General features: G+C 47.2%; 2 protein-coding genes across 4 annotated transcripts; one reads left to right on the forward strand and one right to left on the reverse strand.

Moving 5' to 3' along the window:
• The first annotated feature begins 9,384 nt into the window (after positions 1-9,384).
• Positions 9,385-12,592, forward strand: LOC110307420 (protein TCL1B4-like). The gene is made up of 3 exons (XM_021179664.3): positions 9,385-9,531; positions 11,465-11,635; positions 12,548-12,592. Exons 1-3 carry the CDS (start codon positions 9,385-9,387, stop codon positions 12,590-12,592), a joined length of 363 nt encoding a protein of 120 aa, XP_021035323.1.
• Positions 12,593-24,027: 11,435 nt separating this feature from the next.
• On the reverse strand, positions 24,028-29,831 carry Tcl1a (TCL1 family AKT coactivator A). Of its 3 annotated transcripts, XM_021179758.1 has the most exons (4): positions 29,712-29,831; positions 25,308-25,478; positions 24,238-24,359; positions 24,028-24,187 (listed from the first exon to the last, which is right to left on the reverse strand). In XM_021179758.1, the coding sequence occupies exons 1-4, from the start codon at positions 29,829-29,831 to the stop codon at positions 24,028-24,030; spliced, it is 573 nt and encodes a 190-aa protein (XP_021035417.1). The 3 variants fall into 3 exon arrangements, with proteins under 3 accessions (XP_021035417.1, XP_021035418.1, XP_021035419.1); XM_021179759.1 differs by lacking the exons at positions 24,028-24,187; positions 24,238-24,359 and adding an exon at positions 24,884-24,943; XM_021179760.1 differs by lacking the exons at positions 24,028-24,187; positions 24,238-24,359 and adding an exon at positions 24,910-24,943 and having other exon boundaries at positions 25,357-25,478.
• Positions 29,832-70,690: the final 40,859 nt, after the last annotated feature.

A 70,690-nucleotide genomic window follows, 5' to 3' on the forward strand; every position in this document is an offset into this window, starting at 1 on the left:
CGAAATGGACAAATTTCTAGACAGATACCAGGTACCAAAGTTAAATCAGGACCAAGTTAACGATCTAAACAGTCCCATATCCCCTAAAGAAATAGAAGCAGTCATTAATAGTCTCCCAGTCAAAAAAAAGCCCAGGACCAGATGGGTTTAGTGCAGAGTTCTATCAGACCTTCAAAGAAGATCTAATTCCAGTTCTGCACAAACTATTCCACAAAATTGAAGTAGAAGGAACTCTACCCAACTCATTCTATGAAGCCACAATTACTCTGATACCTAAACCACAGAAAGATCCAACAAAGATAGAGAACTTCAGACCAATTTCCCTTATGAATATAGATGCAAAAATCCTCAATAAAATTCTTGCTAACCGAATCCAAGAACAACACATTAAAGCAATCATCCATCCTGACCAAGTAGGTTTTATTCCAGGGATGCAGGGATGGTTTAATATACGGAAATCCATCAACATAATCCATTATATAAACAAACTCAAAGACAAAACCACATGATCATCTCGTTAGATGCGGGAAAAGCATTCGACAAGATCAAACACCGATTCATGATAAAAGTCTTGGAAAGATCAGGAATCCAAGGCCCATACCTAACCATGATAAAAGCAATCTACAACAAACCAGTAGCCAACATCAAAGTAAATGGTGAGAAGCTTGAAGCAATCCCTCTAAAATCAGGGACTAGACAAGGCTGTCCACTTTCTCCATACCTATTCAACATTGTACTTGAAGTCCTAGCCAGAGCAATTCGACAACAAAAGGAGATCAACGGGATACCAATTGGAAAAGATGAAGTCAAAATATCACCTTTTGCAGATGATATGATAGTATATATAAGTGACCCTAAAAATTCCACCAGAGAACTCCTAAACCTGATAAACAGCTTCGGTGAAGTAGCTGGATATAAAATTAACTCAAACAAGTCAATGGCCTTTCTCTACACAAAGAATGAACAGGCTGAGAAAGAAATTAGGGAAACAACACCCTTCTCAATAGTCACAAATAATATAAAATATCTTGGCGTGAATCTAACTGAGGAAGTGAAAGATCTGTATGATAAAAACTTCAAGTCTCTGAAGAAAGAAATTAAAGAAGATCTCAGAAGATGGAAAGATCTCCCATGCTCATGGATTGGCAGGATCAACATTGTAAAGATGGCTATCTTGCCAAAAGCAATCTACAGATTCAATGCAATCCCCATCAAAATTCCAACTCAATTCTTCAACGAATTAGAAAGAGCAATCTGCAAATTCATCTGGAATAACAAAAAACCTAGGATAGCAAAAACTCTTCTCAAGGATAAAAGAACCTCTGGTGGAATCACCATGCCTGACCTAAAGCTTTACTACAGAGCAATTGTGATAAAAACTGCATGGTACTGGTACAGTGACAGACAAGTAGACCAATGGAATAGAATTGAAGACCCAGAAATGAACCCACACAGCTACGGTCACTTGATCTTTGACAAGGGAGCTAAAACCATCCAGTGGAAGAAAGACAGCATTTTCAACAAATGGTGCTGGCACAACTGGTTGTTATGTAGAAGAATGTGAATTGATCCAATCCTATCTCCTTGTACTAAGGTCAAATCTAAGTGGATCGAGGAACTTCACATAAAACCGGAGACACTGGAACTTATAGAGGAGAAAGTGGGGAAAAGCCTTGAAGATATGGGCACAGGGGGAAAATTCCTGAACAAAACAGCAATGGCTTGCACGGTAAGATCCAGAATTGACAAATGGGACCTCATGAAACTGCAAAGCTTCTGCAAGGCAAAAGACACTGTCAATAAGACAAAAAGACCACCAACAGATTGGGAAAGGATCTTTACCTATCCTAAATCAGATAGGGGACTGATATCCAATATATATAAAGAACTCCAGAAGGTGGACTCCAGAAAATCAAATAACCCCATTAAAAAATGGGGCTCAGAACTGAACAAAGAATTCTCACCTGAGGAATACCGAATGGCAGAGAAACACCTGAAAAAATGTTCAACATCCTTAATCATCAGGGAAATGCAAATCAAAACAACCCTGAGATTCCACCTCACACCAGTCAGAATGGCTAACATCAAAAATTCAGGTGACAGCAGATGCTGGCGAGGATGTGGAGAAAGAGGAACACTCCTCCATTGTTGGTGGGATTGCAAGCTTGTACAACCACTCTGGAAATCAGTCTGGCGGTTCCTTAGAAAATTGGACATAGAACTACCGGAGGATCCAGCAATACCTCTCCTGGGCATATATCCAGAAGATGTTCCAACCGGTAAGAAGGACACATGCTCCACTATGTTCATAGCAGCCATATTTATAATAGCCAGAAGCTGGAAAGAACCCAGATGCCCCTCAACAGAGGAATGGATACAGAAAATGTGGTACATTTACACAATGGAGTACTACTCAGCTATTAAAAAGAATGAATTTATGAAATTCCTAGGCAAATGGATGGACCTGGAGGGCATCATCCTGAGTGAGGTAACACAATCACAAAGGAACTCACACAATATGTACTCACTGATAAGTGGATATTAGCCCAAAACTTAGGATACCCAAGATATATAATACAATCTGCTAAGCACATGAAACTCAAGAAGAATGAAGACCAAAGTGGGGTCACTGTACCCCTTCTGAGAATTGGGAACAAAACATCCATGGAAGGAGTTACAGAAACAAAGATTGGAGCTGTGACGAAAGGATGGACCATCTAGAGACTGCCATACCCAGGGATCCATCCCATAATCAGCTTCCAAACGCTGACACCATTGCATACACTAGCAAGATTTTGCTGAAAGGACCCTGATATAGCTGTCTCTTGTGAGACTATGCCTAGCAAACACAGAAGTGGATGCTCACAGTCAGCTAGTGGATGGATCACAGGGCTCCCAATGGAGGAGCTGGAGAAAGTACCCAAGGAGCTAAAGGGATCTGCAACCCTATAGGTGGTACAACATTATGAACTAACCAGTACCCCAGAGCTCTTGACTCTAGCAGCATATGTATCAAAAGATGGCCTAGTCGGCCATCACTGGAAAGAGAGGCCCATTGGACACACAAACTTTATATGCCCCAGTACAGGGGAACGCCAGGGCCAAAAAAAAAAAAAAAAAAAAAAAAAAAAGGGAATGGGTGGGTAGGGAAATGGGGGAGAGGGGGGAGGGTATGGGGGACTTTTGGGATAGCATTGGAAATGTAATTGAGGAAAATACGTAATAAAATATATTTAAAAAATGAATAAAGGTGCTATGAACATAGCAGAGCAAGTGTATTTGTGGAATGTTGGAGCATCTTTTGGATATATGCCCAGGAGTGGTATAGGTGGGTCTTGTGGTAGAACTATTCTGTTTCCTTAGCAATCAACAATTGATTCCTAAAGTGGTTGTCCATCTTTTCAGTCCTACCAGCAATGGAGTAGCCTTCCCCTTGCTCCACTTCCTCTCCAGCATGTGCTCTCTCTTGAGGGTTTTCTGTTTGTTTGTTTGTTTTCCTTTGCTTTGTTTATTGTTTTGTTTTTTGAGACAGGATTTCTCTGTGTAACCCTGGCTCTCCTGGAACTCACTCTGTAGTCCAGGCTGGCCTCAAACTCAGAAATCTGCCACCTCTGCCTCCCAAGTGCTTGGAGTAAAGGCGTGTGCCACCAGTGCCCAGCCTCTTGAGGGTTTTCTTAGCTATTGTGGTGGTTGTAAGACAGAATATTAGAGTTCTTTTCATTACCGTTTCCATAATGAATAAGGACTTTTACCATTTCTTTAAGTGCTTCTCAGACACTTGAGATTCCTCTGTTGAGAGGTCTCTGTTTAGTTCTCCACCCCATTTTGAAATTGGGTTATTTGGGTTGTTGGTGTCTAACTTCTTGAATTCTTTGTAAAATTTGGATATTAACCCTCTGTTAGATGTAGGAGTAGTGAAGATCCTTTCCCAATCTGTAGGCTGCAGATTTGTCCTATTGACAGTGTCCTTTGCCTTACAGAAGCCTTTCATGAGGACCCACTTATCATTGTTGATCTTAGAGCCTGAGCCATTGGTATTCTGTTCAGGAAATAGTCCCCTGTACCAATGCTTTCAAGGGTATTTCTTACTTTATCTTCTATGAGGTCTAAATCATAGTGTATCCAGTTTTATGTTGTAAATCATAGTATGTATGAATGTAAATGATTGTGTATCCAGTATTATGTTATCCTTAATCTATCTGAACGTGAGTCTTGTGCAGGTGTTAAATATGAATCTATTTTCATTCTTCTACATGTAGACTTCCAGTTAGGCTTCACCATTTGTTAAAAATGCTTTCATTTTTCCATTGTATGTTTTCGGGTTCTTTATCAAAAATCAGGTGTTCATTGAACTATTTGTGTGGGGCGTGGGGCTCTATGGGAAGATGGGGGAGGGAGAGAGCCTGCATCCAGCCCAAGTTCCTGTGCTCTGGGAAGGCAGACACGAAAGGACTGCTGGATGCTTTCCACTCAGCCCCAGGAAGGCATCTTTTGTGAAGCCACTGACCCCTCATGGCAGGGTAGACAAGGGGCAGCCCCTGATACCATGAGCCCCAGGGTGACACTCTCAGCCCTGGATATACAAGATGAGGGCAGAGGGAGAGAGGTTCCCATGCAGGCGAGAGTCTTTAGTCTGGTTCATGGCTAGAGCACAGCAAGGACTTCTGATGGGAGATTAGGCAGGGCTCATTAGGAGAAAGCCTATCCCATTGTCTAAGCACAGCAGGCCTTGATGAACAGAGACAATCTATGGTTTTAGAGCTTTATTTTAGAAATGCAGAGGGAAAGAGAGAAGGTAAAAGAAAGAGACAGGCCATGGTCAGTGGAGAGAAGGGGGTAAATTAGAAAGGGAAGAAAGGCTAGAGTAGGAGGGAGAGTAAGGAAAGTAAAAGCTTAAGAGAGTAAGAGGGAGAGAGTAAGAGAGAGGAGGGGCCAAGCAGCCCCTCTTATAGTGGGCTGTGTTATCTTGCTGTTGCTAGGTAATTAGGAGGAGTCTAGCCAGAAGGGCAGAAGGTTGGGACATTATCTATGTGACTACCAGCCTCGTGGCTCTCTTGTGGGGGCTGTTCGGGTGGTAACATCAATAGGAGCCAGGGGTTCAGGAGATATGTGGGAACGCCTTCCGTTCCATATAGGTGAAACTTATCACCAACGTGTTTCTCAAGGGTTCAGACCTCAACTCTACTGGAGACCAGCCTGTCTATGCATAGCCCATTAACCCACCTGTCGGTCATTTTTTGGTTTTGATTTAATTCTATTGATCAACGTGGCTCTGACTCTTCTTCTTAAAGAGGCCACTTGGATGTCCAACCTTTGGATACTGTGCTATCACATTGTCATTTACAAATATAATGGACCACATTCTTGGCTACCTTTGGTTCAAAGGTTGGGCACACCTGACTGACCCATCCATTGTCACAAAGCTAGACAGTGGCTGGTACCCCAGCACCTCCCTGCCAGGGAATCAATAGTTGGCTGCATGGTTTTATTTCAAGCTCTGCTACCCACACGACCCCCCAGGGAGCCAGAGCATGTCCTGGCACTGCCTAAGTGATTCTGGTTTGTTGGCCTTGGGATGATAAAAAGAACTCCCTGAGGTTTTAGGCACATGTGGCCAAATGAGACCTTCATCCTGTTTCTCACCTGGGTGCTATGCACAGGTTTCATGGACTCACTGGAATCGTAGTCTGGAGCCCTGTCCCACATAACTGGTGACTGAACCTAACTCTGCATTTTCACAAGATCCTCAAAAAATTCCTAAACACACTTTCCCAAGTAAGACCCCACAGAACAATGTCCCGATGTAGAGACAATTGTGGGGAAGGATAGTTTGGGGAGAGGGTTCTTTTTCTGGGGACTTTTCCAATCACATTTATGGAGACCGGGGAGGCTCACCCAGATTGAAGAAGCCAATCTGTTTCATCCAAAGTTCACTGACTTAAATATGAACTCAGTTGACAGGTAAATGTGGCCACCACAATAGCCTGGGCAATGCAGAACAGCAAACCTTGGGGAGAGGGTAACACTGAAAGATGTCAAGACCATGATAAAGCTGTAGTTGTTACAGAAATGGAGCCCAGAGGCACACACTGGCATGCATGCTCCCTGATTCACCATGGAAGTGAGAAGGCCCTGGATTTAATAATAGCCTTAAGTGAACTGCATATCTGGATGTGTTAATTACTTTCCTGTTGCTGTGATAAAACACCGTGACCGAGGCAACTTACAAAATGAAGAGTTTATTTGGGCTTATGGTTTCTGAGGGATGAGTCCATCTTGGCAGGGGGAGGAGAGGTGGGGGAGGCATGGCAGCACGCAGCAGGCATGCCTGCAGGAGCAGGAAGATTTGAGCTCACATCTTCAACAGCAGCCATGAAGCAAAAATGGAAGTGACATGGTGACATTTCACCTCTCATCCCTTGTCCTGGGTGACAGCTTCCTCCAGCAGGGCCACACCTCCCAAACCTGCCCAGAGAAAGCCACCTTCTTGGGATTGAGTGTTCAAATATCTGAGCTTATGGTGGACACTCTTATGCAAACCACAAGATACGCACTGAACTACAATAGGCGGAGAACAAAGCACATCTTTAATGCCCCACAAAAGAGAAAGCTGCTGAAGGCCTCTTCCCTGTTCTGGGGGTTGGGCCCAATTTCCTTCCATCTTCCTGTCTGGGCAGATCCCTGAAATGAGCAGATAGGACAAGAGGGTCTGGTCTGCAGGGTCCCCACCCTGCCTTCAGTGAGACTTTTCCAGGGCAGAGTCATCTGGTTCCCCAGCTAAGCAGCCCTTCTCAGAGCCCCTTCCTCAGGGCAGGCCACAGCACACCTGCTGAGCTGGCTCCTCCTCCTGACTGGATTAGCATTTCCTTCCCCTTAACACAGGCAGGAGGTCAAGGTCTGAGATTATTTTTTTTTAAAGATTTATTTATTTATTATGTAAGTACACTGTAGCTGCTTCAGACATTTTTTCTTTTCTCTTCCATCCTGCTTGCTCCGGCCCAAAGATTTATTTATTTACTTAAGTACACTGTAGCTGTCTTCATACATATCAGAACAGGGCATCAGATCTCATTATGGATGATGGTTGTGAGCCACCATGTCGTTGCTGGGATTTGAACTCAGGACCTTCAGAAGAGCAATCAGTGCTCTTAACCACTCAGGCATCTCTCCAGCCCCTGTCTGAGCCTTATTCACAAGAGCCCAATGACACTATCACCTTGAGAACTCTAAGCCCCCTTGAGAACTCTAAGTCTTCATCCACAGCTGCTGCCTCAGTTCCAACTCCAACCAGACCCTGTTGCTTTAGGCTGTCTACCTCCTGCCAGTCTGTCCTTCTGTCCCAGTTCCCTGGAGTGGCTGAGCAGGAGCTCTGATAGCAGCAGTGCCTTCCCTTGGCATCCCAGAGCTCCTTTACTGTGGGTGGAATCACCTCCCCTGCCTGCACTTAGTGCCTGGGGATTGAAGAGGGCTCCCTCTGCTGGGGGAGGACGGCACTGCTGGGCAGAGCACATCTTTGGGTAAGAGAAACACCCTGGAGAGAAACCTGCACTTCTCAAAGTCTCCCTATGCCAGGTAGCAGAGAGTGGCATGTTGGACAGGAGACATAACCTCCTGTCATCCATGATGTGGACCAAGACTGGATAGAGGACAAAAGGCCTGACATCCGAGCATATCCTGGCTGGACTCCCACAGACTCTGGGGGACTCAGCTAAGCCTGGCAGAAAAGTGTCAGAGCCAAGAATAGGCGAGTCATGGCTTCCCACTGCCGCCCACCTTTCTCAGGTTATGCCTTAGATTTCACTTCTGTGAAATGGGGTCTGCAGGTGCCAGTCTACAGTTGCAGAAAGACAGGGATGTAGGGTATACTATCATTATTAGGGATACCATTACTGTGATGAAATACCAAAAACAAGATGGAGGAGAATGGCTTACACTTCCACATTGTAGTCCATCCTTAAAGGAGGTCAGGGCAGGAACAAGGACAGACCTGGTGGCAGGACCTGATTACTGCATGCTCCCCATGGCTTGCTCAGCCTGATTTCTTATAGAACCCATGACCACCAACTCAGGGATGGACCCAACCACAATGATGGGGGTCCCCTCCCATCGATCACTGATTAAGAAAATGCCCTACAAGTTTGCCTGCCCCCAGATCTTATGGAGTCACTTGGTCAATTGAGGTCCCCCTTTTTCAGGTGACTTGAGCCTGTGTCAAGTTGATGTGAAACTAGCCAGGACACCTAGGAAATGCCTGACAGGGCTAGGGGTCAAGATCGGTTGATAGAACAGTGGTCTACCCTGTGCAAAGTCATGGGTCAGATCCCCAGCCCCACACAGACCTGGGCACAGTGATGTAATTCCTGCACTAGGCAAGCTGAGGCAGGAGGATCAGGAAATCACAGTCACCCTTTGCTACAATGTGGGTTTGAGGATAACTCAGGCTCCATGAGACCCTACTGAGAGAAGAAAAAAGGAGAGCAGGCTGAGGGGCAAGGGGGTTGGAGAGAAAATTGGTTGACTTGGTAACACAGGTGTTCCACACATTAAAACAAACACAACCTGGCTCTTGGTTTTCAAAAGGAAAGGGGAGTATATTATAACCAGGTCTTTAGGACACAGGATGCCACTGCCTCTGGGCTGCTTTATGAGAACCCTCCTGTGGCCTCAGAAAAGCAGAGTTCAGGACTTGGCCCAGGACACATGGGTACTCAGAGTCTAGGGCAGAGAACAAGGCTAATCAGAAGCCCCTGCGTCCCTTACCAGTCCCAATCAGCCTTCATATTATCTTGATCACAGGCATCTGAGGGTTGTGGGCTTTTATTCCAGGAGAGGAATTTAGCCCAGTTGTGTCTTATGCAGCTAGCCCCGGGACTTTGTTCTGAACCTGTGGGTCACATCCTGCTTTGCAGCCTCTATCTCCCCAAATATTTACATTATAATTCATAGCAGTAACAAAATTACAGTTAGGAAGTAGTCAGGAAATAATTTCATGTTTGGGGGTCACCACAGCAGGAGGAAATGTATTATAGTGTCCCAGTGTTAGGAAGGTTGAGAACCACTGTGCTAGATCCAGAGGGTCAGCTGACAGGAGAGTTCCTGATGAAGACATGTTGGAGAGGTGGTGTCCAAAATAATTCCCTGAAGTCTGGACAAGGTACAAAGAGAAAGTTCTTCCGCAGGCAAGGCTGAGACTTCAGGGCACCGAGGTCTGCAGTGGGCGAGACTGAGACGCTCAAGGCACCTGGTGAGTTGAGCTTCTGGCCCAGGTGCCAGAGCAAGGTTTCTTATTCAGCCCTGACCCTTGCTCTACCTGTGGTGAGTTCTCTGTCCTGCCCCTCTCTGAACCTCATTTAAGAAGGCAGGCAACCGGATGGCCTCATTACTATGGCTGCTTCAGTTTGTTTTCCCAGGATACCATTCCCACCATGCTTCCTGGTCTGCATAAGAGATGACATCTATGAGGATGAAAATGGTAGACAGTGGGTAGCTGCAAAAGTGGAAACTTCTTCCCATTCACCATATTTCAGCAAGGTGAGTGTCAGGGCTCCAGTCAGGTTACCCCCCAACTCTTACCTTTGTGCGCTAGGCTGTGTGTGTGTGTGTGTGTGTGTGTTTAGGTAGGTGCTATTATTGCCGTGTCAGAAAATAGCTGATACCTATCTCTGAATAGAACCATGTCTATACCTAGGCCCCTGCCCTGGAGCTTGCTTGGAGGCCTCACAGGTCCAACTAATACACAGATGCAGAGCCCTAGCAGTGAGGACTCTGTTACAGATAGTCAGAGAGAACATGCTGAGAAAACTTTGTTAACAACAACAACAAAAAGCTGGGCTTTGTGGAATAAGTAGGAGTTCTACAGGTCATTAAAAAAACAAAACAAAGCAAAATAAATAAAAAACCAACTCTGGTGCAAGGCAGATTACCTCGAAGGAGCAAATGTGAGTGCAAGCACTAGTTTCCGAATTTGCTGCAAATCATAATTCATCTGCTGCTGTTGCTCCCAGACTTGAGTGGCCTGAAGAAGTGTTTGACAGAGAAGGGATCCTTACACTAGGAGCTGACTAGGGGACTTGGGGGAAGTCCTAAATGGGTTATGTGATCTGCTGGTGATATAGAGACCCACACTGCTGGAAACCTGCTCTGGACCATGGCTTTAGTCCACAGCAGGACCTTGGGGGCTAAAACACTCTCTAATGGAAGGCCCTGGGAATCAAAACTGCTCCCCAGGGTTGTGGAAAAGACCATGGGCCCCCTCCCCTGCTCTGGAGGTGGGGAGGGAGTGGGGATGTTAGGACTGTTTGACTGCCACAGTTTTCCTGCACCCCATGCCCTGTGCTACCTTCTCCTGCCCAGCAGCCTTTCCCTGCACTTCCCTTGACTTCCACAATACCTCAGCCATTTTGTTGATGTAAGTTGCTTGGCCCCCTCTGCCTTGCCCATTCTTTGCTATCCCCCTTCTGTCTACCCTGACATCACAACACAAGCAGAAGGGACAAAGTTTGCGGACCTTAGGATGGCAGCCAGGAAAATGACTCCCCACAGTGTGACCTATCAAAGTGTGTGTCTTTAGCTTAAGAAAACAAAAGGCATGGATCAGGTAGAGAGGAGGACGCTGGTAGGAAGTCTGTGACACACTTTGTGGTTTGTGGTCATGCTTGGCACTTGGTTATGGTTTTTAGGAACTCTTTTACTTTGTGGCTTTCTGTGTGGGCTCAGGTTTACCTTTTGCATCTATGAATGGTGCATGATGTTCACCATCAACCCTTCAGTGCATTTCTTTTGGTAAAGCCATTGCCCCCTGGTGTGTGTGTGTGTGTGTTCTGTGTGTTTGTGTACATACTTGATCATGTGTGCATATGTGTGTGTGTATACAATTGTGTGCATTTGCATGTGTGTGTGTGTGTCTGTGGAACGTTCAGATGAGCTGCCCTGTGACTTTCTTATTCCCTTGATAAAACATCCTTCCCTAAATCTGCAGTTACACTGGCAGCCAGCCAACTTCAGTGGTCCTCCTGCCTCAGCTCCCCAAGCACTGGTGCAAATATCACTGTAGCTTTTTACTTGGGTGCTGGTGATTCAATCTTAGGGCCTCCTGTCTGTGCAGCAGGTGCTCTTATCTACCGAGGCATCTCCTCACTCGGTCTTATTTTTCAGAAGAGAATTTTGAAAACTCTTGAAATGGCCAAGACAGAGCCCCAAGAGGTCATTTAGTGCCATGAAAGGCACTGCCAGCCTGGAGACAGTTGCTACTTTGTGGGAGATACCCTGGGGTTGAGCAGGGGTGGTAGAAGAGAGTGCCAGAGTGGCAGAAGAGCAGCAGACACCCCAGGCCCTGAGGAACAAGACCTAGGTGCTGGAGACAAGGCTGTGGCTAGGGGTGTTGACCACTGCAGCAAACAACCCAGTCTTAGTCATGGAGGACGGAACCCTGCTCCTAATGTACTGCTCTCTCTGTTCCCTTCAGATCGAAACATGTGTAACTGTCCACTTGTGGCAGATGACCACACTCCCCCAGGAGCCTAGTCCCAAATCTCTCAAGAATTTCAACTTTCTACCCACGAAGTGGAGATTAGAGTCCAGGAATACATACCGGGGATCAGATGCCATGCACTGGAGACTACTGAATCATTCCCAGGCAAGTGTTTGCTACCTCAAGATAAAAGCTGCAGCATGTATCCCATGCTTTTCATTCTGACCCAACCCTGAGAGGTTCTTCTCCCCCCCGCCCCCCACCGCTGCCCCGTGACCCAATGTGGCCTTTTGTCCATTTTTAGTGGACAGTTGGGGTGTGTCATATGAGAAAACTTTTTGGGGGGAGATAAGACAAATTCAAGTACCCAGCACAGATTGGGAACCCACAACAGACCAAAGTATGCACAGCACTGAAGCCCAACTTGGTGAACCAATGTACTTTACTGGGTTATATACAGGAACACTGGTGAGAGGTCACTCACAGGAGCAGAAATGACTCAGTTGGCTGCATCACCAAAGCCCACCACAGCCTTGGTGACAGACAGTTCACAAAAGCTGGTTCCTTGAAGCACACTGTCCAGCCTACAGTCAGCTAACAGGTTGGAGAGTGTCCTTTCCAGGTGCCTCCTCTGGTCTAAAGCTCTTCCAGGCAGCTTGGCTGGTCAGCTTCTTCTGTGTTCTTTTGTCTGAGTCTTTGAGGCTTGAATCTGCTGCTTCTGGTAGGGAGGGCCAGTGTGATTCTGCTCAGTTTCAGGAAGTTCTTAAAGCTACTTTTGTTGTTGTTACTTCCCTGCTTCAGGAAGTGACTGCTATGAAAGAAAGGGTCAGAGGGAAGGAGAGAGGGGGCAGAGAGGGAGATGGAGGAGGGAAGAGAGAAGGTAGAGAGAGAATGCCCATGGGGACACTTCTGCCGACTGGTGTAGGTGTGAAAGTAATGCTTCCCTCTGGCTACAGCATCTAGACACCAGGTCCCCTTTTGCTCCTTGTCCCTTCCTGCTGCCTCAGGTCTGAAGGGGTCACTAGGGCTGGCTAGATTCACCTTACAGGATCCTGATGGCTGTTCCCTTTCCTGTAGTTTTATGGTCCAGAGGAACTGGTCCTGATGCTGGATTCAAGGTAACTGACTAATGGAAGATTCTGGGAAGGTTTGTCAGGGTCAGTGTCCACGACCCTCACTGGTGAGGTCACACAGGTAGCTGCTGACTTTCCCTCTTTATAGGAAGACAGTGCTGGCATCTCTCCCTGAGCTTTCCTGGTGTAACACACACAGGAAGCACAGGACCTCACTGGGATGAACTAAAGTTACCGCTCAGCCCTGGGGGAAAAAACCTGAATGTTCTGTGTTCCACATCATAGCTAAGCAAAAGAGCACTGGGTGTTGGAATTGTGGGTCCTATGATCTCAGAGCCCTATGATCAGACTAGAATCCAGTGACTCTGGCTCTCACGTTTAATCATACAGTGCTGTGTGATCCTGGCCACGGGGGACCTACATTGGGCATCTCCCCCTGCTTGGTAGCAGCTCTCCCTGGCTGTGTAGATCTTGGACCATGGGCAGGGCTGGCTGGAGCCCAAGCCTTGGATCTAGGACCCAGTTCTGCAGGAATCCACTAATCAGTGTCTCATTTGCCTTCTACAGGTCTTGATAGCCTGGCTGGAGCCTGCCCCTGTGCCCTCAGGGCAGACTTTGCACCCACCCCTCTGCTTGTTCCTCAAGTTTCTAGTTCTTCAGCACCTCCCGCCATGGTCAGACCTACTTTTTACATGATCTACTTTTTGTGAGCCTGGCCTATCTGTGTCCTGACCTTTCTCCCTAGCTGGAGACAAACTGCATCTTCTCTTGCTCACTTTGTGCCTCTGACCCTGACCTTATAGATGGCTTTTCTCAAGACCCCTCTTCTCTTCAAAATCCTACACCTGGGCTTCTAGTGCCTTGTGTGGCAGGAGATTTGTCCCCATTTACCTTAGGAGTTCTAGAGGTGCCCCTGAAGGAAGTCCAGATAGGGACTCTATGCCCTGTGGGCCTCTGAGCCATCACTGGCAAGAAGTTCACCTGGTAATGGGTAGAGGACACTCAGTGCTCAGTAGCTTGAAGGCACAGTGGGAGACTTACAGAGAACATCTGCAGGACTTGTCCAGGTGCTCAGTTTCTTGGCTCCAGGAAGTGATGCTGACTCTAGGCCCCTCCCACCCCAACTTGTTTTTAACTAATTAAACTTTACTGTTTTTACTTAAGATTCTGTGCTGAGCAGGTCTGTGTTTATCCAGGCTCTAGTGCAGAAAGCAGAAGCTGGTGGGGGTCAGGGGAGGAGGTTTAGAAGAGAGGCTGTGTGGGAGTGGGTAACCCTGCACTGAGGACAGGCATGAAGAAGTGATGAGAAGTGGAAGAAGGGAGAGTGGTCAGTGATGGAGCCGACAGTGTGTCACTGCAGGAAGCCCGGTACTACACTACCCACTGTGGGAGGAAGTGTCATTGCACAGGAAGACACCAGGTGATGCAGGGAGCAGTAGGGAGGGGACCCAGGCCAGGTTCTGGGAGTATGTCCTTTAGCTGATCTCCAGGAAAGGTACTCCCTCCCTCCCAAAGCCTCCAGCAGAAAGAAGGTGTAACTTTGCAGCCTGAATCTATAGAGGCCCTTCTAGCTAACATGCTTGCTAAGCACACCCAGAGCTGTAAGTTTGATCCCTCAGTATTGCATAAACAACGTTCCAAGTTGGGCAGTAGTGGTGCACGCCTTCAATCCTTGCACTTATGAGGCAGAGGCAGGCATATCTCTGAGTCGAGGCCCGCTTGGTCTACAGAGTGAGTTCCAGGACAGCCAGGGCTATACAGAGAAACCGTATCTCAAAGAAAAAAAGGAAGGAAGGAAGGAAGGAAGGAAGGAAGGAAGGAAGGAAGGAAGGAAGGGAGGAAAGAAGGGAGGGAGGGAGGGAGGGAGAGAGAGAGAGAACGAAATAAGAAAGAAAAGAAAGGAAGAAAGGAAGGAAGGAAGGAAGGAAGGAAGGAAGAAAGAAAGAAAGAAAGAAAGAAAGAAAGAAAGAAAGAAAGAAAGAAAGAGAAAGAAAGAAAGAGAAAGAAAGAAAGAGAAAGAAAGAAAGAGAAAGAAAGAAAGAGAAAGAAAGAAAGAAAGAAAGAAAGAAAGAAAGAAAGAAAGAAAGAAAGAAAGAAAGAAAGAAAAACTGTATCAAACTGGGTTTGGATTCCCATCATTTGGAAGGTAGAGGTCAGAGTATCAGAAGCTCAAAGTGATCTTTGTCTATGTAGTGAGTTCAAAGCCAGCCTGGCAGCCTGGGCTACATGGTGTTTCAAGTCTCTCTCTCTCTCCCTCTGTGTGTGTGTGTGTGTGTGTGTGCGCGCGCGCGCGCGCGTGTGTGTTTCTGTCTGTCTGTCTCTTCTCTCTGTCTGTGTAGCTCCAAGAACCCTGAAACCATCTCTGAAGCCCCAGCTGGCCTTGAACGCACAGAGATCCAACTACCTCTGACTCCCAAGTGCTGAGATTAAAGGCATGCATCATTACCACCTGGCTGAGACATTGTATTTAAAGATAAAACTGTGTAGAAAATGTAGGGAATTATGTTCATGATCTGTGAGAAGTAAAAACCCCAAACAAGATACCAACAGCAGCACACACATTGTTAGTCCATCACTGGTACAAAAACAAATGGCTCTGGGGAGTCTCCCAGGACAGAAACATGAGCAGAGCAGCCAACAAGAGGAGATAGGAAACCCAGAGATACCTTTATTCTGGGCCTTAGAGATAATCCTGGACCTAGAGGGATGTTTGGTGGCTCTTAGGGCAAGCCTGAGCCATCTCTGGACCTCTTCCTGGCGCAGGATTTCTGAAGTGGGCACCGAGGACATTTGGGCCAGATCCTGCTTTGTCTTGGGCTGTTCTGAGCAAGCACACAGGGTGAACAGCAGCATCCCTACCATCTGCCCACTGAACTAATGGTGCCTCCAGACACTGCCACATGTTTGGAGGTTGAGAGTTGAGATGGCTTCCAGTTAAGTATACTACCCTTGAGATGTACTGGTATATGTGGGCAAGAGATCAGTATACGGAGGGTGCTCAGAGCCATAAGGGTTACGCTGCAGGAGTGACCAAGCCTTGTAGCCTGATACTGTCTCTTCCTGTGAGCAGCTGAGTTGATCTGGGACACTGGTTCCTAGGAAGTTTTCCTCCCTGGGTAGCCTAGGTGGTAACTTGACTAGGGTCAGAATCACTTAGGTGGCTATTGAGTCATGTCTCTTCATGTGTATTGAGTGTGTTTCCAAAGAGAAATAGCTAAGGGGGAGACCACACTGTAGGAGGCACCCTCTCCATGGGCTGCAGGTCTACATGGAATTAAAGGTAGGGAAAGTGAATGCCACATGAGATCCAGCCTCCCCATTTTTGCTTCCTGCTCGTCCACGAAGTGAACAGCTTTCTCTTGCTGCAGGTTCTTCCTGCCTGCATGTCCTGCCCCAGTGATGGTGTTACCCAGCCTTGGGATTGTACTCCTAAACATCACTTCTGAAACAAACGGTGTGGGGCACAGAGAATGGCGGAGGGGGTAGGTTCCATTCAAACCTGGACTGGGGTTAACAGGGTAGACATTGTCCATCTTAGAGGAGCAGATCCAAAAGTATTTTTACTTAAATAGGAAAGGCTTTGGCTAGAAGAAATAAGACATACCAAAGCCAGTGATGGGAAGGAAGAATTGGAAGTTTGTATGAGTTCAGTGCTGTGACCAAAACCCTGGATGCAGATGTCTTACAAAAGGGAAAGTTTTTGCTTTGCGAGGGGCATGTGTGAAACACTTCAGTTCATATCTTGGATCTCACAGCTCATGGGATGGCATACCTACATTCATGATGCCCCCGCTCCCAACACTATCATAACCTCCCCAGAGATGTGCCTCAGTCTCCCAAGTGTGGAGAGTCTAGTCCAAGAGGAAGCCATCACAGGGTGAGAGAGAAGAGTAACTGAGTTCCATCTCCTCTCTCATGGTGAGACTTGAGAGATGATTTGAGCAAAAAGTGCACTTTTCTAATTATACAAGAAGTTCTAATGTATAGCGAAGGCTGTGTACTTTATTATGAGGGAAATAAGCTTCTCAAATACCTTTGAGCCCAGAGGGGAACCCAGCAAGTTCCATGTTTATAAATTCAAAGCATAATAAACACGGGAGCTTTCTTTGCATACAAAGTCAGAAAGAAAGCTAATGGAAAAAAAAAATCACTTCAAATGCTCCGTGAAGCAGATTTTAAAACACAAGTCAGGCATCGCAGAAAAGGCTTAAACGGAAAGGCAGCTGTACTGAAGGTTAGTCCTGCGACCTGAGCCTTTCAGTTCTAGACTGCAGTTTTGTTCTGTATAAAACTGGATGCAATAAGTAGACAAAGATTATTAAAAGAGCTTGAGCTATTATTTCAGAAACCTTAGGTTAATGTAAAGATGTATTTTCCAAATTAACCTAGAAATACAGTAAAACAAAACGTTAAATGTGTTTTTGATGAATCGGATCCTGATATTAATGTGGGACTTGCGTGCTCCAGCAAAGCTGGGGGAATTCTGGGTGAGAGGAACAGGAAATGGCAGAGTAGCATCATCAGACATGACCCAGGGACTCACAGCAGGTTGTGTCAAAGGCACAGGAGAGGCTGAGAGAGCAGGCTGCCACACACAGGAATGGCATCCACACACCAGGTCTGAGCGGACATGGAGTCCATGTGAGTGTCAACATTACTCTGTGCTAAAGACTCTGACAGGCAAGGAATACAAGTGTCCCTCATTTCTTCATTCTTGCTGAGCCCTACGTGGAAGATGCCAGTCCCATACCAGAGTTAAAGTAACACTTATTAATACCAGGGAGGGGTGGGGGAGGGGGCGGTCCAGGCTCACTGTTATCTCTTATCACGGAACCAAATGTTGGACAAGAAACTACTTAAAGACAAGGTTATTCTGGCCTATGGTTGGAGGGAGTACAGTCCAGCGTGGTGCAGAAGGCAAGGTGGTCCACAGCTCTGTGGTGGCCGAAATGTGACTTAGCCTGTTCACATCTTGGTTGATCAGTAAGTGAATGAGTGGGGGGTGGGGGTGGGGGGAGAGAAGGAGGGAGGGAGCTGGAGCGGGCAGACTGGACACAGGCTGGGCTGCGACCCTAAAGGGATTTCCCTTCCTTGCAAACCTCTTGCATAGCTAGACTTTATCTCCTAAAGGCTGCACAGCCTTGCAAAACAGAACTGCTGGCTCAAACACAGGAGCCTATGAAGGCCTTTCACTCTTAAGGCAGACCACAGGCTGCCTTAAGGAAATCTATGCAAATCACCATCTTCCTAGTCTCCCCTGCAATCCCCTTACCTCGCAGCCCAAGCCCCTGGCTTCCCCCATTTCCACCATTTCTAACTCCTAGTCCACCTTTAAGTATTTCCTGGTTTCTTTGACTCTCCATTTCCTTGCCATGGCTCCTGCCTCACTGGAGACTTAAATACATGTGTATCCTTTTCTTAATGTATTTTGTGTTAACTGAACTCTCCTGGAGGGCCCAGAGCCTTAAAAGGGTAGATGTGATATTTTGTTTCCCCAATACAACTGGGGCAGCATTTCAAGCTGCGGACAAAGGATATATTAAGCACTATACAATTTGTAACAACTGGCTAACTTCTAATCCCAGCATTCCGACTACAGAAGCAGGTGGCTGGTTCTGACACTTGAGGCCAGTGCTTGTTCTGCACAGTGAGCTCAGGCCAGCGACAGCTCCATACATATTGAGATCCTGCTGAAAAGAAAAGAAAAGGAAAGAAAGAGAAAGAACAAAAGTAACAATTGGCTAGCCAGAAATTTACAAAAACTTATATGGTTATATTACAGTTTCATTTTTTAAATGAGAATGAATCCCAGATGGACTAGCGATTTAAGCAAAGGAAATTACAAAGTACTTGCGAAAACATAAACCCCAAATTACAGATAAACCCTTACTGGGAACATTAAACATAGACCACACAAAGGAAGCATGCAGCGCTAGTGACTGAGTATATTAAAAAATGAAAATTTTCTGTGTAGCAGGAAGAAAAAACAAAACAACAAAAAAATGTAAAAAAGCCTCAGAAACAAGCTAGCCACGGTAAAAGGGTAAATAAGAATGTGGATAGACCTCAGCCACAGATTCCTTCCCTGACTACAGTAAACGGATTCTTTGCCAGGTTCCAAACACATCCATCCCTCTGTAACACCCAGGCTCCACACCCCTTCTCCCGAATTATCACCAGGTAACATGCCGAACTGGCAGAGCCCACCTTGCCGTTTTCTAATCTAGACACAGAGATAATAAGCAGACCAAACAACAATCAAGACCGGCTGGCAGTATTCATTTTGATTTCTTGACTGTAAACCTCAGAAGGTCAGAGTCCCTGCGGTTGTATGTGACTTTCCTAGTATGTTTAATTTTTTTTTAAGGTCTCAGATGGCCCCTTGGGTTTCTGTCTTAGACGCCTCATGCCCTTCTCTTATATTCTTTGTTAAAAACCAACAGGCTCAATTGGGAGTCTCCTGTACCCACCATTCGAGGTCTGAGCTTGCCTGGATGTATCTGTCTCCTTCCTGTGACATCCGAGAAACACAGCAAGAGCAGCCATGGTAACAGGCACACAGCAGAATCTGCTGCTCTGGACAGGGCACTGGCCCATACCTCTGCCTGCCTCACAAATTGCTGAGTCTCTGGAAGCTAGGACTTCCATGTCCTGAATTAGTTTCCCAGGACTATCCTACTTAGTTCTAGGAACTTGCGACAGCAGACTAGGGACTGGAAGTATCAAAATCAACAGAAAAGCAGCCCATTGGTAGAGGAAGTGTGGAAACCCCTCCCCACCTGGGCATCCCACTAAGGAACAAGCCTGTGATACACAAACCTAGAACTGGGTGCTATGTAAATGTCCTTTAAAGGGTCATGCCCCTGGAGATCCAGGGCTTTGGGGGAGCTCACTAGCCCACTCCCCCACAGGTACCTAGAAGGCTTTCCCTTTCTTAATGAGCTGTCTCTATGTCTAATCATGTGTCCCTGGTCCAATTCCCTCCAATAGGAACCTGGATAATAGGAATCTGGCAGATGCCTCAGGGACTCAGGCCTCGAACAGACTCAGTGGCAGCAAGAAAGCTGATAGCAAGGTGTGGACAGAGCTGGTATCTTCGGAGGACGCTCTCCATGGTTGTGCACAGCTGTTATCTTCCCTGGGGCATTCCTTCTGAGCCTAAGTCTCAGTCTCCTTCCCTCACCAATCATAGGGCCCAGCAGATGACCCCATTTTGCCCCAATCACTTCCTCATAGACCCTGTCCACATTCACATATATTCTAAGGGCCTCGGAGTTAGGTAGGGATGGGGGACACACAATTCAGGCCCATTCTCCCTGGATCTTTCCTCTCATAAACATCTCAGGGCTCTCCCTACTCCTTCATCCTGGCGAAAAAAGTCTCCCCGTGAGTAACTGACATACTGGCCCCCAGGAAGCCTCTCTTTTGGGATAGTTGATCTCAATTGCCCGACTTGACTGGAGTGCATCTCTGGGTGGGTGGGGCTGTGGGAGTATTTCCCAAAAGGATTAGCTAAGTGGGGAAAGCTCTCTCCCAGGATGGTCAGCACTTTCTGGCAGTGGCCCAGATATAAACAAGTCTGAGGAGAAGCCCTAGAATGGTGGCACATGCCTTTAATCCCAACACTCGGGAGGCAGGGGCAGGAGACTCTGGGAGCTCAAGGCCAGCCTGGTCTACATACTAAGGTCCAGGATGGTCAGGGCTACATAGATGCTTGTCTCAAAGACCAAAACAAACAGGAAGAGGAGAGGGGAGAGGGGGGAGAGGGGAGAGGGGGGAGAGGGGAGGAGGAGGAGAAAGAGGAGGAGGAGGAAGAAAAAGAAGATAGCAATGTCATCTGAGGGGAAGCAACACTGGTTTCCCCTGGTCGCCATCCAGAAGAGGAGCTTGTCTCCAGGAAGATTTCACACATTTCTAATAACTTGTCAGACCAGCTTGCTTGACAGACTACTAGACAGGACCTCACTGCAGACTGCTTGGCTTGCCCACCTCTGGTCCTCTGGGTCATTCTAAAGGCCAGGTTAGGCCTCTGGGTGGATTTAGGCTGTCACTGGATCTCTTTGTTCCTTGTCTCAATGCTGATGGTTGGATTTCCCTTTTCTGCTTTTCATTATTATTCCATTGGTCTACTGAGAAAGGGTGGTGGAGCCTGGCTTGTTTGGAAGCTGCCAGGGCTCACACTCCGACCCTAAAGGCTTCCGTAACACCTTCACTGCCAGTAATTTTGTACCTTATAATGTAATGTAATACTAGACCAGGAGTCAAAGATTTGGCTTATGGGCCAAATGTAGCCAGGCCTTGCTTTTATAAATAAAGTTTTATTGAACATAGCCACACTTAGCATTTATGTATTATCTATGGTTCTCAAAACAATGGTAGAATTGAATAGTTACAAAACCCCAAATATTTACTACCTGGCCCTCTATAGAAAAGTTTTGCCCTAGGCTTCTTTAATTAGCTTCGCTTCTTTTATTCTTGTCCCTTTAGAGTCTACTCTGCACACAGCGGCTGGAGGTCATCCAGATACAGTCTTTCCTGAGCCTCTTAGCAGCATAAATCTTTGTTCTGAATGGCAAGGCCTGCCAGGCTCCATGCACACCAGGCACCCTAGCTGACCCTTGAATGCAGGATATTAACATCTCTCCCTCTTTACGTGTTACCATTTTAGAGAGGCCTTCAAGGCCCTGTCTCCTTTATGGCTCCTCCTTCTTGCATGCAATAAATGCACTGCCTTCTCTTCCGGTTATGAACCAAAGGCAGAGAACCCAGCAAGTGACCACTGGTAGCCAGAACAGCATATATCCCAGCCACACCCGGACCAGACCCCCAGTGATTTGGGCTAACAGCTGGTCTCTGGGTCCACATCTAATCTGGAAATCGTGGGTAACGAGAGCATCCCATTTCCACTGAAAAACAAAACTACAGCAAAGTTAAAAATTGCAGTTGGCTTTGGCGATTCTAGAAGCAGTAAGCTCTTGTTTCCTATAACAGAAGAAACAAGTTGACTTTACAGACATGAAAGGGATGAAGAAATCAGAATCCAGTAGATTGGCAGTTTCTGTCGGTCCTCTGGGAGGGACTTCCTCATCATGTCTGTGTGGATATTTGGCTGTGCTCTTTCCTGACTTCTTGGCAGGCCAAGGAAACAATTTAGCTGCAGTTGCCCACATTAGCACAAGTGATTCCATTCTGGTGCTGCTGTGTGCCCTCCACAGGAGCCCCACCCTAACAAAGCCTTTGCAAGTTTCTGTAGAAGACTTAAAGGAGATATGATAAACTGCACTATCAGCACACTGCAATCCCTTTAAATACTGTGTGTGGTATATGTGCAGGAAGTGTGCACACACGTGTGTGATTGGACGCCAGAACCCCTAGGGATATCATGCTAAAATGAAATGAGCCAGTCCCAACAGGATGAATCCTGCATGCTTTTTCTATTTACAAGGGACACCTGAAGCAGATCTCAGGAGCTGAAAGTGGTGACTGTGAAAAGCAGGATAGAGAGCGCTGACATCCAGAAGGCATTTGAGGAAAAAAAAGTTCTGAAACCTGCTATAAAAACAGTGCTCATAAAGTTCACAAAACCACACTATACCCTCAGAAGTGTACTGAAGGCGGAGTTCACAGCAGGTGCTTTTTATCACAGTGAGTTTGGGGTTGGAGGATGGGGAAATCCCATGCAAACTTTAGGACCTGGGAGCAGGTCCTCAGCGTGCACATGAAAGCCTGGACACAGGAGGGCACACGTGTAATCCCAGAACTGTGGAAAGGCAGAAACGAGTCCTGCGTGAGGAGTCTCGGGGTGTCCTGGGGCAGGATGTCCAAGGTCTTGGTGTCTCAAACAAACTGGACAAGACACAGAGTAGCGAGAAAGCCCAGGATACATCCTACAGTACGGGACGGGGCTTCAGAAAACACATTTTCTGAGCAGGCGACCATGTGGGGAAAGGGCATTGGGCAATTTCTTGCCATTTGACAATGAGATGCATGATTTTAGATGACATGTGTGTGTGTGTGTAGAGAACCCTAACAAAGCTTATCTCCTAGGTGGTTGGGTTTGTTTGACACACATTCTCTGTATAGCACTGACTGTCCAGAAACTTATGCAGATCAGGCTAGTCTCAAACTCAGAGATCCACCTGCCTCTGCCTCCCAGGTGCTGGGGTTAAAGGAGTGCACAGCCACCCCCTCCCACCCTCCCAGGTAAATTTTGATCCTATCAAGTTAACAATGATCACATGCATTGAATCCACCCAGTATAGGTGAGGGGGAGGAGAGATAGGAAATGAGAGGTGGTGGATTTCTTATACAATTTTCTTGCTGTACACTCAAGAGTACTTCCCTTTCCTTATCCAACTGCATCTTTGGGGCAGCTCTGAGGACTAGCTTCATAGAGAGATGGGAAGGAAGCAAGGTGCCCTGTGGCCCTTTCTGGCTCCTTTTCTAAGATGTCCCTTGTATTCTGAGGCCCTACTTATAAGGGGAGCAGGAGGGCCAGCAGGCCATGAAAACCAGCCGAGAACAGGTCATGGGTGGTCTAACCTGTGACTGGGCTAGCCTGTGTCTGAAGGGCATGGGTATGGGGAGGGCTGGGATGAAGTGTCAAGGGGAGTTTCATGTGAGGAACCGCTGGGATTGAGAAATAGGACAGACCCTTGGAATGACACACCTGGTCAGCATCCAGACCTGAAGGCGTTCAGGGTTTGAGGAGAAGGTAGGACCATACCAAGGGGGCTGCGTACCAGAACTGGCCAGTAAGGATTGTTTTGAGGTTGCTGCTGCTTCTAATGGTTCTCACATCATAATTCCAAGAGCACGAGAAATTTTAAAGTTCTACAAAGCTTTATTAAATCCAGCCTTATCTCTAAAATAGAACCACATAAAATCCCACACATTCCCTTTCAACATTCTTACTAGGAGACCAAGGCTTCCCTGGGTGACCCTGGCTTCTCTGGGAGACCCCAGAGCAGTCTTCTCTCCCTCATTTATTGGCATCTCGGTCAAGGATGGAAGCCGATTCGGCCCAACTTAGGTGAGTGAAATATTTAATCAGCGACAGGAAGTGCTTACACTAAATACAGAACCTGAACACCCAGAGAGGAAGCCCGCACACAGGCCCATCTGAGGGCCCTTCTGAACCAGCCCCACTGCCCGGCCTCTTGCTCTAGTGAGGCCATAGGCTCCACGTTTGCATAGCCCTGGCTGCAAGCACTAGGTTATAAGGAAGGGCAAGAGAGCTCTCAAGTCTAACACCGCTCTGCAATCAAAGCCTATGTTTGCTGGGTAGGTGGGGCTTCACAGGTCAGGTGGGTACAGGTCCAACACCTTGAGTGATGATGGCTGATCTGGGGCCTGGCCAGATTCCAATGACGAGGTCTTGTCCCTCATGGTGTATGTACTGCTGAGGGACCCGTGAGGGAGAAAGCAAGTTCATAAGCCAGAGACACTCGTTGTCATGTGAGGCAAGAGGGAAAGACGGAAGAGTCAATCAGCTAAGAAGATCAGAGGCACAGACACCACTGAGCGCCTAGAGGAGGTGAGGAGAACTGGGATCTTCTCTGGAGCCCCTTGCCAGGGAGTCAGCAGCGCTGAGGGACCAACCAAGGCAGCCGAGCAGGCAACAGCAGCATGGGAAGGGCAGCGTCTGGCCGAGCAGGCAACAGCAGCATGGGAAGGCGCAGCGTCTGGCCGAGCAGTTTTCTTCTTGGAGCCCAGTGTAGAGGAAAAAGGACATGACTAGCGAACAGAGAGAACATAAGTACCAACATCTCCCCTGTGGGGCCAGGCCTGGGCAAGGCAGACAGGAGCTGCAGGACCTGGGGAGAGGACAGAAGAGAAGGCAGGGTTAGAGGGACAGTCAAGGAGCAGGCAGTGGAGTTGCTGGGTGGGTGTGGTTACTCAATTCCTGATACTGAACCTCGTATCTCATGCCTAGGTCAGGGCCAAACACCGTGAAGAGAGTTGGGGGGGGAAGAGGAGAAATAAAGAAAATATCCAATTACAAAAAAAAAATCTCTGGAAAAAAAAAAAGAAGAAGAAATAGAGAAACCTGCTTCAGTGTTATCTGTGGATCCCCGGCTGAGTTGGTGGGATGGCCCAGCAGTCATCTCTTAGACAACCGATGGTGAACAAGGAATGGGTCACCTCGGGGGGGCCCTGTAGACATGGATGTAGCCGGGGCTCCTAAGGTGGTAAAGGAGAGACATGGACATGTCCAGGAAGCCCCTCCTACTCTAGGCAGCCTCTGAAGATAGCTGCCGGGGAGGGGTTGTCATGGCTTCCATAGAGAAGGGCCCTCCTTCCTTCTGATGGAGCTCAGGGGCGCTCACCAGGTCTCGGGTTATTCAGCGTTGGACTCCGAGTCTATCAGTTCAAGCAACATGTCCTCCACGTCTCTGAACTGAGGGCGGAGAAGGAGAGGGACAAGCGAGTGGTCAGACCAGCCCTGGGAATTCCCCTTTCTTTCTGGCTCAGCTTTCTTCAGCCTGGGTTAGTACTGGGTCCTGAGGTGAGGTGGCTAGCCCTCTCAACTGGTCTCAGTCAGTGACTACCACAGAGGGCTCCTTGTGCCAAGGGGTTTGGCTAAGACCTTAGATGATGGCTTCTTGTATCTTTCTAACCCTTAAAAAAAAGTCTGTAGTTAGCTCCCCTTCCATTAGCTTCTGGTACCAGGGTGGAGGGAATATAGAGCTAGCCCACACCAAGGCCGGAGACCAGGATCACTCAAGATCACCCACTCGGTCCTTGGGGAAAGCCGTGCTTGCCTTGATATGGTACAGGATCTGCCAATACATGGAGTCGCAGCTTCGGTACCTGTCCTTGGGGTACAGTTGCCACATTAAAGGCAGCTCGTAAGGCACCAGCTGACTGGGGGACATAGCTTCTCCCAAGGTGACATCTTCCTGGCGCAAGATCACCTGGAATTTTTCATTACTCTGCAGAGGAAGAACAGAACACAACTTCCGCCTCCTGCGTACCACCATCAGGCTCCTCCAGAGCCCAGCCACCAGCCATCTCTTCTGTCACTCAGGAGCCTGAGGACAGACACCACCTCTGGACTCAACTCCACAGGCTGCACATCGTCTTAGGGACTCTGGTTGGGTCAGGGTCTAGTCATTCAGGGTGCACGCTTTTCCTGCCAACCTCCTATTGCTGGGGTAAGCTATGCAGCCCTCCAGCTTGGTTTCAAGTGTGTGTGGGAAGGTCACCCACGTAGAGCAGAGAGTCATTTCTTAGACATCATCTACTTTTTCCTTTGCTTACTTATTTGAGACAACATCTCTTATTGGCTTGGGGTTCACCTAAAAACAACCACCCCCTTAAAAAAAACAAAACAACAAGAACAAACAACAAAAACAAAACTCAAACCAACCAAAAACTGAGCTCCAGAGACCGGAGTGCAGCTGACCTGAGTGCGGCCTCCCGAGCAATGTCTACCACACTAGCTTCCTCAACTTGAACTCTGGGGACCGAACTCCAGGCCTTATACTTACAAGGCAAACACTTTACCAACCTTAGCCAGCCTTGTCAGGGAGCTGACTTTTTGTGCACTGTCTGTCCCCTTTTAAACGAGGTATCTATCCGTGGACTCACTATGGGAACTATGAATGAAATGCACGGCCTTTTCTATCAGACGGTTAAATGAGACAAAGGAGTCATTACCTCTAAAGAGGTTGGCACAAAGCCCTGGGGCAAAAATCCCTCTGACAGCCCAAACTTTTCTAAGACCTAAGTATGTATTCAAGGTTGCAATCTGTTTTCAAAGTTGTGCTTGGCTTATCAACAGTGCAGCTCTGAGCCGTGTAAGGCTGAACTCTTGACCAACGGGTGTGGGACCCAGGACCCCTCTGGCACAAGCGACGAAACCTGCACAAACACAACTGTACGTCTTACTGAAATGGTGTGGATTGTGTGATCCTTTGCTGGAGACTGCCCCCCCCCATCCCATTTCCTAACACTTAAATCTGGTGACAGAAGCCGGGCGTGGTGGCGCACACCTTTAATCCCAGCACTTGGGAGGCAGAGGCAGGTGGATTTCTGAGTTCGAGGCCAGCCTGATCTACAGAGTGAGTTCCAGGACAGCCAGGGCTATACAGAGAGACCCTGTCTCAAAAACCAAAAAAAAAAAAAAAAAAAAAAAAAAAAAATCTGGTGACAGGCGGCATTTTCTCCATCATGGGCATGGCTCATCTGGACTAATGGCAACTGTCTCCTTAGTTACCGTCTTCAGATGCCAGGGTTATCAAATTCATGGCTGCTAGACTCGTGACACCTTCTCCTCGTGGGAAGAGGAGTCCGGGGGCCCATAGAAATCCACAAAGACTACACAAAGGCATCTTTGTCTCCTTCCCCTGTTCTGTTCACACCCTCTCCCGCCCCCCCATCCACTTCCTCTCAGCCACAATGTGATCCCTTGTTTGTGGGGTTCTCACTGTCTATACAGCAAGCCTCCCCAAATCCACAAAGAGCTAGCTTCCTTTTAAGGCAGCTCTTTGTTCAAATGTAAGTCTATAAAGAACATTACATAAGACCATGTTTAAGGGTAGAGACGAAACATGCAGTTTCATTAACGGACAGGAGTTAAGATTTGTTGTTCTAAAGCAGGGTCTCACCAGATCATTCTTGCCAGCCTGGAGCTTGCTCTATATGAAAGACTCCAAAACTCCCAAAGGGAGACACTCACTCAAGCCTCGGGGCAGCCGCGCACCCAAGAAGACACTGAGACCGAACTTAAGATGTATAGAGAGTAAGATTTAATACAGCAATGACAAGAAAGCACATAAAAAGCACATATACCAGATATCTGGGGTCGAAACTCATGCAGCCAGCAAGGTGCAGAGGAGATTCGGCAATTGGCCCAAACTTTTCACAGGCTTTTATAGGAAATAGCCAGGGGAAAAGTACAAGTTTTACGTCACCAAGGGGCTTTGCCAAGGGGCTTTACATAACCAAGGGGTCGTGTCCTATATTTTGGCAATGTACTCGATCTATTGGAACATTCTGGGGTAGTACCAGGAGGCCCCTATCTCAAAAATGTTCTTGGAACAGTCTTCAGTTAGGAGGGGTAGGACTAGGTTTGTTCCAGGAGACCCCTTATCTAAAAAATGTTCCCGGAGCAGTTTCCAATTGGGAGGGGGTACCTTGGGGTAAAAAGTTCAGGTGTGTTCCGGGAACAATCTCCAGATGGGAGGGGTAAGAGGACCCTGAGCTGAAGAGTTCATGGAGAGTTCAGCTTTTCTTCTTTCATATAGACCTAGCTGACCTCAGATTTACAGAGCTCCACCTGTCTCTGCCTCCCAAGTGCTGAAATCAAGGGAGAAATACCACATAGGCATGGCTATGCGACACCATGCAGAGTCAGTTCTTGTCCATCACGTGTGTCCTGGGAATCAAACTCAGGTCAACAGGCTTGGTGGCAAGGACCTTCTCAGTCACCTTGCCAGCTGCCGAAAATGAGTTTTAGCCATCAATTTGGGATGGAAAAAAAACAAAAACAAAAAATTCACCGCCTAAACACACAAAACAAGCCTGCCCCCCACCCCACCCCACCCCCAATACAAGCAAATCCGACAAGATAGCCTGGTTAAGACCTGGTGGGACCAAGTGGCACAGGCCTGCAGTGGGTACTACTCAGTGAGCTGAGGCAGGAGGATCCCAAGTTCAAGGCCTACCTGGGATACAAAGGGAGCTTAAGGTATCTAAGTAGCTAAGACCAAAGTCTCAAAACTGAAAGACATGTAAGGGCCGGGCTGCGGCTCTGTCTGTAAGGCACGGAGCCCTGGGTTTGTGCAGGGGAAGAGAAGCAACTTATAACTCCAAACAAGACGACTCAGAAACAGGACGCGCAACCACAAACTGTGTGCTGACCCCTGCTCCCCACTGTGCATTGCAGCACAACTCGTTTCTCCCCACACAGAACTCATCGCCAGCCTCGCCACTGCACTGGCTACCCGGTTCCCCATTGCATCACCTTCCCAAGAATAGGACTCCTACCATACTGTACCCTGCAAGCCCTGAGCGCAGACCAGTGTGTGGGCCTTACACTAAGCACTCACACCAGCTCACAGGAATGTGGTCCCCCCCCCCCCCCCGCCCCCAGGCAAGAACAGTCCCTGAGATCAGGTGAATCTGTTAAGTCAGATGGTGGTGCCAGGTGTGTAAGCGCCACCATTCACAGCCCATGAGTCAACAATCTAACCGCTGTTATCAATTACTCTCTTTTCCTTATTAATACAAGTGAACGCTCACATGTTTAAAACCCTGGCTTCCTCAGTCATGGGAAACAAGCCCTGCCCTGAGGTTTGCTCCCAGGCTCCTGATCAAACAGCGCCTATCACAGCTCTGGGCTATTCTCTGGTTCATGGTTTGGGTGAAAAGCTTGCCGTTAACCTGATATTTAAAGGAAATACCCACCCATGTTGTCTTCACACATCTGACTTAACGTTAAAAGAAAGAAAGAAAAAGAAAAACCAACTAGATATATGTAAATTTAGCATTGTAAAATGGCAGCAAGAGTGTAAATTCAAGAGCCCAGAATTGTGGCTCCACCGTTTGCTAGCGGTGTCCCGAGTCCGCTAGGCTCACAAGCTCCACCCTCTGCTAGGGGCACCCCACGTCTGCATCTGCGTCTGTGAGGCTCACAGGCTCCAACTTGGCTGGAGTGGAGACAGTTCCCAGGTCCTAGCGCTTCACACAAAATCTCAGCAGTTTGCTTTTAATGCGTTCTTTGGCTTCACAAGTGGAACACTTTTCCGGAAGGTGCCTCTACAAGAGATTTCTTTTGAACACCAACATTAAGACCCATGCCGAGGCTTCCGCACGCAAAAGGAAGTTAAATCTTATTACTGACAGTGGATACTACTAGCTACCTTAAAGATATTCCAATTTTGTGGTTTAGGAAAGCCTTGTTTCACCCCGAATGATAGTCACACACACACACACACACCAGGCAATGTGTGAGAGGGGCTTGTCCACTGAGCTCGGGGCGCTCCCACCCTCCTCCAGGCCCACAGGCCCGACTCAAACGACGTTCATCTGGGGTCTCCCTAGCCCTCCTGTTTCAGGCACAAGGGACCCTCTGTACCCTGGTCTCCTGCTACCAGGATCCCCCAGACCCAGACAGGGCACATCCCTGCTGCCCCACCTGCTAGCCCCATGGCGGTTGGTACCTTGATGACTACGGGCAGCCAGCTTCGACGAAACTCATCCAAGTACACGTGCTTCTCCCAGATCCACAGGCGGTTGGGGTGTGCGGGTGTCTCTGCCCTGTGTGCCCGCTGGGTAGCCATGGCATCCGATAAGAGCAAGAAGCAGAAAACTGCAATGCCAGTCCGTGATAAAAGCTACTTCCTACACGGTGAGCATGAGAAACGCGGCTATTTATCACCACCAGGTGTGGGCCTGTGCCCCCTGGAGCGAGGCAGGGCGGAACGGGGCGGGGCAGCGTAGTGTGGGTGGGGCGAACCACAAGGGTGGTATGCAGGACAACAAGGTGGACTTCTGGAATAGGGCCAAGGTCTAGGCTTGCAGACCTGACCCCGTCAAACCTAGGGTTCTTCAAGGCCCCCAGAAGATCTTGTTTTTCTCCAGCTACACCCGGCCACAGGAAAGGTCCTGTCAGGAAACACTGCCCTATGCTTCCCTTATGGTGAGACCCCTAGTCAGCTACTTTGCGTGACTGCTCAAGCCACACCCCGATGGCAGGCCATTCAGAGCGAGGTCCATCTACATATCTTCCTTCCTCTCGGGTTCTCTCTGTCACCTTCAGCCTGTCCTTTTTGGGTGTCCCAGTTTCCTTTGCAAAGTTCAGTCCCCTCCCTCTTCAGCACATGACTTTTTCCATGGCTCTGACGAGGCAGCTGTGGCCTTGTGAAACCAACTTTTGAAAACTTGGGTTTGCTGTCTTTGTGCTCGGACTTAGTGAACGCATCATTCCAGACCCACGCCTAAAAAGAAACCCTCCCAGCCCAAGATCAATGGGTTTGGAAAGTCTCTGAGTTGCTCAATCAAAACTGGCTCATTGTAAACAAATAAGGAAAAACAACCTCTCTTTATTTTACAGTAACTCTTGTCCATTAAGGCAATTAAGAAATTAATGGAAAACATGTAAAACCCAGTTCCAGGCGGGTTGCTTCAAACAGCCCTGCAGCTCACAGTTCTGAGCCTCACCCGCTGGTTACCTCTCACCCTCTCACTGAGGACCCGTGGAGGAAGCCGTTTGTGGTCTTTGGGAGGTCAGTGAATGATCAGGTGTGGACATCTGGTCAAATCTGCCAGATGTGCCAAGATGGGCTGAGGTCAGCCAGGTGTATTCAGATTAATGGGGGGTGGGGTGGGGGGGAGAAGAAAACAAAGCCGGGCGTGGTGGCACACGCCTTTAATCACAGCACTTGGGAGGCAGAGGCAGGCGGATTTCTGAGTTCGAGGCCAGCCTGGTCTACAAAGTGAGTTCCAGGACAGCCAGGCCTACACAGAGAAACCCTGCCTCGAAAAACCAAACCAAACCAAATCAAAAAAACACCAAAGAAAAGACTGAAACCCAGCAAGCACAGCTAGCTCTGAGGGACCTTGGCCTTCAGTATTCAGACTGGAGGCTTTCAGGCTGATTTCCCTGTAGATAGGCTCTTTGTCGCCAGACCCAGAGAGCTGCAGAGAAATGAAGACTTTTGGAATAAGCTTGGTGTGGAGGTTCTGGGCGAGCACAGCCTTAGCAATAAGATAGTTACTTCTTTTTTTTTTTTTTTGGTTTTTCGAGACAGGGTTTCTCTGTATAGCCCTGGCTGTCCTGGAACTCACTCTGTAGACCAGGTTGGCCTCGAACTCAGAAATCCACCTGCCTCTGCCTCCCAAGTGTTGGGATAATTACTTATTTTGAATTCATTATGTTGTGTTTGTATTTGGGGGGTACCTGCGATGTAGGACATGTTGGGGGTCGGAGAACAACACCTTGGAGACAGTCATCCTCTCCCACCCCGGGATTGAACTCAGGTTGTCCTTGGCTTGGTGGCAGACACTTACACTCACCAAGCCTTTCACCGGCCAAGTCCAGTTTAAATTGTACTGGTGGGCACAGCTTTCGTGGCAAGGGGAAGAGTTCCCTGGGAGCCAGGGTGGTCCAATTCAGGCACAGGCATGACCCCAGTAGCCAGATTGTCACAAAAATCTGTTGATTTCCTTCCTACACTCTCAGCTTTCCTATGCGGTGTTGGGAAAAGCAGCATCCGTTTCCTAGGCAAGGGTTCTAGGGTTCCGGTCCCCTCTCCCCTCACTCTGAAAATAGTTCTGTAAGTTTACACTCAGGGCCTTTTGATTCTGAGCAACGGTAGACTCCTTTCTTGAGAGGTGGTGTTTCATTCAGAAAGGTTCCAGAAGAATGGAACAGGGGTGTGTGTGTGTCAGGTGTCCACTTTGATACTTTTAAAATGTAAATGCCACAAGGGGGGGCGGGGCGGGCCGAGGAACAAAAGCTATTGTGTGGTCTCAAGCAGTAGGAGCCTCCAGGCTAATTATCTAGCTATCTCCAGGCTCAGCAGTCAGCCAGAGTTTTAAAATTTTCCATTCCCTTTTGAATCTTCCTTTTGCTAGTCCTTGAGTTCCCACGTGTTAAGCACCTGTAATTCACAAAGCTGTCATCCCGCAAGGCCCCTGAACATGGCCTTTGCATCCTGCCTCGGGTCTGCATTCCCCTTGACCGCTGCTATCACCTGTGGGCTTGGTCAGTCCTTCACCAGCTTGGCCTCAGCTGAGATGAATGAGTAGAGGAAGCTCCTCCTCTGATCTGTCAATAAAGTTATTTCACGGAAAAGGGGCGTGGTCGAGAGGCGGAAACCCAAGCTATCCGCTCAGGAAAGCCTGTAGTTTGTAGCACGGAAGTTTTTGCACTAAGCGTTATGTGGAACGCTCTAGACAGGAATAAGGAAACCAGCCTCCTTGTTTGGGCTCCAATTAGTGGCCAAAAGGAGGACCTGGGCATGATGAGGAGGGTCAAGGGTGGGCTGCCGTAGTGGATGGAGGTGTTTCAGAAGGGGGAGATGACACCGCACCAAGATTTCTGCATTTCCTTGTGAAACAGGAGTTTAGGATAGGTTTAGTTCTCTGTTTTATGTCCAACTCACATCTAATCCACAAACCGTTTGTTCTTAGAGGAAAGTCCTGGTAACCAAGGCTGCTCTAACCAAACTTCGCTAGTGATACCTCTGGCTGTAAAGGTCCCAAGTCAGTGATTCACAACCTTCCTAACGCTGAGACCGTTTCCTCATGTGGCGACCCCAACCATAAAATTAGTTTCGTTTCTATTTTTTTTTATTTATTTATTTATTTTTGTTCTTTTTTTGAGACAGTTTCTCTGTATAGCCCTGGCTGTCCTGGAACTCTGTAGACCAGGCTGGCCTCGAACTCAGAAATCTGCCTGCCTCTGCCTCCCAAGTGCTGGGATTAAAGGTGTGTGCCACCACTGCCTGGCACGTTTCTATTTTTATATCTACAATGTTGCTACTTCAATGAATCGTAATGTAGATATTTGATATTTAGGGTGTATTTTCCTGGTTACAAATTGACCCAAGGGGTCACAACACACAGGTTGAGAAACGCTATTCTCTACCAAGCCACTCAGAATCTTGAGGCTTGAACAGAATCTTCAGTCTGTCTGTCTTTCTGCTTGTTTAAAGGACACTTGGGCTGATTCGATGAGTACTCTAGGAGCTGAGCCATAGTTTTTGAGGTGTGTATAGATTTATAAAACTAAATAACCATGAAAGTGTCACAGCTCCTCTTTCAGCAGTCGTATCTTATTGTAGAACCCGCTCTGGCCCCATATTTTACTTCTTTCCCTTTAGAGCTGCTGCTTCCGATCTTTTATGGGCAGGAAACCAGAACACAAATAATCTTAGAACTATAAAGGTCTGAGATCTCGCCCGCGTATAAAACACAGAAGCCCCGATGTGAGGGTGTCCAGGATCCATGCTTGTGCCCGGAGGAGGGTAAGAGAATAAAAACTACTGATCACGTGAGCTCAGGGTATAGCTGGTTTTGTTTTGTTTTTTTGAGACAGGGTTTCTCTGTGTAGCCCTGGCTGTCCTGGAACTCACTCTGTAGACCAGGCTGGCCTTGAACTCAGAAATTCACCTGCCTCTGCCTCCCAAGTGCTGGGATTAAGGGCGTGTGCCACTACGCCTGGCTAGGGTATAGCTGTTTTATCATAGGGCTTGAGATGAGATCTCTACATTAATGGACAGAGGCAGGCTAAATCATGCCACTGCTAAGCTACTGTCTACTTAAATTTAAAGAGTTCTCTGGAAGTTATAGTGAGGGACCATCCTATGGTGCATGTAGGGATCTTGTTAAAATGCAGATTCTAATATGGGGAAGTTGGAATGAGCCTTAATAGTCTGCATTTTTTAAAAATATATTTTTATTTTATGCATGTGAGTGTTTTGCCTGCATGTATGTCCATGCACCAAGTGCCCATAAAGACCAGAGAAGGATGACAAATCTGCTGAAACTGGGATTACAGGTGCTTGTGAGCCACCACATGGGTGTTGGGGATCAAACTTGGTTCTTCTGCAAGGGCAGTGTTTCTTGAGCTAGCTTTGTGATTTCAAAATGATTTTTAGGAATTCTAGTCAGTTTAATGGGGCAGAGCTTACTTTTGTATCTGAGATATATGAATATATTAAACTGTGTACATTAGGTAGCAACCTAGTGGAGTTATACTTTCTTCAGTATTTTCAGCCGTCTCCTAAACACTGGCGATTAGTATTTTCTGGTCAAGAATTCTTCCACTACTGTTATTAAATATCAAGTTTCTGTGTAGATGTGGGTCTCTTTCTGAGCTCTGTCTGTTCTGTTGTGTTTCTATGATAAAGCCATACTTCTGAATAAATCATTAATGAATTTTAAATATCAGGGACACCTTGCCCTTTTGATTTTTCTTCAAGATGATTTTAACTGCCTATGGGTGTTTGCATCTTTGCATTTAGTGTCTGGGGGATTTGATTGACGTCTTACTGGTGTGTATACCAGGCAGAAACTAGTCTTCATTGGGATTTTGTAATATTTTCATGAAAGTGTTGTTGTTACTTTTTGTTTGACATTGTTCTGTTGTTGTATAGTTGAATGGTGTGTGTGGGGGGCTCACACACATGTGCATGTTGGTGTATATATGTGTGTTTGTTGCATGCACACTAGAGGTGTGTGTGCCCATGTGTATACATCCAAAGGCTGGTGTCTTCCTCTATTGCTTTTCTCCTCTCTGTAGTGCCTTAAGACCTGGTGTCTCCCTGAACTGAAAGCTTTCCATGTAGGTTAGTGGCCAGCAAGCTCTCAGGATCCTTCTGTACCCACCTCTAAGCTGGGGTTTTGGGCACCTGCAGCCATGCCTGGTTTTTAAAATGAGTGGTAGAGATTTGAACTCAGGTCTTATGCTTGTAGTGTTGATACCACTTTCTTGAATGATGGCTGGCATGCTGTTGAGTTTCCGTGGTGTTCTTATACTTAGCATCCCTATTTGGCTCTCGTACTGATTGTAATGTTGTTTTATCTGTAACAGTCTTTCTTCCCCTGTCCTTATCGAACTGTCTTCGTCAGTCTTTCTCTCAGTATGTAGCTCTGTCTTTTTGTCTCATTGAGTTTGGCTGTTCACTAGACTCCAGGACTCAGCGGAGGTCAGGCATGTGATCCTAGCACCCAGGGAGCCTGAGACAGGAGGACTGCCAGTTCTGGCCAAGACTTGGGATACACAGTGAGCCCGTATCTCAGAAGGAATGGAGAAATAAGGAAATATAAAAATAAATATGTAGAACACGTCTAAAGTTTTGTGGCATCTGGCATGCTGCTGGATGTAAGTTTGGGAAGACGTGCAGTATTAGACTACAGAATACTCTTTCCCTTTCTGCGCTCCCTCCCTCCCTTTCCTCTTTCCTTTTTGCCCATGAATGTGAGTTGCACTTTCTCCATCTTTTCAATCAGTCCATAGTCACAGGACACCAATGTTTCACATTGCTGAGTGTTTCACATTGCGGACTCAGCTCCCCTGCTTCCTGGCCACAGAGCCCTCATTCTTTGGAAGTGTGTGGCAAGTTTTCCATGTCCAACTTCTTGTTCCTGGGAATGAGGGTGACTCCTACCCAACCCCTGATAAACCAGATTGATCTGGCTAAGGCAGCTCTTGCTTGGGAGATAGCCTGCTCTAGCCCATGAGACCCAAGATGGGTTTTCTTTAGCTCTAGAAAGATCTTAGCTAGTGCAGTCTTCACGTAGTCTCTTTCTTTTCTTTATTTTCCTTGTTTGTAGTTCTTTCTTTTTTTTTTTTTTTTTCTTGTTTTTTCGAGACAGGGTTTCTCTGTATAGCTCTGACTGTCCTGGAACTCACTTTGTAGACCAGACTGGCCTGGAACTCAGAGATCTGCCTGTCTCTGCCTCCAAAGTGCTGGGATTAAAGGTGTGTGCCACCACGCTTGGCTTGTTTGCAGTTCTTATAAAGAGAACATTGATAGATCTGAGTCTACCCTACCTGTCTTAGGTTTGTCCTTCTCTGTCTTTTCGCTAATACATCCCAGGAGGCGTTCTTACACTGGCTGTTCAGTTAGCAATTAACTCTCCAAGAGTAGCTGCTATGTGACTTATCTCAGCTAGCAACATTTTCATTTCAGGAATTACATATCTTTTTAATCTCTACAGTTCATTCATGAGGATGAGCAAGTGAATAATCCTGTTTTAAACTCATTGGAAGGAAAAATGTAAAAATGTTTCCCTGACTATGGAGAAGTGCCTTTTTTTTTTTTAGAACATGATTTTAATATTTTCAGCTGTTAATATTCAACAAACAGTATAATTATTTTAAGAAGTATTTCATTGTTATGTCTCCCTTTTCATTTCTGATTTTATTAATCTGGCTACTGTCTCTGTGCCCTCTGGTGAGTCTGGCTAAGAGTTTGTCTATCTTGTTGATTTTCTCAAAGAACCAGCTCCTAGTTTTGTTGATTCTTTGTATAGTCCTTTTGGTTTCTATTTGGTTGATTTCAGCCCTGAGTTTGATTATTTCCTGCCATTTACTCCTCTTGGGTGTATTTGCTTCTTTTTGTTCTAGAGCTTTCAGGTGTGCTGTCAAGCTGCTAGTGTAAGCTCTCTCCAGTTTCTATTTGGAGGCACTTAAAGCCTCTTACCACAGCTTTCATTGTGTCCCATAGGTTTTGGTATGATGTGTCTTCATTTTCATTAAAGTCTAAAAAGCCTTTAATTTTTCCTTTATTTCTTCCTTGACCAAGTTATTATTGAGTAGAAAGTTGTTCAGCTTCCATGTGTATGTGGGCTTTCTGATGGTTTTGTTGCTATTAAAGACCAGCCTTAGTTCGTGGTGATCTGATAGGATGCATGGGATAATTTCAATATTTTTGTATCTGTTGAGGCCTATTTTGTGACAGATTATATGGTCAGTTTTGGAGAAGGTACCATGAGGTGCTGAGAAGAAGGAATATTCTTTTGCTTTAGGATGAAATGTTCTATAAATATCTGTTAGATCCATTTGGTTCATAACTTCTGTTAGTTTCACTGTGTCTCTGTTTCCATGATCTGTCCATTGCTGAGGGTGAAGTGTTGAAGCCTCCCACTGTTATTGTTTAGGATACAATGTGTGCTTTGAGCTTTAGTAAAATTTCAGGCATTCACAATTAACTCTCTTTTCTGTAGCGTCTGTTTTAAAACACTTTTCTTCTAGCTATAACTCATTATACAGTTTTATTTAAAAATGTGCATATGAAAAAAACATAAAAGTAATAACATACAGTGTAGCTGACTAAAGGAAATACCATGAAAATAAGTTTATGAATGTGGGTGCCCTTACACTTGGAGCATATCTATGTTCCAAATTGAGAGTTCATCTTGGTAGATTTTTCCTTTGACCAGTGTAAAGTGTCCTTCCTTATCTTTTTTGATAACTTTTTGTTGAAAGTTGATTTTATTCAATATTAGCATGGCTACTTCAGATTGTTTCTTGGGACCATTTGCTTCGAAAATTGTTTTCCAGCCTTTTACCCTGAGGTAGTATCTGTCTTTGTTACTGAGGTGAGTTTCCTGTATGCAACAAACTGCTGGGTCCTGTTTACATATCCAGTCTGATAGTCTATGTCTTTTTGGGGGGAATTGAGTCCACTGATGTTAAGAGATATTAAGGAAATGTTGCTATTTCCTGTTATTTTTGTTGTTAGAGATGGAATTATGTTTGTGTGGCTATCTTCTTTTGGGTTTGTTGAAAGATAACTTTCTTGCTTTTTTCTAGGGTATAGTTTCCCTCCTTGTGTTGGTGTTTTCCATCTATTAACCTTTGGAGGACTTGATTTATGGAAAGATATTGTGTAAATTTGGTTTTGTCATGGAATATCTTGTTTTCTCCATCTATGGTAATTGAGAGTTTTGCTGGGTATAATAGCCTGGGCTGGCATTTGTGTTCTCTTAGGGTCTGCATGACATCTGCCTAGGATCTTCTAGCTTTCATAGTCTCTGGTGAGAAGTTCTGGTAATGTTCTTTCTTTGTTTAGTGCACTTGGTGTATTAATTATTATGTGATGGGAGGAATTTCTTTTCTGGTCCAGTCTATTTGGAGTTTTGTAGGCCTCTTATATGTTCATAGGCATCTCTTTCTTTAGGTTAGAGAAGTTTTCTTCTATAATTTTGTTGAAGATATTTACTGACCCTTTAAGTTGGGAATCTTTGCTCCCTTCTATATCTATTATCCTTAGGTTTCATCTTCTCATTGTGCCCTGGATTTCCTGTATGTTTTAGGTTAGGAGCTTTTTGCTCTTTGCATTTTCTTTGACTGTTGTGTCAATGTTTTCTATGGTATCTTCTGCACCTGAGATTCTTTCTTCTATCTCTTATATTCTGTTGGTGATGCTTGCGTCTATGATTTCTGATCTCTTTCCTAGGTTTTCTAACTCCAAGGTTGTTTCCCTTTGTGATTTCTTTATTGTTTCTATTTCCATTTTTAGATCTTGGATGGTTTTGTTCATTTCCTTTGCCTGTTTGGGTGTGTTTTCCTGTAATTCTTTAATGGATTTTTGTTTTCCTCTTTAAGGGCTTCTAGATGTTTACCTGTGTTCTCCTGTATTTCTTTAAGGGAGTTATTTATGTCTTCTATCATCATCGTGAGAAGTGATTTTTAGATCCAAATCTTGCTTTTCTGGTGTGATGGTGTATCCAGGACTTGCTATGGTGAGAGAATTGGGTTATGATGATGTCAAGTAACCTTGGTTTCTGTTGCTTATGTTCTTATACTTGCCTCCTGCCATCTGATTATCTCTAGTGCTGCCTGCCCTCACTATATCTGACTGCAGCCTGTTCTTCCTGTGATCCTCCTTGTGTCAGAACTCAGAGTTCAGCTGTCTCTGGAATCCTATGATTCTGGGATCCCGTGCTCCTGGGATCCTGGCTGTGTCAGAGCTCCTGGGAGTCAAGTTGCTTCTGGGACCCTGAGATCCTGGTGTGACCAAGCTCCTGTGATCCTGTGGTCCTGGGCGGGTTAGAGCACCTGGGAATGGAGCTTCTTCTGGTTGTTGTGAGAAGTGGCTGTGGAGTTTGTACCCAAGGTCTGCTCAGGGCACCAACCAAGACCTGAAGGAACTTGAGCCACTAATTGGGCAGAATTCCTGGGTGCCTGGGTCCCACTGGTCCCAGTTCCTTTGGGAAGTGCATTTTTAAAAAACTAAGATCTAAGGTCTGTAAACAGTAATGGACAAGAACACTAAATTGAAAACTTTTTAAAAAGTACAGCAAATCAGGTTTTAAAATAATTCATATATTAGAAAATATGCACAATATTTCTCTCTCCATGAATACAGGTGACAGGCAGGGAAGAACTTAGGTAAATTAAGAAAGAGAAATGTTGTTAAAGGCTGAGCTAGAGATCAGGAAAGAGGAGTTCTGCCTGCCCATTAAGTCTGTGTGAAGCCATTCGTCATTGTTAGAAGTTAAGAAAAGAAGTGGATGGAGCCACGTGGCATAGCTCCCCGCTGTCAGGTAGAGGGAGCCTGCGCTGTCTGATGGGCTCGATGTTAGGACATAGTGGACTCTAATCATGCCGATGCTTCTATGTTGGCATTGCCTTGGTGGGAGAGGTGGTGGATTTCAACTCAAATTGGGACATATTCAAGTTTAAAGATTTTTTTTGTTATTTCAGGTTTATTTGTGTGTGTTGAATGTATGGGGTGTGTGCTGTATGCATGTAGGGCCCATGGATGTCAGAAGACAGCATCTAATCCCCTGGAACTGGAGTTATGTATGGATGGTTACGACCCACTGTATAGGTCTAGGAACTGAATCTGGGTCTTCTGTACAAACATGTGCTTTTAATTACTGAGTCACCTCTCCAGTGTACTTTATATATATTAAAGTACATAATATAATAGATTAATATGTAATAATATTATGAATAAATATATATTAAATATATAAATATGTATAGATATTAAGGTTTAGAGCTGAGACCTTTTACCTCTCACTCTAAACTTATATGTCTATTTCTCACTTCTCACAACCTCCATTTTTACTTTTATTTTTTAAACCTTTTCCTTTAAGATATGGCTTTGGTAAGTTGTCCAGACTGATCTTGAACTCTCTCTGTAACCAAGGCAGGCCTAATCCTCCTGCTCCAGTCTCCCAAATAGCTGAGATTATAGATTGTTTCACTAGAACCAACCCAGTTTCTCTCTTATGACCCAAGAATCTTCTTCTTCAAAATTTTATAGATGTCTAATGAGGCAGCACATTAGTAAAATGTGATATATGCACACAGCATGGTACCCAGCACAGCTAACCACAACTACAGGATCGGTCGTGTGAGTCTTGGAGAGCTCAGAATCGGTTCTAGTGAGAGAAAGCAAGAGGCAGGGAGAAAGAGAGAGAGTCAGAGAGAGACAGAGACAGAGACAGAGACAGAGACAGAGACAGAGACAGAGACTGGGAAGCATTTTGTGTTTGAAACTGGAATTGTGTAGTTATGTCGGAAGCCAAAGCTGCCCCAACTATGTCTCCTGAGTTCTTGCATTACTTTCTCTGAACAGAATGAAGCGAATGCATGGTCTATATGTGGATCTGTGTAGGAGGGCAAGAGAGCATCACATGAAATCAGGACGAAACCAGTGCCTACCTAAACCACACAGGGAAGTGGGAAGCAAATCCCTGTGTTACTGATGAATGTTAAGTACCAAGAGAAACTGGTGCCTGCACCCCAGGAACTGGGTGAGGAAATTAGCATCTGTAGTTTGAGCTATCGAGTTACGGGGATATTTCTTTTCTGTTTGTGTGCTGTACAGGCATGTAAATATGTGTACACAGATATTCTTGGTCGCTTTGTTCACGATTGCCAACAGTATTGTTTGTGGGAACTCAAGAGTGGGTGTGCTCACAGTGTCAGCCCTTAGCTGTCTGTCTATTGCTCTCTAGTTCACAGATGCTTAGTGATAAGGTTAAAAAGCCATCAAGTGTTACTATAAGTCATATGGGATGCTGACATCTACGAGAAAAGGATAGCATTGGTGTGAAAGACAGGAGAGGTCCTGTGACCTGGAGTGTCCCTCGGATGAGCATCCCTAACAACTGGAAAAGCTACCAACAACAGAGAAGAGGCCTGGGTGAGAAATAACCTTGGAAAACGCAGGCCAATGATGCAGGGAAATATTTCCAACTCATGCAGTATAATTTTCCAAGACTGAAGAATTTCAACGTGTTTCCGGCTATGGAGAGAGGCAGCCATTGGGGGCATGGTTCTAGGGAAACCACTTCACTTCTCCTTCATCTGCAGGTTGGAAAAAAGTTGACCTTCAGAGAGCCATGCAAACGAAAAAATGATGGTTGCTGTAAAAAAAAAAAAAAAAGCTAGATTAAAAAGGAGTCCCGGCTGCATTTGAGTATGCTATGAATAATCATTGTATTATAATTTAAGTCTAGCCGTAGACAAGCCAGTCCTGCACCTCCTCCACTCCAGATGTCTGCAGATGACAAGGATCATTATGCAAACCGACATCAGGCTTCCTGTCCCCAGGTGAGAGTCCCCTGTTAATCAGCGCACAAGCTGGGGGCCTCGGTGCTGATGCTGTTGCCGGAGTGACTCACAGATAGGACGCAGCAGGGTCTTTGTCCGTTGTACAGCTTATTAATTTAATTCCCCTTGGTTGCTTTGTGCTCTGTCTGGAGATGAAACAGCAGTTTCATGGGAGGACAAGATGCCAGCTCACGGTGGCTTCGTGAGTCCCTGGTGCTGAAAGAGCTTGTTTTGTTCAACTCTGCAAGCTTGCTCCCTCCCACAGAAATCTTGGAGCTGCCTTGTGGCGAGTTGCAGGAATCCCATGGAAGAAGAGACAGAGAAAAGGTGAACTCAAAACTTCTCTTGCCAAATCCACCACTGCCTGGGAGGTTTTATTTTTTGCCAGCTCTTCTCTTGGCATTCTTTAAGTAGTCTAGACTTGGTCTAAAGTGGCTGGTTTGTTTTGCCCACACTCGCATCCTGTCTTTAGACCGTCTTCATCACTCCTGACACCTCAGTGAGATCTCTGAAATTGTGAATCTGGCAGGTCACTGCCCTTAGGATAAATCACAAGCTCCAGAGTGGGTTATATAAGACTGAAGCAGACCCGGACAGGGAACGTGGTGATGGCCACTTTCCACTAAGAGCAGGAAGATGGTGGCCCGTATAGGACAGGGATGGCTGGGATAAGGGAAAATCTAGTAAGGAAGTAGAGCCAGCGGGAAGTAGAGAACTGACAGGAAGTAGAGTCTGCAGGAAGTAAAGAACTGACAGGAAGTAGAGTCTGCAGGAAGAAACATGTTTGCTTGGGTTGGGGGGAGAATGGGTGAAGAAAGGGAGAGTAGAGTCTCTGGCCTAGCTTCCTCCTAGAAACTGTGTGGGTGAGGATGCCACTTCCTGTAATGAGGAAAAACTGCTTCCCTTTTCTCTCCCCATGCTCTTAGAGAAACGGAACCTTAGAGGAAAGACTCATAGTTGGTTTTTAGTTTTATAAATGCAATGTCAAAAGCCAAGAACAAGGGTCTATGGGGATAAAACGAGTAGATTATGTATTGCAAGGAGACATTATTCAATGGGCTGGGTATCAGGTCTGTTAGAGTGCTGGCCTCTAACATAAGGGGTTCTCAACCTGTGGGTTGAGACCCCCTGGGGGGAAACAAATGATTTTTTTTCATAGGGGTCATATGCCACATATCCTGCATATCAGATATTTACATTATGATTCATAATCATGGCAAAATTAGAGTTATAAAGTAGCCATGAAAGTAACTATGGTTGGGGGTTGTCACAACAAGAGGAACTAACTGTATTAGAGGGTCACAGTGTGAGGAAGGTTGAGAACTACTGTCCCACATACAGAAGGTGAGGCCAGACCATCTCTTCTCCTATTAGCAGAGAGCTGCTGTTAGGTTGTGAGCTCTTCTCACTTCTGCTTTTGCAGATCTCAGTGCCCAAGAGAGAATGTGAGACACTGAGCAGGTCCTGGGATAGGGCACTGGACACGTGGCCAGACCTTGGGCAGAACCCTGTGCAACGAATGGCACCTGGGTAAAGTCACAACATGGATAGTCATTTGAATGGGAATGTCCCCCATAGACTCAGATGCTGCTTGGTCCTCAGTTAATGAAGCTGTTTGGGAGGGTTAGGAGGTGGCCTTGCTGGTGGAAGTGTGTCACTACGGGCAGGACTTTAGAGTTCCAGATGTCCTGAGCCATTCCCAGTGCCTTCCCTGCTTCTCCTTTGCAGAGCTATGAGCTTTCAGCCCTCGGCTTCCAGCTCCAGTTGCCACACCTGCCCGTTGCCACGCCTCCTCAACAGGACGGTGATGGACCCTCCCCCCCTCTGGAACTGTAAGCCCCAAAGAAACTATCTTCTGTGAGTTACCTTGGTCATGGGGTTGATCACAGCAGTAGAAAATAGTTAATCCAAAACTGGACCAGGCGACATGAGGCTGAGAACACTGTATGACATCTCAGAAAATGAGCAAGATGGGTCTAATTCACACCGCCAAAATGACCATGTTAAGACAGAAATGTGGTGGTACTGCCCTTGGGAAGCACTTGGCATCACAGAAAGAGAGCCGGGTGCTGGCACTGCGAGTTGCTGAAAACTTACTTATTCTGTGCCAGGTTTTGATATGAATTCATTTTTAAATCCTACAAAAAAAAAAAAAAAAAAACCCTGTGAAGAGATTATCTTCATTCACACATGAAGAAATAGTGACGTGTTCCAGAAGGCTAAAAGCTGTTCTGTGGCACAGCTAAGATGCAGAAAGATTTTACATTTGTTGTTGTTGATGTTGTTGTTTTGTTTCCTGACATTTTGAGACAGGGTTTCTCAGTATAGCCCTAGCTGTCCTGGAACTTGGAACTGGCTGACCTCGAACTCAGAAATCCGCCTGCCTCTGTCTCCTAAGTGCTGGGATTAAAGGCATGAGCCACCATGCTCTGCCCGTGATCCAAACATTCTCAAATATTTGGAGTTATTCAAGGAAATATGTCCATGAGGAACACCCTTGTGTATGTTTTCTGAACAGCTGTGTGGCCACAAATGTGATGATATCCTTAGCCTTAATTTAAGGCAAGCACGAGACAGAGGGACCCCCTGTCTGGGCAGGAGCACTGTTATTATGATCGCAGTTTTGTTGGAATAAAGGTTGGCTGTTGTTATTTCTTTAGGTCTTTATTGTAAGTATTCTATAATTTTGTTGTTTTCTGGGAAGGAGTGAACTGTCAGGAGTAGGCAGATCTCTCTGGCCTTTGAGTGGCAGCAGACAGACAGACCCTTTTATTTTACCTGACAGTCTGGAGTGAGCTGTAGTCAGCTGAGTGGCCCCTTATCCAGAACTGGCCAGATCCTCACGGGAGTCCAGCTCTCTGGGACACTGACTATGACGACATCTCAGCTGTAAGAAATGGTGCAGCTGGAGCCCCGGGTTCAGCTCCAGGAGGCTTTGCCTGAGTCATGTCTGCTGCAGACAACCCTTGGAAGGCTGTGCCCCAGGCAAGGCAGGCTTCGTGCACCTTAGGTAAACCTGCAGCTTTTCTCACCCCAGACAGGAGTGGGAACATTTCCTTAGCAGGAGACCAGGGACCGATATAAATCCAAAATCCCTCACTTGAATACTGCACTCTCTTCTTGGTGATACAACCAGACTGGACAGCTCGGGTCTTGAGTTAGCCAAATAGCACAAGGCCAAATAATCGGTTCCATTTCTTTGAACACTTACATGATTTTTCTGAGTAGAGATGGCTGCGCCTGTCACATGAAGAGGAGCAGGATACAACGGGGCAACGAAAGACACGGAGACGAGGCAGAAGAGTCCGTCAAGACGGCAGAAGGCAAAGGGTGGAGCATGAGACATTGCAAGACCCTTACGCTGGAAGACTGAAGACCTGCAGCTCTGTCTGCTGCTGACTGTTGCAGTCCCAGTGGATGCTCAGATGGGCAGCTCATGATCCACTAGCTGTCTAGTGCTAGGCAGTTACAGTCAGAGCCCAGAGCAGTAAGGCTCTACCAGAGTATCTAGAGCTTTATGTAGTTGGCGTTTGAGGCTAGAAGTCGGACGCCTCTAGCTCTTGTGTTAGAGCTCCAAGCCTCTGACTCCATCATCCCAGTGCATAGGGCATTGGGCTGGACGCCTTGCCGAGCTGTATCTCATCCAGCAAGAGTTTGGTGATGCTCATGGATTTTCCCTCACGCCCAACAGCCCTGAATTATTTTCACCAGCAACACGAACGAACACACAGAGCCTTAGAATACTGATTCGATCCCAAAGGGTAGTATTGATTCTCCCACTCTTTGCAAGTAGAAGACACATCTGGCTGCTCTTCCATGATTATTTCCCCCGTGGGTGAGTGGAAGCATTTCTTCACAGCGCCTTGGTCCATTAATCTTCTGATGTGGCATCCGGGCTTCAGACTGTGACCACAGACTTCTGGTATCGGTGCCCTGCTCTGGAGGTGCCAGGATGAACTATTGTGTGTGCATTGGATCCTGGGTCAGGGAGGTACCGAGGGAAAGCCCAGGTGTGTTCGTTCACTGGTCTCCCAGGGAGGCGCCTGGGGTGGAGCCTTCAGAGGGGTAGCTGTTGACTCCTGGCTGGAGACCTTGGAGAATTTGAATCATCCAGGGCCTTATCATCTACCCCTATACTTGACGTTGTTCCCAGGGCCTTCTTTGTGTTGTTGTTTTCATTTTGTTTTATTTGTATGGGAGTTTTATCTACACGTATGTCCCTCCTGTGCATGCAGTGTTGGTGGAAGCCAGAAGAGGGCGTCAGATCCTCTGAGACTGAAGTGACAGGTGGATGTGGAGCTGGGAAATCACACACTTCTGGAAGAGTAACCGGTGCCCTTAACTCCTGAGCCCTTTGTTGCTGTTTTGTTGTTGTTGTTTCTGAGAGCGAGGTTGTCTCATTTCATAATCCTGGCTAGCTTGGAACTCAGCAGAGATACCTTCCTCTGAATCCTGAGAGCTGAGGTTAAAGCCACTCTCACACGGGTCCAAGTCCTTCCTGTTTTAGTAGCCACTGATCCTTCCTGTCACTTCATAAGTGCCTCCCATTGTCTCTTGGATCTTTAAGGTTGTCTACCCTCTGCTTTGCATTTAGAAGCAGACAGCATGGCTGGGTGGTACTTGGCGTTGCAAAGACCCAGGGCAATACTTTTGCTGTGCTAAGCAAAACGACATCTCAGCTTTAAATTATTATTATTTTTTTTTAAAGAAAAGCATGAAAAAGGATAAGCGCCCCGATAAGATGTTGACTTCGCTTTTCTAATTAAGTCTAGGGGAGAATCCTTGCTGAAAAGAAGCCAACAGAATGTATCTCAGAATTAATTATGGTAGCTGAATCAGCTTCGGGTGAGCAATCTCTCTCCCCTTGTGTTTCTCTGCCTTGGATAATTTTTAATGAATTATTCATTCTATCAACAAACTCTCTGCTTTGAGACACTGTGCTAAATGCTGAGTGTTTGGAAACGATAACGATGACGGCCAGCGTGAAGCACCAGGACCTGGGAGTAACGTTCTTCCTGCAGAAACGATGAAGAAGCTGCTTCTGAGCTAGAAGCAGGTTGGGGACGGTGAGGTGATGATAGTGGAATATTGGGGTGGCATTGAGATGGGGCCTTTCCCAGCCCTTAAGGATCTTGGTTCAGGGAGCTAGGGTCCCCAGAAACTCAATAACTATCATGGCCAGCCCAAGCTAGCATCTTTCTTAACTCTAAATATGAAGAATGGAATTCACAGATCACGGAGAAATCCAGAAAGAAGTATTTTTTATAGGAGCTGAGGATGAAGTAAGCAGAGGCCCTGTACAGAGGGAGGGGGCCTGGGAGTGGGATACACTGAGGGACGGGATGGTCAGTCTAGTGTCCATCTCAGGTGCTGAGCTGCCTCGAAGTTTCAGTGGCATCCCCAGTATGGTTTCCAGGAAAGGGAGAGTTTCTTTAGGGAAAAAGGTAAGGATAAAACACCCTCTCTTCTGGTATCCCCAGGCTTTCTGGCCAGGGATGAGCTAGGGATATTTTGGCTTAAACACTTAAGGCATCTCTGGCTCTGGCAAGGACAACATTGCCCATAGGCCCAAGGATATGTCTGGCTTTTACCCAAGAAAAAGGAAACCTGTTCTTTTCAGGGGATGGAAGTCTTTTTAATCCTGTAATTTCCAAACCAGTTTCTACTTCCTATTCTCACCACTAGTTTGTTTAGCATCACACATCAAATCTCAGAGCCTGGCGTCAAGCCCAGTGTGGCCCCTTTGAGTTCATATGTTGGAATACTTGTCTCCCCCTCCCTAGCGCCCCCTAGTGGAACTGTTTGGGAAGGATTAGGAGGTGTGGCCTTGTTGGAGGAGGTGTGGCCTTGTTGGAGGAGGTGTGGCCTTGTTGAAGGAGGTGTGGCCTCGTTGGAGGAGGTGTGGCCTTGTTGGAGGAGGTGTGGCCTTGTTGGAGGAGGTGTGGCCTCATTGGAGGAGGTGTGTCACTGGGGGCATGCTTAAGTTCTCAGCTATTGCTCCAGCGTCATGCCTGCTCCCATGCTCCCTGCCATGATGGTCATGGACTCTAACCCTCTGAAACTGTGAGCCCCAAAGAAACTCTTCCATAATCTGCTTTGGTCATGGTATCTTATCACAGCAATACAAAAGTCACTAAGACACTCAGTTCTTATACAGTGGCTTGGGAGGGGCAGGTCTCATACCGTCTTTGAAATGGAGCCATGGGTATTTTTTTTTACCTCTCATTCCATGTGTTACAAGTGTCTGTAGGAACCTCCTACATGCAGGTTGGGAACGATCCTGTACTTTTGCAAGGTGTTTAAGGAGACAAGTCTCCTAGCTCCCCTCCCAGGAAGACTGGCCTCCTGAAGCCTCTGCTATCTAGAGAATCCGGAGCAACCACAGCAACGGTTCAGAACGATGTGCGCGTGAGTGTGGCGAACCTCCTGGAGCAGGGAGGTCTGTCTCCACAAGGGAACCAGCTTTACTGGGAATGATGACTAGAGACAAGACTCCTCTCAGTTCACGTTACAGTGGCCACTGTAACAAAGAAAGCCCCGCATGTCAGTAGCTTCACACTGTGCAGGCTGAGCCCTCATTCCAGTGTGGGCATGGCAACTGTTATATATCAACTTGTCCGGACTAAGGGATTCTTAGCTATTTGGTGAAATACCACCTCTGGGCACATCTGAGGTATTTCTAGGGACTCGTATGTGACTCAGGAGACTGAGCAAAGAAAATCACCTTTCCCACTGTGGCGAGGGCCCAACTGAAACAAGATGGTAGAGAGAGGAAGAATGACATTTTGGAGTGGGTCTTCCATCTCCTGGCCCTGGACATATGCACTCTGGATGTCAGACCTTGGGACCACAGCTTGTGCTGTTAGAGTTCTCTGGTCTGAACCTTCTGTGGACTGAATCCCATGTTCAGATTTAGTTGTCTCTGCCTTGACATCAGATTATGGGACTTCTCTGCCCTCCCCAGCCGTCATCTTGTTCATCCTGGCTCCCTCAGACCTGACTAATCCAACATGTATTTGTGTTGAAGAGTCATCATTCCCTGTGGACATTCAGGTATTAGCGTTTCACTCACAGAGCAGCTGTGAACCCCACAGGATCTCAGATCCCCAGCGTCTGGATAGAAAATAGGGACGGAACAGACTAAGCACAGGAGGCTATTTTGGGGTAAGACAAATGATGCTCATATCCGGGTCACAGCTCAGTGTTCTGAGGGCCTGGAAAGAGAATGTTGCTCTGTCTCTGTCTGTCTGTCTGTCTGTCTGTCTGTCTGTCTCTATGCTTATGCATGTACACATGTGCATGTGTGTGCATGTACATGTGTATGTACACACATGCATGTGTGTGCATGTACATGTGTGCACACACATGCATCTGTGTGTGAGTGTGCATGTGTGTGTGCATGTATGTGTATGTGTTTGTGTGTGTGCGTGAGTATAGGACAACAGGAACAGGTTTGGGGGACAGCTAGCCAGCCTCAGCCACTGGCATCTGCATCAACTCCACCCCAGCCCATGCAGCAGCTGTTCTGCAGGTGTCTGCTGCCATCTGTGTGCCCCCTTGGAGCTCATTTGGAATTCCAGGACACAGCCTCCTGTCTTGGGCATAAAAGGTACTCGGCACAATTCTCTTGACAGATTGATGCTTACACAAATGATGGATCTCACTCACACTGAACATGCGCTCGAGGTGGCAGATTAGCACGATTGGCAAATGTGGTGCTTGGTTGTTATATACACGAAGAAGACTTTGTTTGGAAGTGAAGGAATGTCTGGTTGAAACAAACCTTGGCAATACTCTGCAGTGGACATCGAAATAGAATTGAAGAGGCCTGCGTGTTACTTTAGCACAAGTCCCATCAGCCCCTCGCTCACAACTGTATTCTAGAGACCCTTTCTTTGATGATGACTCCCCTCCCTCGTACTAGGCTCACAGTGGTCACTGTGGTTAGTTGGGAGCCGCACCCCCCACCCCCCCACCCCCCGCAAAGGCCATCTGCCATTAAAGAGAAGGAAAGGCTAGTGGGTTGTGACAGCTAGGAAGTGCTTCAGGAATCCCAGAACTACCGTCTAGCCAGGGCTCCTCCCTCAGCACTACTGCCATTTTGAACCAGATCTTTCCTTGTCGCTTAGCTGCACCCCTGACTTTTAGAAGCTGTATACCAGGGGCGCTGCCAGTTGAGAAAACCAATTTCTCCAGACATTGCTAAATGTGCCTGGGGAGTACTACGTCCAGCCTGAAGTGAGAAAGCTTCGTTCTGGAAATCCCCCGATGAAGACCATAGGCGCAGGCCATATTGCCCGTTCCCTCTCACCCGTGTGCAAGCACGCTATCATTTCTGACAAGGTGTCCGCCTGCACCTCAGTTATGGTTAAAGGAAACGAGGCTGTGAATTCTAACAGAGCTGTCTCCAGCCCCATCCCCACCCTCAGGCAGAAGGTCAGGTTGAAAGGATGGGGGTGAGCTGTTCAGGTTGCTCAAAGTCACAGCAAGGCTGATCTGCCCTGTCACACCTGACAGCAGACACAGGATGTCCTTCTCAAGATGAAGTCTCTCTAGCGGGTCAGTGGAGAGAAAGCAGTCACAAAGACCTCGCCAGTGTCCTGCCTAATCCCTACAGCTATTGGGGACATTGCTGGGTGTACTGGTTGGTTTTGTGTGTCAACTTGACACAAGCTGGAGTTATCAGAGAAAGGAGCCTACCTTGAGGAAATGGTCCAGCTGTAAGGCATTTCTCAATTAGTGATCAAGGGTGGGAGGTCCCCTTGTGGGTGGTACCATCCCTGGGCTGGTAGTCTTGGGTTCTATAAGAAAGCAAGCTGAGCAAGTCAGGGGAAGCAAGCCAGTAAGTAACATCCCCCCATGGCGTCTGCATCAGTTCCTGCCTCCAAGTTTCTGTCCTGTGTGAGTTCCAGTCCTGACTTCCTTTGGAGATGAACAGCAATGAGGAAGGGTAAGCTGAATAAATCCTTTCCTCTCACAACTTGCTTCTTGGTCATGATGTTTGTGCAGGAATACAAACCCCAAGACACAGGTTTTTTTTCTGTGCATCCTTGCAACGTCCAACTTATGCCCGGCATTTCACAGGATGGCTTTCATATTTCAGAAAGTGACGCCTTGTGGAGGGCATCTCCATCATCTCTCTTCCCTTTTTAGGTGGCTGAGCAGCTGCAGCTTCAGAGGTCGTCAGAATGGAGAGCATTGGGCCCATTTAACAGATGAGGTCATTGAGGCCAAGGCTCAGTGTGGACAACTTAAGGATGTGACAACTCTATCAGAACCCATGTTGGTGAACCAAGGAGCAGGCTGGTGTCACCTGCAGGAGCATGGGTGACTCAGAGGCCACGGAATCATTCCAGCCTGGGTCTCATCACCCCAGGACCTCCAGCAGGAGTCTCCTCTTTGCCCGGTCATCCACATTGCTTATTAATAGCTTTAGGGGAAACCCCCTCCCACTCCGGGTGAATCCTGTAAAGTTCAAGGACCGAGGCGTGAGGGTTTATTTACTTTCTGAGTCTTAGGGAACCTCCATCTGTGACAGAAATGTTTCAGTCGGAGGAAGCTCCTGCACAGCATCATGCTGAGAAGGAGAAATGGAGACTGGATGTTGGTACAAGGCACCTTCTGACTAGAATACCTGGAAGTTCCCATGGAGAATAAGAAAGAGGAGTGCCAGAGTGTTGGCTAACTTCAAGGAGGACAAAACTCACTGAGAGAGACTTCTGGAATCACATCCTTTAAAGCCAGGAACAGAGGTCATTTTGTCCTCACTTCTCTCTCTAGACTTTGATCTCTCTCCTCAGAGCCACAAACAGAATCTCAGGAGGCATCCGCTACTGTCAGTAGATCAGCAGGGTCACAGCCTCTCGTTAGCCCTTTTGATGGGCTGAAATGGCCTGTTTCCCTGATAGGGTTAATGTTTCACATAAGAAAAATCCATTTTTCTCTTGATTATCTTTCCAGATTGATCCACAAATAGAAACTTATGACTTTTGGAAACACTGGACACTTTTTGGCTTGTGATGAGGCATTACATCATAGTGGGGTGCTCACAGAGGAACAGTAGATGGGGAGCAAACATGAGGTGGTATATGATTGTAGGCAGAGGTATGGTTCTCCCTCAAGGGCACCCTCTCCATGAACTAAAGAACTCCACCTAGGCCAGTGGTTTTCAGGTGGTGGGTCATGACTCCTTTGAGGGTCAAGCCACCCTTCTCAGGGTGGAGGTGTGTCTAGGCCATTGGAAAACACACATATTTATGATTCATAACAAATTAATATAAGTACAGCTATGAAGTAGCAACAGAAATAGTTTTTAATGGTTGGGGGTCGCCACAACATGAGGAACTGTATTAAAGGCTGAGAACCACCTCCTCCCCCCGCCCCCCAGTAGCACCTCCCTAGGGGCCAAGCTTTACCACCCAAGCTTTCAGCAAACAAACATTCAAACTCTAGCAGCAGCGCTGCTGTGAGCGGAGCTCTGACTCTAACCTGTAGACTAATGAGTTCTGAAATGTGTCTTAGAAAATCAGTCCTACGAAAAGCCAGTCCTTAAAACACTTCCTTGGCAACTACCACACATGGGCAGTGGAGGCTGTGAGATTTATAGAGGATAGCAATTCTGTGGGATGTAAATTCCACAGGGAAGAAGATATGAAGGAGATGAGGCTAAATACAGGATGCAACTGGACCAGGACAGCAGGAATCCAGGACAAAGTGTTAAGGCCATCTCAAACACCAAGGAATGTTGGGTGCCCAGGTAGAGGGGTGTCCAGGTGGAGGGGTGCCCAAGTGGATGGGTGCCCAAGTAGATGGGTGCCTGGATGAGGGGTGTCCAGGTGGAGATGTGTCTAGGTGAGGGATGTCTAGGTGGAGTGGTGTCCAGGTGAGAGATGTCCGGGTGGAGTGGTGTCCAGGTGAGAGATGTCCGGGTGGAGAGGTGTCCAGGTGAGAGATGTCCAGGTGGAGAGGTGTCCAGGTGAGAGATGTCCGGGTGGAGTGGTGTCCAGGTGAGAGATGTCCGGGTGGAGAGGTGTCCAGGTGAGAGATGTCCGGGTGGAGAGGTGTCCAGGTGAGGGATGTCCAGGTGGAGTGGTGTCCAGGTGAGAGATGTCCAGGTGGAGAGGTGTTCAGGTGAGGGATGTCCGGGTGGAGTGGTGTCCAGGTGAGAGATGTCCAGGTGGAGTGGTGTCCAGGTGAGGGATGTCCAGGTGGAGTGGTGTCCAGGTGAGAGATGTCCGGGTGGAGAGGTGTCCAGGTGAGAGATGTCCAGGTGGAGAGGTGTCCAGGTGAGAGATGTCCAGGTGGAGAGGTGTCCAGGTGAGGGATGTCCAGGTGGAGTGGTGTCCAGGTGGCTTAGATCTCACATCAACTCCTGTTGACTGTCTCTCTCTCCTGTTTACCAAAAGCACTCTTCACTGACGTTCACTGGCTCACATCTCCTCAGCTCCTTAAAAGTTGGTATTACCCCCATGACCTGTCTTGAACTGCTTATAGGAAAGTCATGGTGGACGTCCTAGGAACCAGCAAAGCCATGGGAGACGTCCTAGGAACCAGCAAGGTTGTGCTTCCCCTGTGCTTCGTCTGTGCCCATCTCTTAGATTTCTCTGGTGACTGGTCTTTCTTCAGATGCCTTCTTTTCATGGACTCTATTACACTGAAGCTTCTGGGTTATCTTAAAACATTTTCATTCTCCCCAAAATTCCTCGTGCTTCCTCCTCCTTTATCGGCCCCTTGTATGTTACTCTTGATGTTACTCTTTATGTTACTCTTTGGCAGTCTGTCCGCAGATCATGGCTCTCTCATCTCTATGCACCGGAGTTGACGTGAGGAAATCTAAGCATGGAGCCTGCCATGATGAGGAGGGGGAAGATGCAGTCAGAACCAGAAACAATGTGTGGGGCAAGACTAGTGAAGGCAGGATTGTAAAGGAATCTGCAAACGAAAAATAGGTTTCCCTAACCGCGTGGGGCACCCAGATGAGACAAGACCATGTTTCTTTTGTTTTTTATTGTTGTTGTTGTTGTTTTTGGTATACTCTGTCAGATACAGCCATGGGATTTCTTTCTCCTGCTTGGCGATTGTATTAGCTCCCTTTCTCCCTTGTGGGAGGACATCACCATGCCTGGTCACATGTAATGAACACCTGGGATGGGCTTGAATTTGTAAACTGGGTTCATTTGGTCCTCATCAGTTTAAGCAGGTTTGGAAACAAAGCAGCTTTTGGTATCGGATTCACCTATTAATAGCTTTACTTTTTCAGCTGAATAGAGGTAAAGTGATTTTTCTCAGACACCTGGGTGGCGAGTGCTTGATCCAGAAATTGATTCTGATTGGTGCTAGCGAGTATGTGGGGTCAAGTCACCTCACTACATTTGTGTGAAGTCCAACAAAGCCATGCCTTCACCTGCTATGGGGTCTCAGTAGCTTGCCAAGTGGACAGATGCCATGTGGACAGCTTGAATCAATCTCTCTCTCTCTCTCTCTCCTTCCTCTCTCTTTCTCTGTGTGTGTGTGTGTATGCACGCGCGCACGCATGAATGCTGCCCTTGTGTGATTAAGGCCTTGTCACAAGGTCACAGGTGTGGCCGATTTGTTTAGAGTCCTTTGTATTTGCCCTAGCTCTTTCCCATGAGTGACCTCACCGGATGGTCACTCCTGCTCCTTGATGCTGGTGTTCATATCCCCCATATTTTACAAATGAGACTCAGATAAAATGGGGAGCAGCTCACTCTGGTTAAATCCTGTGATATGTGAGTATAACTCAACAATGGGAACCCCTTTCCTGTCTGGAAGAGGTGGGAAGAGCACTAAGATGTTATAAACCAGAATGCAGGAGGACTGCTTTAAGTCCTCTGGGAAGTGGATTTGTTGAAATTAAACCCCAGAATCAGCAGGCTTGGTGACTAGCCTCAGGATCTGTATATGACAGGAGCTTATCTCTCTGTCTTCATGGTCATTCGTGGGTGGAGCAGGTCTCTGGTCTTCAGGCACTCTCACAGGGAAGACTGGAGGAAATTCTGACTTCACCATTCACTTTTCTGTATTTGTCAACAAAGAAGTCCCTCCAGCCCCTGAAGACATCAAGTAAAGGAGAGCAGAAGGAGGCCCTTGGCACACTGTTCCTTCTGTAGAGGAGGAAATAGGAGGTATCATACTCCTTCCTTAGTGGGGGTAGCAGAGAGGAAGTAGGTAAAGGGATCCCTGAGTCTACCTTTGGGGTGTGGTCTTTAGGCTTAAATAGAGGGAGACTTGGGACAAGGGACAAGTGTGTAATTATGCAGTCCTGGTCAAGGTGTGGTCTTGCCAGTCAGTGCCTCATCTCAGTTCTGTATGGTGGCCCACTGGTGTCCCTGATGTCTTTGCTTGAGGGGCAAAGCAGTTCTTAGGAGGTGGTAACATCTGTTCCAGGATACAGGCTCACTGTCACAGACTGCTGTCCCATCTCAGGGACTCCAAGACGACAGCAGGTTTAGGCTAATGGCTTACCTTGTGCCTTCCCCTCGAGGTGGATGAGCTAGGTGGGAGAGACAGGCCCTGAGTGATTAAGATGCCCCTTCAGGGTCTGAGCCAAAGAAAATGAGGCTTTCAGAACGAAGGCTCGTGCCAGGCTTTATAAGTAGTCATTTTAGCTGTGTGTCCCTGTGTCTGTACACAAATACACACTTGGCAGCAGGTACCTACAGAGTCTAGAAGAGGGCAGCACATCTCCTGGACTGTGAGATACAGGCTGTTATGAGCCACCCTACATGAAGACTGGGATTTAACTCAGGTCTGTATAGGAGTGTTCAAGCCGTCTGTCTCCCCAACCCAATGCCAATCTTGTTTGAGCTTCCTTGTGGGCCTAGGTGAAGAGTCAATGCCTTTTAGCAGGGGTAATTCCTAGTACACTGGGGGCTCAGCCGTGAACAAGGAAAAGATAGTCCCTTCTCCCATACAACACTAGAGAACTATTAAGTTAAATGTAACCAACAGTAATTGTTTAAAAACCACCAAAGTGTCCCTATATATTTATCCCTGCTGTATAAAAATGAGCTTTACTGAAATATCCATTACCTGTGATAAAATTGCCACTTGTGCGGGAGTCTTGGCCAATGAACGCAGTCATGAAACCACCAGTAGTACTTAGCGAGGAGAGAGACATCAAACACGGTTATCAAACTACTCAGCCTGCTGGGAGCGGCAGGGGCCACTCTGTCTATGGGGATTTTCTTCAGCTTTTGAAGGGAGGCGGGGCTGCAAATCTCCCTGCACAAGTCACAGAGTAGGGCAGCACATGGCATGTCAAGTTCTACGGTGGCATCCACTGGCCAGAACAACCAGCCTGAGGTCATGAATACATTGCCCATGGCAGGGCCGGCTGTGCTTCCCTCTCTGTCTCTCTGTGTCTCTCTGTCTCTCTCTCTGTCTCTCTCTCTGTCTCTCTCTCTGTCTCTATCTCTGTCTCTATCTATCTATTTATCTGTCCATCTGTCTCTCTGTCTCTTTGTCTCTCTGTCTCTATCTGTCTCTATCTGTCTCTATCTATCTATCTCAGCTCACAACACCCTGGCAGCATCCTCTCCTGGCCCCCATTCCCCTCTCAGCCACGTTTACATAACACTTTACAGTTTATAAAGTGCTTCCACAACCACTTTACAGTTTAGAAAATGCTGTCACGCTCATTTGCTTATTTTAATCACTTCCTGCTTGCCCGAAGCAAATCAGACCCTCAGATGACTTTCCGTGGAGTCCGGTCATAAAAACACTCTGCTAACCTCTTCCTGGCCAAGAACCAGGCTGTCCGGATGAGGAGGCCATGGAGCACTCCACCGGCACCAGCTGGAACCTGCTCGGTGCTGATCCACCAAGCTGTGGCTTCCACACTCCCTGAACTCACGAACCAGATGAGGGAGGGAGTGGATCCAACAGTCATTTAGAAGCCTGGTTTCTGCAGCCAAGCGCCTCCCCCCCCCCCCCCCCCCCCCGCTGCTCTGCAGGGACCTGGGGGCTTGTGGAAAGGCAGTGAGGAGTATAGATCCAGGGTGTAGCCCAAGAAAAAGTCATTGCTCTCTTTCAGCCTAGCTGTGCGATTTAAGGAAGGTAACCTGCCTGCAGGACTTGGCAGAGATGGGATGGGGGAGGGGTTGTGTAATCTTCTGGCAATTCCCTTGTGAAACCAGGTTGCCATGGTTAGCTCAAGGACACAGGAGGTGATGATTTAGGGCCTGGAACTTGGGTCCTGGTGCTGACTGCGGTGTCAAGTGCTGTTTGCTCTGAAAGAGGCGTTCTGCCTTCTCTGGTCCTCAGATGTGTCATCTGTAAAAGGTAAGTTGACAGTGATCGTGTTCCTGGAGTTGACCTCTAATTGCTGTGAAGAGACACCAAGACCATGGCAACTCTTATAAAGTCTTTCACTGGGGCTGGCTTACAGTTCTGGGGAGGTAGTTCATTATCATCATGGCAGGGAACATGGTGGCATGTTGGCACGCAGTCAGACATGGTAGCTGAGAGTTCTACATCGGGATCCAAAGGCAGCAGGGAAAAGGGAACATAAGGCTTACCATGATCATTTGATGTCCCAAAGCCCAGCCCCAGTGACACACTGCCTGTGACAAGGGCACACCACCTAATCCCTATCACCCACTAATGACAAGCATTCAAAAAAATGATCGGGGGGTGGGGGGGAGGCATTCCATTCAAACCACCACAGACTCCATGGGATGGGAGCAGGAAAGTGAATGAGGCAAGCTGGTTAATTTTCTTATTGTGGAGACAAAAGCAGTTTTTAAGAGACAGAGTTTATTTTGGCCCACAGAGGGTATGGTCCACCATGGTGGGGAGGTATGGTGGCTAGAGCACTGGATAGCTGGTCACAATGTATCCAGAGCCAGGAGGTAGAAACATCTCTCTGCTGCTGCATATCTCACCACCTATGCTTCCTATGCATTCAGTCCAGGACCTTAGCCCGCGGGATCTGTAAGACCCCAGAAGCTGGGCCTCTGCTCAAGTCCTGGGATGAGCTGGCCAGCACCCCAGTGTCCCGAGAGAAAACCACACCTGATGCAAACTGCAAGAGGTTTTATTATCAGCTAGCTGAGGACAGAAGTCCCTCAGCTCGTGCAGGGCAGGGGAGTTCGACCCGATGGTGACAGTAGGTGGCTTTTAACAGCTAGCTGAGGGATTGGGAGGAGTTGGGAGGAGAGTTGGGAGGAGTTGGAAGGAGTTGGGAGGAGTTGGGAGTAGAGTTGGGAGGAGTTGGGAGGAGTTGGGAGGAGAGTTGGCTACCGCTCCTTTCTGGTGAGGGGGGGAGTGAGCTGCAGCCTCCTCTCCAGCATCTATCTCCATGTCCTTGGCACAGGAAGGCAGGCATCTCTGGTTGTACAGTATAGAAACAAAAAGGTCTTTTGCTGGCTATAGAGAACAAAGAGCTGCTTTCTAGCTGTATTTTTAAAGATCAGGGGAAACAAGCTCTGGGAACATCCAGGGGCTTTACCTTCCAGGGAGAAACACTCTAAGTTGGGGTCTCACATTCCCCACTCCTTCTAGTACATAGTTCTAATCTTAGAACTGACATGTGAAGTGGCTACCACATGTGTTTCTTGTTCGATGTTCAAAGCCTTATGCCATGGAACTCAGGGCAGTAAAACAACAGAGCTAACACGGCTGCTTGTCCCAAACACTTCTGAGAAATTACTAATGACCAATGTCATTTATAACCACTTTGTAAACTTCAGGCTTACTCAGTGGTCATGTGTCACCCTACTATCACACGCACACAAAGAAACTGTGGTTCGAAGATGGAATGGCCCACGATCACATGGACGGGTAACGAGTGTCATGTTAAAGTGACAAGTTCCATAGTGGAACACAGAGCACAGGCTGCCTTCTGGATGCTGATTCCAGACCTGGGAAAGGAGCTGACAGGAGGAGCCTGATGGTGTGAGAGTTCAGAGGGCGTCTCCAGAGGGCTCCTGGGTTCCTGTGTTATAGCAGAGATAGGTCAAAGGTCCCCTGGACATGTGGAGTTATCAGGCCACACAAAGTATAAGCCCAGGAGTGTGCCAGTCACCAAGGATCTTAGGCACAAGCAGAGCTTGAGTTCTCAAGCTGGGATCTGGAGGTGGCTTTTATATCCCCACTGGTGCTGAAGTGATGCAGATGAGGACAGATGGGTTCCCATGATGAAATCTGGGGTTTGGGCTATAAGACAGGAGTACACCAGAACCAACTGGTGTTCTTAGATAAGTGAGCTTCCTCATATCTATGAAGCAATACAAAAAGAGGGAAACTAAGTATGAAGGGCCGGGGAGATGGCTCAGCAGGTAAGGTGCTTGTGGTACACACATGCATGAGAATCTGAGGTTAGAACCCCAGTACCCATGCAAAAGCCAGTGTAGTGCAGAGCCTGTGGTCCTGGTCCCCGGGAGGCGGAGACAGAAAGATACCTAGGGGTTGCTGAGCCTCCAGTGTGGCTTCCAGAGAGAGACCCTGGAAGAAAAAAAAATGACATTCTTAAGTGAAACTCTGGCCTCCACATGTACACACATCACACAAGTGCACACACACAAATACAGGAATACATACAAATAATACCCATATAGACATACATCATACATGTGCACCCACACATACAAATACACAAACACCAACACCCACCCACCCACACACAAATAATGCCCTTTAATAAGAAGGAGCAATTGCTAAGAATGGTGAGTCTCAACACAGCACAGTTGGCGTAGCCCCACTGCCTGGCTGTCAGGCTGCTCCCCAAGCCCAGGAAGCTGATCTGCTGCACCCCTGGCCGCTCCATGGGCTCCTCAGGAGCAGACACTACTCCCTCCTCTCCAGCTGCTTAAGGCCTGCAAGGATCCCACTGCTGTCCTACTAAGGGCCTGCGTGACAATACCAACAAAATGAATAACATGCCCTTAACTTTACAGATATGAACTACGCGGGAACAAATTGCATTACCTCCATCTGAGTACCTTTCCTCATGGCTTATTTTGACATGCAGGAAATGAATTGCCATCGGCTCCCCAAACCAGCTGCTTCCAGTCAGTGCCTGTGGATCATGATCAAATGGAGAGAGCCATCTGGTCCAGGATTAAAAAAACAAAAAACAAAAAACAAACTAAGCAATAAACGAATCAGACAAAAATCAACCATCGGATCCTTGTAACTGTTGGAGAAGTGGAGCCGTGACCTTGTGGAATGGTCCAGCTCTAAGCACAGGCTGTGAACACAGCTGAAGCCCAGCCATCACCTCCAAACTGAGGCCCAAAAGGACCCAGCAGATTCTAGAGTGTTAGGTGAAGGGCTGCTTTGGGAGGAGCCCTAGTACCCCCAGTGACAGATGCTCTTCCACTGGCCACCATGAGGTAGCTTCTGAAAGCATTCACATGCAGTATGTGTTGGCTCCTACTGATTGCCCCTGTGGATAGTCTGATGACTGGACCACAGCCAGGAAGAACGAGTCAAGCCAAGAGTCCAGGGTCACAGGCATCCCAGGGCTGCGGAGTAAATCCTTATCAGGTGAATATCCTCTAAGATTGTGTTCATCCCAAAGTGCAGAGAGACTTGGATCCAGTCGCCACTGGCTTTGTAAGATCAATGTCTCTGCCTCTTTCGGGACCCCCTGCAAAGCTGGATATTCTTCATAGAACAGTTTTTCTTCTTTTAATGTGGTGTCTGTGTGTGGTGTGCATACGAAGGTCAGAGATGGACACTGAGCGTCTCCTCTCACTGAACCTGGAACTCACGGTTTCTGTTTGACTGGCTGGTCAGCCAGCATCCTAGGATCCTCCTGCCCAGGCTCTCCCTCAGTGCTGGGAACACAGACACGCAGCACCCTGCCAGGCTTTTGCATGAATTCTGGGGATCTGAACACAGGTCCTTCCTCATTCCTGTGTACCTGATGAGCCATTTCCCCAGCGCACCCACGTAAAACTTTCTAACAGGAACACAGGACCAGGACAATTGTGCCCCCTTTTCTGTATCAACAGAGCCTGTGCTACACCTAGCATGTCACAGACATTCAATAAATGAGTGCAGAATGTGTGAAAGAACTCATGGATCACCTCAGAAGGACCCTGCTTCCTTCTTAGCACACACCCTCTGAGCTTGAAAGGGACAGACAGTTGGTTAGGCCAATTGCTTGACATTGAAACCCCTCAATATAGATGTGCTAATCCATAGTGGTGGCCATAGGTGACAGCCCTACTAGGGGTGAAGGTTTGCTCCACCATTGTAGCCCACTTTTAGGAAGAGGGTACATTCGCACACGTCTCCTCAACCATGCCTCTTTTTTCTTTTAGAAATTGTATCTTTTATGTATTTAGCTCTGACAGTTCAATGGTTTTGCTTTTATTAATCTGTGTGAATTCACTGTATGTGTGGGGTGCATGTGTGTGGGGTGAATGTATGTGTGGGTTCATGTATGTGGGGATGCATGTATGTGTGGGTGCATATGTGTGCAGGTGCATGTTTGTGCAGGTGCATGTGTGTGGGTGCATGTATATGGGGGTGCATGTTTGTGCAGGTGCATATGGGGGTGCATTGTGTGGGGGTACATGTGTGTTCAGGTGCATTTATGTGTGGGTGGTGCAGGTGTATGTCTGTGTGGGTGCATGTGTGTGCAGGGTGAGCATCCTCCGTGGAGTCATAGGTCAGCCTTGAGTATCCTTCTCACTGGCTCTCTGCCCTGTTTTTTGAGACAAGGTTTGTTCCTGAACATAAAGGTCAATGGCTCAGCTAGGCTGGCTGGCCACTGAGGCCCAGAAGTCTACTTGTCTTGGCCTCCCCAGGACTGGGATTACAAATACCACATGCCTAGCTTTTATGTGGGTGCTGGGATCAAACCCAGCTCCTAGTTCTTATGCGGGAGTCACTTTGCCAACTGAGCTTCTCAGCCCCTTCTATGAATCACTTATAGAATAAAGATATTACCTCTTTGTTTGAGGGTTTTTGTTTTTATTATGAAGTCTTACTATGCTGCCTAGGTGGCCTTGAACTCCTTGTGGTGACCTGAATAAGAACTGGCCCTCATAGTCTCATCTATTTGAATGTTTAGTCTCCAGGAAGTGGAACTCTTCAAAAAGATTATAAGAATTAGCGGTGAGGCCTTGTTGGAGGAAGTGTGTCACTGGGCTTGGTCTTTGAGATTTTAGAAGCCCATACCAGGCCCAGTGGCTTCCTCTTCCTGCTGCCTGTGGGTCAGGATGCAGAACTCTCAGCTACTTGTCGAGCGCCACGTCTGCCTGCACATTGCCATAAGGACAAAGTACTAAACCTCTTGAAACTGTAAGCAAGCCCCCAACTAAATGCTTTCTTTGATAAGAGTTGCCTTGGTCCTGGTGTCTCTTCACAGCAACAGAACAGTGGCCAAGACATTCCTGGACTCAAGCAGTCCTCCGGCTCCAGCCTCCTGTATGCTGGACTTGCAGGTGTGTGTCGCGGTGCCTGACTGCAAATATCTTTCTATTTGTTTTCCCTCCCTACTTCACCCCAGAGCAAAAGATTGACATCTGGGGCTGGAGAGATGGTTCAGAGGTTAAGAGCTGACTGCTTTTCCAGAGGTCCTAAGTTCAATTCCCAGCAATCACATGATGGCTCACAACCATCTGTAATGGGATCTGATGCCTTCTTCAGATGTGCCTGAAGTCAGTACAATGTACTCATAAAACAAACAAACAAACAAATAAATAAGGCTGCCGTCTTACTGGGGTCCACCTGCAGTTCTCTGTTGGGCCTTTTCTATTACTATTACCCATAGAGAATCTTTTCTGTTCAGATCTTTGATCCCAGGCCCTCCGGTGCCACATGAATTTTCTTACATTTCTGTTAAAATGTATCTAGGATGCTTTCTGGCTGGCAGAGGTAACAGCGTTTCTTGTGCCCCTAGCTCTTCATTCTCAAGATGACTAGAGACCTCCATAAAAGCAGTTTGACACTGGACACACCTAGGCATTGTCGTGAACCTTAGGGGTTCATCATTAGTGCCAAAGGTCCAGCATCAGGAAAGGGAGACGAAGCTACCTCTACCCCAGTGGGAGGAGAAAGAAGACAAGCAGCTGACACACATCTGACTGCCATTAGGGCCCAACCTCCTTTCAGTGATAATCCAGAGCCACTGTTTCTGGGAGACCCTGCCTATCACCCAGCTTGTCTTGAAAGCAAGAAGGAAGGTACTCAAGGTTGGCGTAACCTAAGTTATATTTTGTTATGCTGAGAGTCATTACACATAAGGTTCACACTCCAAGTTCCTAACTACAGTCCTAAGCGTATCTTCCCAAGGCTGCTTACCTGTGTGACATATTTTAGCCGAAGGTTGGGTCCAGTCTCTCACAGTAGTCTCCAATTTGAGGGTCAGGATCCATGTGGGGGTGGGGGAGAGACCCTCTGGCTGCAGGGCAGAACAAGGTAGTGTCTCTCCAGTATCTACAGCAGTCCCAAAGAGCCAAAGAGGGATATATTCATTGCTGTTGGTCTTGACATATATACTGTCAAGTGGGTGTCATGAAGTTCTCTGCTTTCAAAGTCTTATAATTGGTTATCTTGAGTGTGTGGTGTCACTGAGTTTTGGTTACCAGGTGCAGCCTTGGGTGGGAATGGCATTTCTGACTAAGCTATTTCTCTATGTCTAAAGGCATTTTTAAAAAGTATGTTCATCACACAGCTTCACTCTGCAGTTGGCACTCTGCCTCTGGGCTACATGGCACCTGTCCTACGTGTCATAAACGCATCACTGTGGCTGGCCCTGCCTCGTTTGCCTCAGGAGGAGACATCTTTTACGTTCCTTGCTGTTGTTGCTCCAACCCTCCCTGCAGCCCCTGTTCATAGAATGCCCCAGAGAATTCACACTTTGCATGTAAATGAGCTTTTGAGTAAAGCAGCACCTGGAGAGTCCAGCGGGTACCTGTTGGGGGCACCACCCATCTTTGGGTACCTGTCTCAGGCAGTGACTGTCTGCTGACACTCTCTCATGAACATTTACTCTCTGGCCTCAATGCCAACAACTTTATTTCCCAGTAGGAAACTGAGGTTCAGGGACCTGAGGTAGTTTCTGGGGTCAGAGGTCAGTTTACCAGCATCTGAACATCCTTACCTTATCTGGGCCCTTCTGGTTCGAATGATAACGCTGAGGTCCAGGAAGAGGCAAAGCCACATTGTCCATGTGCTCTTGGGAGATTCATCACGCACATATAACTGGGCTGATTTGGGGCCCATTCTTCAGCTGGCATTCCACTGGGCCAGGCTTATCATCTTGTGGTTCTTCCAAATAATTGTTGGTTCGAGCCCACCTGAACTAGGAACTATCTGTATGGAATTTCAGCTTCTAAAAACACTCTCCCCTTGACACCTTGGCTCCCTGTTTCTCTTGTCCTTGAACATAGATGAAGTCAAAGATTATTGACAACCCAACCCCCACCCCATGGCTCTGCTGAAATGAGCAGCAGTCTCATGTGCACAAAAAGAGAAGAAACAGCCTAGCTTGAAAGCGTTGTATCCTGTGTTGTGGTGAATGACTCTGTGTGGCCACTTGGTTGGGCCACAGGATTCTCAAGCATTTGGCCAAACGTATTATCCTTGGTGATTCTAGATGAGCTACATGTTTGACTCCATAGATGGAGATGGGAAGTTGTTGAGGCCAACCCTGGGTGGTGGTTCAGGGGTCTGAGTCTCCTTGAAAGGGATGAAGAGCAGAAAAGATTTCATGAATCTTTTTCCTTGGCATTTTTAGGGGAAGGCGGTTCCCTACAGGACAGCTCTATTTTCTGGAGGTAGCCCAAACCACGATCTCTCTGAAAAACCGAGACCAGGTATCTGTCTCAGGTGCTGTGTCAGAATTGTCCCAGCAGAATACCTGTCAGGCTGAGTGAGTGGCACTCACAGGATCACCTCCTGCAGTCTCTGAACTGGAGTGTAGATTGACAAAGACACCCTGTCAGATATCCCAAAGAGGGAGAGTGACGGGTTGGCAGCTCTACACTGGTATTTTTAGATCCCCAGCTTTCTGGGGACCTTTATTTTTTCCCCCTCTGTGCTGGTGGTGTGATTCTAATCACCTTCAGCCACTCTGAAGGACAAAGTCTTTCTCTAGTTGCTGAAAACAGGATTTTGCATCCATAGGGACCCTAAAAGCCACTTTTCCCCTCCTTCAGATATACCAGGTATTGTGGGACTTCTCCATGGGAGAAAGACATGAGCAAACATCTCTTTACCCCAGACAGGACACTAATGACAGACTGAAGAAACTGTTCCACCTGTGTCTATCTTAGCAAATAATAAGTTCATAGAGGCTACTTACAGGCGCATGGATAGCTCAGAGGCGTCTGTATCATGAAAACGCCCTTTCCAGCATAGGCAGTGACTCAGAAAAGCCCTATCTCTGGAACTTCCTGTAGGACTTGAAGGCAGCTAAGTGGGAGAGACTTCTCTCACAACAATTGCTACTGTTTATACCACCTTGGGGAGGGCCTTTGTGGATCTTGAAAGTTTCAGGAGCTTCCTGGGTCTTGTAAGTTTTATGTACTTCCTGAATCTAATACAATGTTTCAAGTCAGAGGAAACTGAAAATCAAAGCTACAAAGTAATTAAGAAAACCGAAGCTCAGTAAGATCGAATGCAGCCCTGCTCTCAACTCTACCTGTGTTTTGTGACGTTGGCAAAGTGCTCTTTAAACATTCAACTGTGGGTTGGGGAGATAGCAGTGGGAGTAAATTGTCTGTTGTGCAAACATGAAATCCCTGTTTCGATTCCCAACATCCACAAACCTCAGCCAGGTAGGAAAGAATGTATCTGTAACTCTGGTGCTGGGAGTCGGAGATGATCTATCTCAGGGCTCACTGACCAGCCAGTCTAGCAAAACAGAAACTGTCTCAAAGAATAAAATGGACAATAATTGAGGAAAACGCCCAATTTTTGAACTCTGGCTTAACAAACACATACACATAGAGACACAGACACACAGACACAGCAACACACATATGTACACCACCACACACACAATACCACAAACACACACACACACTCCAACCTGGCTTTGCCACACCTCTGTTAAAAAAATCCTTTATCACCTGCAGCCAAGTGGCACACAAAGCCCTGTGTCTGGCCCTGTGTGCTGAACAGTTTTATATCAATGCAGCATAACCTAATGTCATCTGAGAGGAGGGAGCCTCAATGATAATAATAATAATAATGCTCCATAAGATCTGGCTGCAGACAGGCCCGTAGGGCATCTTCTTAAGATTGATGGAGGAGGGCCCAGCCCATTCTGGGTAGGGCCGTCCCTGGGCTGGTGGTTCTGGGCTCTATAAGAAGGCAAGCTGCACAAGTCATGAGGAGCAAGCCAGTAAACACCGCACTTCTTCATGGCCTCTGTATCAAGTCCTGCCTCCAGGTTCCTGCCCTGTTTGAGCTCCTGTCCTGACTTCCTTCAGTGGTAAACTTGCTTTTGGTCATGGTGATTCATAGCAGCATTAGAAGCCGAAGACACCTTGCATGAAAGCTTCCCACTGAACCTGTCCCATGCAAGTCGCGATCTCCAGGCTAGTGTGACACTCTCGCTTAGTGCCAGATAAAGATTCTGCTGTGGAGTTATACCTTTTACTACCTTGGTAGACCTGCACTTCAGTCTTCAAAATGAAGAAACCATTTTTTTCCCAGTCCAAATGGGGGCTTGTCATACTGCCACAGTCGTGCTAGGAGCTACTAGGAAGCTTCAAAGCAGAGAGTTAAGTAGGGCATACAAAAGCCACACATCACTTATTTATCGATCTCTGGGTAGAGCGCCCTCTGTTGGTCACGACTGGTATTGCATGGAGCCATCTGATAACATAATCACGTGTTTGTCCTAAGGAATAGATGTGTGAGCTCTACTGTCCTAAGTAAGGTTCCAAAAGTGGGCTAAACGGTGAGTAAGGAAATCACAGCCCTCCACTGACATGTTGACAGATGAGTGGGAAAACAAGTGTTCCAGAAGTGGTGGCTGCCCCGCTAGGTGGAAATCCAGGTCACCAAAGAAGAGTTTGTCTGGAGACCTCTCAGCAGAGCTGGAACTGGGGTTGGGGAGGAGAGAAATGGAGTCTGCCAGTCTCATCTACTATCATCTGGGTAGCTATTGAAGCTAAACATTGCTGTAGCTCCAGGGAATGGAATGAAGCTCTTCGGAGTCTAGTTGGGTAAGGGCAGGGGCCCCCAGAGCACCTATAGCAGCAACAGCAAGGAATGACAGGCATTTTGTTGCTCAATTTATATCAACCTTATGTTTAGAGGGACACCTGCATGATTCAGATGTAAATGTAGAGCAGTTGAACCTCTAGCAGAGCCACTCCTTCCCTCCCCCTCTCCCCTCCCCTCCCCCTCCCCTCCCCTTCCCCCCTCCCCTCCCCTTCCCCTTCCCCCCTCCCCTTCCCCGCCCTCTCCCCGCCCCTTCCCCGCCTTCTCCTCACCCCTTCCTTCTCCACATTTATGTTGTTTCAATTTCCTAGCTTATATGAATAGAGAGGCAATAGAGTCCTTTTGGGTCCTTTTGGCGCGTGCCAAGGAGCAGGATTGTTGGGTCATGTGGCAGATGCACCTTGAGTTTTGGGGGATACTCCACACCGATTTCCACGGTGGCAATAGCAGTTAGGGAGGCCATCAGTAGGGGTAAGTATTCCTCTTTTCTCACATCCTTGCCGACTTTTATTGTCAGTTTTTTTCTTGATGTCAGTCATTCTGACAGGGGTGAGGGAGATCTCCAAGTAGTTTCAGTGTGCCTTTCCGTGATTGCTAAGGACCTTGAGCAATTTTTGAGATATTTCTTAGCCATTGTTACTTCTTCTGAGGACTCTATGTTCGGGTCTATACTCCATTTTTTTTAAAGCTTTCTCATCTGTTTTCTTTATTGTTTTTTTTCTTAAATCTTTTCAAAAGATTTACTTATTTTTTTTATGTATATGAGTGCTCTATCCCATGTACACCTACATTCAAGAAGAGGGCATCAGATCCCATTACAGATGGTTGTGAGCCACCATGCGGTTGCTGGGAGTTGAGCTCTGAACCTCTGAGCCATCTCTCCAGCCCTTGATTGTGTTTCTAGCCCTTGACATGTTCTGAATATTAATCCTCTATGAGATGTGTAGTTGGCAAAGATCCTCTTCTGGCCTGTGGGTTTCCTTGGTTGATGGCGTCCTCTGCAGACAGAAGCGTTTACATTTTATAAGGTCCCATTTGTCATATGATGGCCTTAGTTCCAGGCAAATGGAAGCCTCCTCAGAAACTCCTTCCCTTATCCATACCCTGTGTTTTCTTTTACTAGTTTCTTCTACAATTCAGGGTTCACAGTGAGGTCTTTGATCCACTTGGAGTTGGTTTTGTTTTTTGCGGGGGGCGGGGGTGGTGGTGTTGGAGACAGGGTGACAGATGGCTGTTGGGGACAGGATGACAGATGTTGGCATCATTTCGTTTTCTACCTGTGGACACCAACTTTCCCAGTGCTGTTTGCTGAAGGAACACACCCTCCCTGCCCAGCTAAGCACTTCCTGCTGCATGGTGTTCACCCATGCCCTGAGCTCTGGGGCTACAAATGAGAGGCTCAAGACTCAGAGAGGTCATGGGCCTTGCACTGGTATTTTGTCAAGAATGGGAGAGCCAGTCTGCAATGAATGGTCAGAAAAGAGAGCCTGGTACAGAAACAAAAGGAGTGAGCACAAAAGGTTCCCCTGAGACCTAGTAAGGATGGCTAACACACACAGAATGGTTAATGTGCTGGCCCCGACAGGATCATCTTGATTTCACAATGTGATCTTGTGAGGTAGGTGGTGGAAAGATGAAGGTCCTTTTGCCTGGTGAGTGGTCATTAAGCCACTTGAATTCACCAATCTTGTTTGTGTGGGAGGATGAGGGCTGTGGAAATCTAAGGAAGTGCCCCATTCCTGATCATCACCGAAGAATGGAGAATTTGATGTCTTGCAACATCAAAGGAGGTAAATTAGGCCAACCAGATAGTGTATAAAAATCGAATCCTTCCTCCCAGCTCCAGTAAAACAACACAGTCCTTGTGCCCCTTGATCTCAGCTGCATGTGAGACCCAAGCCCAACAGAACCTGCATAGCAACATAGCCATGACATTGGAAGGCACTAAACTTATGGTAATTGTCATGATGGTCAAATGGTTGCCTGAAGGCCCATGCTTGCCTGGTCTTAAGTTTCTGTCTCTAGTGATGCACAGTAGGCACACACAGTAGGTATCTGTAGGTAAATATCTGTCTCCCAACAAAACTGATGTGAATAAATCTAGCTAACCTGCTCCCCAGAGATGGTGCCTTGTTCTGTCTCTCACCCTCCGTACCAGGCTCTGGATGAGCGGAGCTGACAATGCCCAGCTCTTCTTGGAGCTCAGAGCCATTGTTTCTTGCAGGAGATGACACACTGGGATGCCTGCTCTGTGATTTGTGGAGACTGGCTCCGGTTTAAGGAGAGAATGCTGTGATTTATCTTGCTAAGGCCTCCTTTTCTTCTCCTGATGATGATGGATGCCCACAGCCACATCAGAAGACGTCAGGAGACACACGGCACAGAGCTATGGCAGGTAATGCCTGACACCCAGGGATTCTACAGCTTAGGAAGGGGGAGGTGGCATGTCCACTGTGATCTCAGTGTAATGAAGAGATGCCAGAGATGAAGGCGGGATGAGGAGTGGGGTAGCATGGAGCATCAGAGACTTGGGGGTGGAAAGCCTAGCCTTATCTCCATGTTCCTGTTGTTTGACAAGACAGGGTGTCATGTAGCCCAGGCTGGCTTTGAACTTGCTACAGAGCTGAAGCTGGTTTTGCGTATCTGATCATCCTGCCCCCACCTCTCTAGTGCTGGGATTACAGGTGCACACTGCCTTCTACAGCTCTATCCCCATCTTGTCACATGACCTCTGAACTAAATTCCCTTTGGTTCCTCCAACCTCTGGAATCTTGCAGTGGTGCCCACACCAAAGACTTCTGATGTTTATTTTTGGACAGTATGGTACCAGTCATGTCTATCATTGGCCACCAAAGCACGTAAGCATTCTAGGACTTCATAAAATGGAACAATCATTTCTTTCAAAAACATCAAGAGGCAAGAGTTGCGACAGTACTTCTCTACCACCTCACAAGATCATGTAACTGGCGAAGAACACAGAGGGGATGCTGAGAGCTTTTCTGAATAACCGCACCCCCACAGCGCCTCCACAGGCCAGAAAGAGCTCTGCCAGCACATCTGTCCTTAGGTCCACTGGTCCTGGTTCTCCAGCTTACATTTTGAAGAGTGTCACTCACTGAACTTGGAGCTCATCACCCACTAGGCTAGCTGGCCGATGAGCTTTGGGAGTTCTGTTTCCAACCCTCAACTCCAGCACTGGGGTTGCAAACATGCAACACCACACCCAGTTTGCTTTAAAAACAAAAACCAAGGGTACTGGAGACTTGAACCCAGGTCCTTGTGCTTGTGAAGCCACCACTTCACAGGGCCACTGGGCCTTCTCCCAAGTCCCTGAAGTTCCTTTGATAAATAAAAAAAAAAACGGAGGGCAGTCACAGCCAGTTGTGATTTGTGCAAGGCGAACAACACTGTCAGGGCCTGAGCCCCATGTACTCAACCTCACAGCCCATGCCTAGTGTGGTTCACAACTTCCTGACATAGAGAGGGCAAGGCTGTAGGGTGGGAAGTCAGTCTCACCGGCGTTCTCTTCATTACTCTCAGGCAGAGACGGACGAAAATGTGAACTCTGCCCATTATCCCACAACATACTCTGGTGCAAATGACAGTGTTCTCCCTAGAGTCATTAATCCACTGTTGGGAACAACAACAAAAAATGAGTATTATACACGCTTATTGTGACCTTGTAGACACTCCAAGGACCCCTGCCTGCAATCGAGGGGGTTTTAAATCTTTGTAAATGGTCTAGATTGGACCCTCTGGGTCTGTAATAGGGAACACTGTCTGTTACGGACAGTGTTTTCTAAAAAGGCTCATTAAAAAATGCCCCAGATGACATAACTGATACTCAATCTCTTTATCCCATGATGAAGTTTTGAAATGTGCCTTTAGGTCACTCTCCTATTTAAAATTTATCTTTTAGAAGCAAAGAAAGGAATTGGGGATGAAACAATGGCTTTGGGT

This window comes from Mus caroli, unplaced genomic scaffold, assembly GCF_978045245.1.
Source record: "Mus caroli unplaced genomic scaffold, Mus_caroli_1 scaffold_14, whole genome shotgun sequence".
Taxonomy (NCBI): Eukaryota; Metazoa; Chordata; class Mammalia; order Rodentia; family Muridae; genus Mus; species Mus caroli.

Excerpts from the sequence above, each read along its gene's own strand:
- LOC110307420 (XM_021179664.3), top strand. The coding sequence starts at position 9,385 with ATGGCTGCTTCAGTTTGTTTTCCCAGGATACCATTCCCACCATGCTTC. Across the intron at positions 9,532-11,464 it reads ATTCACCATATTTCAGCAAG|ATCGAAACATGTGTAACTGT; the intron begins GTGAGTGTCAGG and ends TGTTCCCTTCAG. Across the intron at positions 11,636-12,547 it reads GACTACTGAATCATTCCCAG|TTTTATGGTCCAGAGGAACT; the intron begins GCAAGTGTTTGC and ends CCTTTCCTGTAG.
- Tcl1a (XM_021179758.1), bottom strand. The coding sequence starts at position 29,831 with ATGGCTACCCAGCGGGCACACAGGGCAGAGACACCCGCACACCCCAAC. Across the intron at positions 24,360-25,307 it reads AGATCCTGTACCATATCAAG|GTCCTGCAGCTCCTGTCTGC; the intron begins GCAAGCACGGCT and ends TCCTCTCCCCAG. Across the intron at positions 24,188-24,237 it reads TGGGCTCCAAGAAGAAAACT|ACGCTGCCCTTCCCATGCTG; the intron begins GCTCGGCCAGAC and ends CTGCTCGGCCAG.